This window comes from Acipenser ruthenus, chromosome 24 (genome assembly GCF_902713425.1).
Source record: "Acipenser ruthenus chromosome 24, fAciRut3.2 maternal haplotype, whole genome shotgun sequence".
NCBI lineage: Eukaryota > Metazoa > Chordata > Actinopteri > Acipenseriformes > Acipenseridae > Acipenser > Acipenser ruthenus.
In genome coordinates, this window is record NC_081212.1 from 16,326,812 (window position 1) to 16,390,746 (window position 63,935).

General features: G+C 39.3%; 2 protein-coding genes across 2 annotated transcripts; one reads left to right on the forward strand and one right to left on the reverse strand.

Annotated features, from left to right (window-relative positions):
- Positions 1-5,891: 5,891 nt before the first annotated feature.
- LOC131700524 (zinc finger protein 449-like) lies at positions 5,892-10,707 on the reverse strand. Its single transcript, XM_058998297.1, has 2 exons — positions 10,002-10,707; positions 5,892-6,180 (listed from the first exon to the last, which is right to left on the reverse strand). Exons 1-2 carry the CDS (start codon positions 10,681-10,683, stop codon positions 6,173-6,175), a joined length of 690 nt encoding a protein of 229 aa, XP_058854280.1. The 5' UTR covers positions 10,684-10,707; the 3' UTR covers positions 5,892-6,172.
- A 25,609-nt stretch (positions 10,708-36,316) lies between these two features.
- On the forward strand, positions 36,317-40,022 carry LOC117429150 (trypsin-3-like). Its single transcript, XM_034048374.3, has 5 exons — positions 36,317-36,404; positions 37,428-37,584; positions 38,070-38,323; positions 39,333-39,469; positions 39,798-40,022. Exons 1-5 carry the CDS (start codon positions 36,365-36,367, stop codon positions 39,945-39,947), a joined length of 738 nt encoding a protein of 245 aa, XP_033904265.3. The 5' UTR covers positions 36,317-36,364; the 3' UTR covers positions 39,948-40,022.
- The last annotated feature ends 23,913 nt before the right edge of the window (positions 40,023-63,935 follow it).

The following is a 63,935-nucleotide window of genomic DNA, read 5'->3' on the forward strand; positions in this document are numbered from 1 at the left end:
AACAGAAAGGATAGAATGAAGAAAATAGAGACCCAAAGAAATAAACACTGTATCTTCCTATCTTGGCTGGCTGTCTTGTTGTGGCTTTGTCTTTGTGTTTCTGAAGGTGGCTTCATCTCTGATGGACGGTCTGACGTTTAAAGAGCCAGGATGAATAATGAAGAAATGGCAGGACCTTCACACTCCAATGGGAACCACAGACTGGGCATTTTAAATGCTCCATTTCAAAACAGGTCACATGAAGGTGTTGCTATTACAGTATATCACCATCATTTGGCACTTCTTTTAAAAAAAGGGGCAAATCACTAGTAGATATCCATACGCCACTAGAAAATGGTAGCCATGACACCAATGACATCAATTCAAGTGTTGAAATAAAAAACCTAAAATTAAGCAGGCATCTTGAACTTACAGAAGCACAGCTTCTGGACATTGAAAAGGAAAAGAAGAAATAAATACTCAAAGGAACACTGCCTTGACACCGGCTGTCCTATTTAACTGGTTAAAACAAAACTTGTTACACATTGATTTTAAAGTATTTCCTTTGCTTGACCTAAATCATCTGTTATGGGAATTTTATGCCAGTGTCCGTAGTTTAGAGGAACGGGGGTATACAGAGTCAAGATATGTGAACTTACGAGCCGGTCTAAACTGCTTTTTAAATAGTCCAGCCATACTAGACTGCAACGTTAGTTTGATAAGGGACCTGCTATTCCAGAATAAAAACAATGGATTTATTTCCCCAAGTTGTTATTCTTTAAAATATTTTCTGCTTGTTTGATTGAAATAGCTTATAATTGAAGCAAAAAAATGTTCAATTAAATTATAATTGAGCAAGTACATGGCTATCCTTGGCTTTATGAATTGGGAAGGGCAGATTATAAAGACCAGTTAAAAAAATAAAATTCTTGGCAGGCTATCTCAAAAGCCTTGTAATTGGATGGTGAGCAGGATTTAAACATTTATCTTTCTTTCCGTTAACTTGGCAACTGAATCAAGCATTAATACAGCTGACCATGAATAAATAAATGAAGAATCTGAAATTAACTAATAGGTAATTTGAATATTTGTTACCAGCTATTTTAGTTTTCTAAATACCTGTGGAAAGAAATAAACGAAACAATAATTAAATATGTAATTCATTTAGCTTATGCACTTCAGGAAAGCCCCGTCTTGAGAGCAGTACCTCAGATCTAAGTTTTTCAGCATAGCAGAATGCAGTGCTTTGCCATTTTTGCTGACTTTTTTTGCTTTGTCTATGTGTTTACGACTGGCAGTATGATCTTTAATGGTATTGACTCGTACATTGTAAGGTTTTATACAGTTATATGTACCCTTAAAAAAGGTAAAAAGTGGGAAAACATTGAAACTCTGTCTGTGCCTTGGGGTTTCAGACAGATATGATTAACAACACGCCCTTATCTGCGCCTGGCCTCAGTGCAAAGTTACACAAGAAGATGATCTAGGGTCATGTAAAGATGGATGTAGATGAGTTTTTTTCCCTTTTCTTCTGTGATTTATCCTGTACTTAGAGTAACTTTTTGTTATCTAGTTTCTGCAGACCTTGATGGAAAGCGGGTGTTTAACTGTCAGTGTGCTTGAAATTTGTATTACACCATGTATCACGCTAGGGAAATATAGACCAAATATAGAAGCAATATGAGCTGAGCGTATATCTGTGCTGTACAAAGTGATTTCTTGGCTCAGACAAGAACATTCACTGATGCCTTTAAGAGTGACAAGAACTGTATTAGTTGTGCTGTCTCGCTGTTTACAGTTTATCTTACTTTGAAGATATCTGTGTCCAGACTACTTGATTAACACAAAAGAACAGAACCTTACAACATGATCAATCGAATGACAGCAAAGCTTGCATAATACTATCCCACCATCCTCACATACATAAGCAGAAAATGTTTTAGTGCTGTCTTTTGCTGAAACATTGCATTTCTTTTCCTTCGTTGGTGCAGTCGCCATGTTGCGTTTCAGCAGAGAAGCGTAAGTTGGCTCAACTTGGCTGGGTCTAGTGCAAAAAAACCCCCAAAAAACAGATAACTGGAGTTGTGAGAAGAAAAAGACAACACTGCAAAAATCCATTCCCCAAATCCCTAATTCCGTTCCCAATGCCTAATTCCGTGATCGAGGAAAATCAGTCGCCCTACAAGGTACATGAACCAGAATCACATACGTAACTGATCATTTAAGACCTGCACAAGAGCCTTCTCACACAGCGAATGAGTAGCTAAATGTGACTGTAGTTGGGAAGCTACAGCACGTTCCAGAACTTTAAACAAGAAGGGTAAGTTTGATACACGTCAATCATTTCCAGGGATATCCTTATCCAAGTTAGTTTTTTTTTTAATATGGGGGTAATTGAGACAATGGCTGGAAAGAACTAAGCAGGAGTGAATGGATGAATTGGACACTAGTACTGGGCCGTCATCAATCTCAAGGTGATTTAGCTGCCATGGTTCTAACATTGGGAAATTGAACTTACTATTTGAATTTCAAATGCAGCAAAAACAAAGGAAAACCTTTTTTTTTTTTTAAATTCTATTATAAACAAAATGCATTTGTGCAGCTTGCTCAGTCTCTCAGACTCTTTTAAGTTCCTAGCTCCACTGGCTGCCTGTACTTGCTTTGAAATCTGCCTCACCTCTGTCTAGATGCATTGTTAATACAGTAATGTTGCCTTCTTCATCACCAGTGTCAGGTTTTTAAAAACATTTTAAATGTTTCCTTTCAATTGAAGGTGTAACACGTTTGCTTTTCCCATAGTAGGTACATCTTGCAATTTTTAAAACTGGATTTTGGTTGCATTGTAGGCATGGTTGAATGACTGCTTATTTCCAGCTAAAAGTGCGGTGTTCAGTTGACCGGTAAGTTCGTAAGGTTCATACTGTATGTATCAAATGCATGTGTCTTACTTATTTTACTACGACTGGCACGCATGGGCTTAAAGGGTTAATGAAATTGTATATACTGTATTACTGATTTATGTTTTATTTTGTATCATAATATTTCAGTAGTAAAAATAGCAATTACAATTATTTTACAAGTCTGGTACCTGGCGTGCACATTCATTTTTACATCTGGAGTTGAAGGGGTTAAATAAATGAATGAATTCATTTTAAATTGTAACCAAATAATACAAATGGAAGGCCATATTTAAAAGAAGTAAAAAATGCAAAGAAATGTGATTTCTTAATGTCAGACCAACATGCAACAGTGCTGATGAGCGACTGTGGAAGGCTGACCTTTCCCTTTATTAAAAAGCTTCATTACTTTTTGTCCCACAAGCACCAAAACTGTCATTGCAGTAGGAGACATTCCCCTTCATTGACAGATGGAAAATAATAGCTAATTTGTCATGCAGCCCAATGGGGACCTATAAAGCATCCCTGGATCTCAAACTAGCCCTGTCAGCCAGGGATTCAAGATACAGGGTTGAGACTCCCTGTGCTCCAGCAATGCCACTTGCCCAGATTATTTAATCACCATCTGTCTGCGGCAGGAAGCTGTTAGCTAAGGAATGGAAAGGGCAGTAGAGTCATCTTTACTTGAGAGCATAAACAGCTACCAAAATAATTTCATAAATCCTACCTGTTTTACACTTCAAATGTGCAGTTTTGAAAGAAACCATGTATTTTGTATTTTCATTCCTAAATCTGGTACTAAATTGGGTTCCTTGCCTTACTATCAGGATATATGATACATTTGCACGTCCTAAATCACCTCAGCAATGTCTTCTGGGTGAAAGCTTGTCAGTCAATAGGGGAAGCACCTGGTTGGTTAATGATAAGAAGGAAGCCAGTGACTTGAAGGAGTGGTGACATTTTCACCCTCAAGTTAACCCGTAAAAAAGTTAATTAAGCACTATCCAGGTCCATCGTTTATTTGGTCTAAGAAACAGACAAATTCATTTAACAAAAATGACACTAGCAAAATAAAACAACATTCAAATATTTCAAAGCAGTTTCATTACTCAGATACAATTTGGACACGTCACACTACTTGGTGGTGCATTGATGATACCAAAGTAACTGATTTTCCCTTCTTGGGGACGTACAAAACCATAGCAGTGGTGGAACGGAACCCGAAAACCAAGGAACCAACTTCACGCTTACGATTTGTTTGAAACTGGGGAGGAATTTGTCGCTTGTTTTTCTTCATAGTTCCCACCTATGTCAGATTCATCTTCTTCAGCTTGCCTACTGTCTCGATTTGAGGTTTACCAGTTGCCAGCTGTAATATTTCTGTTCCTGCGACTGGAGGCCAAACAAATGACAACTTGGGTTGAATGAGGTCATCATCTGAGCTTGATTCTGAGTCTGTCATCCCTGAGCACCTTGTTCAAAGATTAGAGGACTGTACTGCATCTACACTGTTGACAGATACAGAAGAACCGCAGGGCAAGAGCTGCAAATCAGGTTTCATGCTTCCCCAAAACTGTCCCCCCTTTAGGCTTTGCATTATCAAGGGTTTGCAGAGCTAGATTTTCTGCACAAAAGGCTTTGGTTAATTTGAAAAGTTTGTTTCTCCTTTAAGGCTGCCCCCTCCGCTTTCATGAAACTGTTTGGGATATTGCTGTGCTAGTTGCTTAGAACTTAATTTTGCCACTTTTGTGTAGTTTTATGTAAGTATTTACCTTTATTTGACGTTTGCTAACCGCTTTAACTGCACTGCCACCAGTTGAAAAGCTCATTTCCTATTTTCACGCTGAGTGGAAAAATGTCAAAATTGTGGGTTCCGTGAAAGCCGTGACCACCGTGATATAATCGTATCCTTAATCTTGAGCCATTTTCATCAGTATTGATTTTAAAGACGAATGCCGGACTTCTCTGCCACGATGGGCACAGTCTACCTGTATGTCAAACCACAGTTTATACAGCAGCCCTGCTGGTTCATTGGTACTAAAGATGCCAGAGGTTTTTAATTTCTCCAGATCAGTCTTAGAGCTACATTTATGCTTCTCCGATTTGTCTTTCCCTTTCCTGCACATTTTTTAATCACTTGTATCTGTTTGCTGTTGTAAAAGCAACATTGTGCATGACTTTTAAGTTTCTCCTCTGAAGAGATGCTTATTAATGCCAGCTCTGATAGAGATGTAACTTTGCACATTGTACTCATTTCCCTTTGCATGCCTTGCAGAGGCATACACATTTTTACATTGCTTGTTTAGTACAGTCACGCTAGCAGTTTCAAATTCTATATCAAATGGCTTTTCAGCTAGCCAATTCTTAAGGTTAGAGTTAGGACTGGGATTAGAAGTTTGGACTGTCTGGTTGAGTGGCTTTCAGTTTAACAAACACAGAACAGTTCCTACCATAATTTACTGATGATGGCTCCAGAGGCAATGACATCTTTCAGGTCCAACACAAGCTCACTTATGGAATCAATTATACGTTTTGAAACAGATTCTGATTACTCATCTGGCTCTTCATAAAAATCCAAAAGGACATTGTTTATGGCACTTTCAACGTCAAAAACATGAGCAACCAAAGGAAAAAAAATACAACTTCCTTTGTTTGACCCATCAGCAGCAACTGCAAAGGGAGAACCACTTGCTTTTAGCTTTTCAACTGCTGTTTTCACAGGAAACAGCCCGCGTACATTTTCCACCAGACTTTCTGATTGTTATTTTTCCCAGCTTCATCTTGTTTGCCACAGAGGAATCAACACGTAGCCGTGTAGCTAATTTGCTGCCACAGTCCATTGACAAAAAACTGTAGTTTTTGAAGCTACAGCGTCGTCATTAACCGTGTTTATCTGTGAGCAAAACTTTGTTATACAGACCAGAGGTGTGGCATGGTGTGGCAAAGTGGTAATGACGTGCAGGTGAGTGCAGTGCAGAAGAATCACACAAACAACGTTGGTACAGGTGCAAGGGTGTTTATTTAATTTAATAAATGTCCAGAGCCTTAAGGCAAAACCTGCAAATAATAATAGTGCTGGAAGTGATACAGCGGCGTGTATCACTTCTATTTGTAAATCCTACGGGTTTGACCCGCAACCCCAAAGTCCCGTTCAGACACCCACACTAAACACAAACACAAAGACAGTGCGTGATTAAAGTGCTAAAGGTGCAAACAAAAGACAGTTCCTGTAGTGCAAAGGTGCGTGGTGAAGTCCGGGTTTTTCGCTGGCCGGCGGCTGCAGCTCCGGATCGTGCTCAGTAATCTTTGTGAGAAACGACACACAAGACAAACAGTGTAAATACACAGACAAGCAATCACTCACGGTTTTAGCACAAACAAGACGGGCTCCTTCTAGGTTATTTGGTTTAACCATCTGCAAAGGAACAGATCACTCAAGCCATGCCCCCTATTTATACCCTCGCCCATGACCCCGAGGTTAACGAGCGCATCCGCTCCTCCAGTCCTCGGATGCCACGCCGCTTACCGTCTGGGTCACTGAGCTCGGGTGCCATGGCTCCGCCCCCTTCCGAACTGACCGACTTCCATCTACCCTACGGAATAAATTGTCGTGCCATTTCATTAAGGGTACTCTGTTCCTCGTATACCGTGCTCTCACAGGTCGAGAGGGAGATCTAACACTAAGACTCATTCGATCTCTGTCACATATCCCACCGCTCAGAGTGGAGCCGAAGGAACACTCGGCTAAACCTACCTTTCCCATTACTCCCCCCTCCCGGGAAAAATAATCCGCATTTTGGTGGTCTTTCCCTGCACGGTGTACCATATGGTACATGAAGGGCTGCAATGCCAGATACCACCGAGTTATCCGGGCATTGCTGTCCTTCATTGTGCTTAACCACTTGAGTGGGGCGTGGTCAGTGACAAGATCAAATGAGTGTCCCAGCAGGTAGTATCTTAAAGAGTGAGTAGCCCATTTCATGGCCAAACACTCTTTTTCGACGACGGAGTAGTTGCGCTCCCGAGGGAGCATTTTTTTACTTATGTACAAAACAGGGTGTTCTACTCCGCCTACCATTTGAGACAGGACTGCACCCAAACCGACATCCGAAGCATCGGTGTGGAGGATGAATCTCTTAGTGAAGTCTGGAGTGATGAGAGCAGGGGCCTGGCAAAGTCTCTGCTTAACAGTATTAAACGCCCCCTGACATTCTTCTGACCATTTAATTAAATTTGGTGCGCTCTTTTTGGTGAGGTCAACTAAGGGATTAACCACTGTGGCATACTCGGGGATAAAGCGGCGGTAATAACCGGCTAACCCCAGTAGCGACCGCACTTGAGCCTTGGTTTTGGGGATTGCTGCGTCTACCAAGGCCTGGACCTTGGAGACAACGAGTTTCACCCTGCCATTCCCCATTACAAATCCCAAATATTGTGTTTCTCTTTTGGCAAACGCACATTTTCGCAAGTTAGCTGTCAGCCGGTCTGCCCTTAGAGTCTGAAGGACGGCTGTGATCCTAGCCAAATGCTCTCGCCAGGTGGAGCTGTAAATGACCACATCATCAATATACGCTGCCGCATATTCACGATGTGGGTGTAAAACCTGGTCCATCAGTCTCTGGAAGGCAGCAGGCGCACCATGTAACCACGGCATGGTTGTAAAATGAAACAGCCCCTCTGGTGTTGAAAATGCGGTTTTCTCTCTAGACCTACGAGTTAACGGGATCTGCCAATATCCTTTCGTCAGATCCAGAGTGGAGATGAACCTCGCCGTCCCCAGTCTATCTAGGAGTTCGTCGACCCGAGGCATGGGATACACATCAAACTTGGCAATAGCGTTTACCTTGCGGAAATCAACGCAGAAGCGGTTGGTGCCGTCCTTTTTGGCCACTATCACAATTGGACTGCACCACTCGCTCCTGGAAGGCTCAATCACCCCAAGTTCGAGCATGTCCCATACCTCTTTGCGAACGCCACTCCGTCGACTTTCCGGGATCCGGTAAGGTCTCTCTCGCACTGTGACACCTGGGGGAGAGATAATGTCATATTCAGCGAGGTTAGTTCTACCGGGCGTGTTAGAAAAAACATCGCTAAATTCCTCAATTAACCTACGTAGTTCACGTTGCTGATCAGGAAGTAACTGTTCCCCCATCGAAATGTTCTTTGTGCTAGAGGGTTCTAGCTCGGGCCCTAAATCATCCTCTATATTGCCTGGGGCTATAAATAACACCTCTCTTGCCTGCCAGGGCTTTAATAAATTTATGTGATAAATTTCTTTTTTGTTACGGCGATCGGGCTGTTTAATTTCGTAATTCACCTTTCCTATAGCCCGAATCACCTCATATGGCCCTTGCCATTTAGCACATAGTTTGGATTCCGCTGAGGGAAGTAGCAGCATTACCTTGTCTCCAGGTCGAAAAGTTCGGATTAATGCATTTTGATTGTAATGCTGCTGTTGTCGATGCTGAGCCGATCTGAGATTGTCTTGGGCCAAACGACCGACCAAATCTAGGCGATCTCTCAGTAGGAGCACATGCTGCACTACATTTTTGGACGAGCCTTTGTGCTCCTCCCACCCCTCTCTCAACAGATCGAGAATGCCGCGAGGCTGTCGGCCGTACAAGAGCTCGAAGGGGGAGAACCCTGTCGAACTCTGCGGCACCTCTCTCACTGCAAAAAGGAGGTAGGGAAGAAGCGATGCCCAATGTTTTTGCTCCTGATTCACAAATCGTCTCAGCATCGCCTTTAGAGTCTGATTAAAACGTTCCACCAAACCGTCCGTCTGTGGATGGTAAACCGACGTTCTGATGGGACGTATTTTTAGTAATTTATATACCTGCTGTAGCGTATTTGACAAGAAATTAGTTCCATGATCAGTCAATATCTCGTTGGGGATCCCTACTCTTGCCATAATCTGCACTAGTTCTTTGGCTATCGCAGCAGCACTAGTGGACCTCAATGGAACTGCCTCTGGGTATCGCGTTGCGTAATCTACCACCACTAATATATGCGTATACCCGGAGTCAGAAGGTAGCAAAGGGCCGACTATGTCCACTGCGATGCGTTCAAAGGGGGTGGAAATAATCGGCAGTGGGACCAAAGGGGCGGGGCGCACTCGACCCGGCGCTACTCTCTGGCAGTCTGGGCATGTGGCTACATATTTCGACACTTCTTTATAAACACCTGGCCAAAAGAATCGAGCCAATATCCGTTCCCTTGTCTTGTCAACTCCGAGGTGCCCCGCAAAAGGGATATCATGCGCCAGCCTCATGACCTCCAGCCGACAAGACGGGGGAACCAATAATTGTGTTACAGGATGTCCTGTGCCCGCGGCCAGGTTTACCCTATATAGTAATTGCCCCTTGATAATGAAGTGTGGAAATACTAGTGCCCCAGCGCCTTCAACATCCTTACCTTCAATGGACCGGACCTGTCCCCGAATGTGCACCAGTGATGGGTCATTGTCCTGCTCCCACACTAGGTTCACATTCGAGTGCCACATGTCCGGTATATTGAGCGGGGCGGGAGTAACATCTGCCCTTGATGGCCCAGTAACCTCGCCCTCTCGGTCACACTGCGTTCCGACCCCCTTCGACTGATGTTTTTCACCGTTATAACAGGCTCCCACCAGCCCCCAGCCTTGTCTCATTAACGCTCCCTCCCATTTCCGCAGCCTTCTCTCTTTGTTTGTTTTTTTCGGCCGGAACAGAGGAGAGAACATTTCCGCTTGAAAGGGAAAAACATTACCAATCATTTCCCCTTCTACTTTTTCTGCCACATTTGCGTGTATGGCCGGGACTGCCCTTAATTTCAATAAATCTTTATAGTTGGGCCAGTCCCGACCCAGAATAATGGGATGTGGTAACCTTTCCGCTACCCCAACTACCAGGGAACGTTTCATCGGACCGACCGATAAATATGCTTTTACTGTGGGGTATGTTGCCGTGTCTCCATGGATACAGGAGATCGCCACCTGACCTTGTGGCTGCCACACCATACCGCCCAAGAGAGATGCTCTAATTAAGGTCTGACCACACCCTGTGTCCACTAATGCATGGGTCTTCACATTTCCAAAAATCACCTTAACAATACAAGGCCCCTCCCGACCATTTTTCCCTCGCTTACCCGCTTCAGATGCCAGATTACAGACGGCCACGTCACACTCCATCGCAGATGGGCATGACCTAGCCTGATGTCCCGGCTGGCGGCACCTAAAACAGGTAGGGGGAAAGGAGGGCACAGTATTAAATGGTCTGTCCCGCTGCTGGTATGGCAACGGGGCAGGGGCAGCACCTCTACCCCAGCTGGGGGCCAACCTTGGTCTCCATGAAGAGGAGGCAAGGTCGCCCATTGGGGTTGGTGCTCTCGGAGGTCGTTGACCCGGTCCTGGTGGTGGGGCTGATGGAGCAGAGAGAGGAGGTGGGGCTCGGCTGCTCCGTTGAGGTAGCGGGGTGAGTAGCCCGGTCTGGGCGGATACCAGGGAGTCCTCGAAGTCCTCAGCGAGCTTGACTGCCTGTTCCAGGGTGTCGGGGTTGTGGCGCCGTATCCATCCTTGGGTCTCGGTGCCGACCACATGACAAAACTGCTCAATCACGATGGCCTCCCCCATCTGGGCAGTTGTTTTTAGCGCCGGGGTGAGCCAGTGTATCATTTGGTCACAGAGCTTCTGCGCGACCACCCTGGGGCGTACGTTCGGGGACCTCCTGTACTCCCTGAACCTCACTCGGTGCGTTTCCTCCGTAATGTTAAGACGGCGGAGAATAGCCAGTTTTACCAGGTCATATTGAGCGGCGTCGTCATCCCCCATCGCCTGGTAGGCTGCCTGCGCTTCCCCAATCAGGCAGGGTCCCAGCTGGCTCGCCCAGAACTGTCGGGGCCCTGACGCGGTGGTAGCCAGCCGTTCAAATGCCACCAGGTATGCCTCTGGATCATCATCCGCCGTCATTTTATGCGTCCTTGCTTTGGGCGCTATGAAGCCGCGTTCCGCTGCTGCTGTGGGAGGTATTGCCAGCCCGACCCTCTCGATCAGCGCGGTGTACCTCTCCTATTGTATTTCTTGCTCTTATTGTATTACTTGTATTGTAACACTGGATAAGGGCATCTGCTAAGAAATAAATAATAATAATAATAATAATATTGTTAAACTGTGTGGCAGACAGCAACAACCTCTCAATGCTCACAGAAATCTCAACGCTCTCTTGATCAAACCTCTTATTAATTTGGTTAATTGACACATCATCAATCTGAAAATATGTTTGTCTATCTTCTGGGGTGCTGGACCTCTAAGCTGTGGTAGAATTTGAATCTGAAATCTTTCTTGGAAAATGTTGTGGTGAGGAAGCTGAGGTTTATTTACATCAAGCTCTTGTGTTTTTGATCTGTTTGGGGCCCACAGCAAATCCTGTGTTTGCATAGAACAGACTTATGGCATTCTGAAGAGGCGGTTTCCAGCTCTCCATGGTGAACTTCACCTGTCACAACAGAGAGCTGCAAACGTAGCTGCAGCTTGTACAGTTGTGCAAAACATCTGTATTGCTGCCAGGAGCATATTCCCATTGATGAATTCATCAGTATGCCTGCTGGCATGGTCCAAGTGATGCAAGTTAATGATCACCTGCAAGCAGGACAGGTGGACCTAAATGTGGTTGTCAACAATTATTTCTCTGCCTACATGTCCTGTCACAGAATGTGTTGGTTTGATTGTTATTTATAAATAAGAGAAAGGTTGTAAAAGTAAATCATTATTTTTTTATAGTTTACGTAAGATGTAAATGTATAGATGAAATAAAACAAAGTAGTTCACTTTTTTGTAGTTTTCTTTAATAATAGTACTCATCAAAACATCAGATACATGTATATATTATTTCAGTCGTATACATTATAATTCATTTTTCCTTTCTTTTAGCAGTTTAATTTCTAATTCTATTTTTTGTTTCATTAGTTGTATCACCTCATCCAGCTCAGCTCTGTTCCTGTACCCCACTCACTTGGAGTCAGGCATTTCACAGCCTGCTTAGGTGGAGCAGGCTGAGCATGGTGCTTGATGGCAGGGGGGCCCAAGTTGTGGCTTAATCCACTTTTTATCTGTGTGGATTCCCTGCACACACATGCAGAAAATAACTTTTTACAAAATATTTCCAACTTGACGGTAGTGTTTTTGAGAACAAAAATATAACATCCCATAATGTGAATATTTAACCTGTAGTCATATGTTACATAAGAACATAAGAAAGTTTACAAACGAGAGGAGGCCATTTGGCCCATCTTGCTCGTTTGGTTGTTAGTAGCTTATTGACCCCAGAATCTCATCAAGCAGCTGCTTGAAGGATCCCAGGGTGACAGCTTCAACAACATTACTGGGGAGTTGGTTCCAGACCCTCACAATTCTCTGTGTAAAAAAGTCCCTCCTATTTTCTGTTCTGAATGCCCCTTTATCTAATCTCCATTTGTAACCCCTGCTCCTTGTTTCTTTTTTCAGGTCAAAAAAGTCCCCTGGGTCGACATTGTCTATACCTTTTAGAATGCTGAATGCTTGAATCAGATCACCGCATAGTCTTCTTTGTTCAAGACTGAATAGATTCAATTATTTTAGACTGTCTTCATACGACATGCCTTTTAAACCCGGGATAATTCTGATCGCTCTTCTTTGCGCTCTTTCTAGAGCAGCAATATCCTTTTTGTAACGAGGTGACCAAAACTGAACACAATATTCCAGTTGAGGTCTTACTAATGCATTGCAAAGTTTTAACATTGCTTCCCTTGATTTAAATTCAACACTTTTCACAATATATCCGAGCATCTTGTTGGCCTTTTTTTTATAGCTTCCCCACATTGTCTAGATGAAGACATTTCTGAGTCAACATAAACTCCAAGGTCTTTTTCATAGATTTCTTCTTCAATTTCAGTATCTCCCATTTGATATTTATAATGCACATTTTTATTGCCTGCGTGCAGTACCTTACACTTCTATGACATCTATACACAAGATATACTGTAATCTGTTTAACGTACCTTCTGTAAAGATAACAAACTGATTACTGGTATATGTATTTTCTGACTGGACTTGTTCTGGGGGAAAAAAGGCAAACAAAGGTATGTATACAGTTATTTAACTTTACTACTAATTTAAATTATCACTTCAAATTTAAATTGAACAGATTTAATCATGCAAAGCTGTCATTTAGGGTTCTTCAATATTTCTGCAGTGAGGCATTGTATGAAATCTATGAAATAATTAAGCAGTAAGGCACGAGAGGGCATGGGTTGTGCTGGATAGTGTTGCTTGCTGCATTGTTATCACGAGGTGTAGCCGAGTGCCTGCAACCAACCAAGCACAACCCATGTCCAGCACAACCCATGCCTAAAGTGCCTTATTGCTTTTATGAAACAGATTTATAAACGTTTTATAAAAAAAGAAAGGGCAAATCTATAGTTTCTAAATATTTATTAACATTCTGAGGTATAACCTTCCACCCAGATCCGCTTAGTAAAACACCTTCCCTTGATCCGACTCCAGTGATCCCAGATCCGATCCCATTTTTTTGTCGTGTCAGTACAACCTCCTGGTGTCAAAGATAGAGCCTTATTTAACATTATTTGACACACAAAGGGAAATAAAATAATATCTGCCCGGTTGTCCATATAAGGCAGTGCATGTTTCCACACAAACCAGCTAAAGAACTGGGCCTTTTAATTATGTCCATAATAAGCAATTGTCCATATAAACCACATTAAGCATAGTGCACTGCTTAAGACAAAAACAAAAAAAAATTCAACACTCTTAAAATGCAATAATCTTAAAATAAGTTTATTTTTTAACTAATAAAAGCCAGCAAGGACATGTGAAATATAGTGTCTTTAAATGACCCCTTGAGAAGAGCAGGAAAGCGTGACAGAGCATGGCAGACAACCTCAATCCCTCCCAGACAGCCATCATATTCACTCAAATGGACTCCCTGTAATTGAAAAATGTCTGTCTGTGATGGATCTACTGCTCCAGTAGAGTAAAGATGTTAAGCTCTATAATGAATAAGTAATGGTTTCTCAACTGGCGTTGTGTTCCCATTTTGGGGAGCAGTGCTGCGAGAAAGGTAGGACAGGAGCGTTTGTCATGTAATGTGTTTACTATCCCTTAATCTTCAGAGGATGACACCAGTGTCCTTGACAGCTGAAGGATTGGGTGGAATGTGGGACAGAAAATCTAGTGAAAGCGTGTGACTCAGTTGTTTGCAGACTACAAGGCTGTAAATCCCTGAACCACTTACCTGCTCCAACCCTAAATTGAAATCATCTTCCAGAGATAAACAAAGAGGAGAGATGATACCTTTTATTGGACTAACTAAATGATCATTAATAATAAGATTTCAATACCTCAGAGGTCTCCAGAAAGTAGAAAAGAGAGATTGATCTTTACATTCAAAGGTGGCATTAACAAAAATAGCCCAATTTGAATCACTACAATTCTAATAATGTGAGGAACAATGCTGTGTGGCCACACAGTAAACAATGACAATAACAAAGACAAAATAAACACATAAATAAGCAATGGACTGCATATAGTGAGTATTTTAATGTTGATTATTTTTCATATGAATTATCAGAACGGCACACATATTTGTTTTGGTGCATATTGCTTCAAAATGTTTAGAAAACGTGTTCTGTTCATAGATCCACAAGTATGGTCACGATGATATAAGTTTGTTGCAGGAACATCAGTCTCATACAGTAGATCTCGTCTGTGAGTATCTGTATTAACAATGATTTTTTTTTTCTTTTATACACCTGGATTAGTATAGAACAAGGGGTGTGGCAATTTGGTCTTCCATCTGCTGCACAGGATATTGATTTTATGATGCGATTTTAATGGAACATAACCACAGTGCAAATGTTTCACTATTAAAATATAGGATTCTTACATTGTTTTCTTTTTCTCAGGAACTGGAAACTAAGCAAAGAATGATAGCACATTAATGGTACATATTGGAATAAGTTAATGAGATGAGATTGTGAATAAAAATAGAATTACATGTACCTGTTCATCTCATGTATGCAGTATTCTGACTTTGCTTTAAATAATTAAAACACAGTACAAAAAGCAAAAATCCCAAATTGAAGCTGAACTTTTATTCAAAATCAATCTGACATGAATCGTTTCAAAGTGCACCAACATGCAAGAATCCCAAACTGATCTTCTATTCCAAATCAACCCGACATGAAAAGTTTGACATGAACAGTTTGTTGTTGTTTTTTCTTTAATCAAGTGCTTTTTGACAATATAGTTTCCAGCTTTGTTGCAACATAAAATTGTTTTCATTTCGGAGGCCTAGTTACACAGCGCGCGCTTTTTATTAAGACAAAAAAAGAGTTGCCTTCCTTGCAGAGGCAGCATCCCGTGCATACAGACAGGGATGTTGACCGTGTGTGTTTACATTATTTTTTTTTTATTTTTTTTAATTTGGTGTCCATGGGCCAGGTTCGTTATAGCCGAAAGTTTGTTATAATGAAGGGTGTTATAAATGAAAAGAAAAGGTTCTTGTACACACCCTTTGAATGTTGTCTGTCAGTGTTGAATAGTTCTGCTTCTTTGCTGTCCTATCTGACTATTTAAATTTAGCATAGCAAATAAAGTAAGAAAAAAAAATTCAAGATAATGTTTGCTGTCAGCGGCAATACAGTTCACAGTAACAACTTGACTCCAATTTGAACGACGAGTTGAAGAAATGAAACAACTGGATGCAGTCTGATTACTTTCAGCAACTTTACTTCAGCATATCACAGTAACAACACACGCACAGTGTGCTCTTCTTATGGCAGCCAAATGATCATTTAGAGATATCTCAAATTGCATTTTAAGATATCTTGAAATATTTAGACATATCTGTGAATCATTTGCAGATATCTTTAAATGAATATGAGATCTGTAAATAAACCCTTAATTTTGTTTTCAGATATCTAAAAATCTAATAAAGATATTTGAAACTGATTTACAGGTATCTTTAAATAATGTTTTGCTAGCATGCCAAACTGTCATTAATAGATATCTCAAATTAACTTCCAGTTCATTTAGAGATATCTCTAAATCATTTTATGACATCTTGAAATAACTTCCTATTCATTTAGAGATATCTCTAAATCATTTTGAGACATCTCTAAATGGACAGGTAACCCATTCAAGCATTTTCACAGGAAGTCATTTAGAGATATCTTGAAATGACTTCCTGTTCATTTCGAGATATTTCTAAATGAACAGGAAGTTATTTACAGATATCCCTAAATGATTTAGAGATATCTCTAAATGAACAGGAAGTTATTTTTAGATATTTCTAAATGATTTAGAGATATCTCTAAATGAACAGGAAGTTATTTAAAGAAATCTCAGAAAAGGGCTTTAACGTCTGGTAAGACCCCTCTCGTCCTCGCCTTCAGCTCAGGACATTTAAACGACACGAGGCGAGCCATACCAAATGATAAAGGCCTCTTATTCCGGTTCTAATGCTTAATTAATATAATAGGCTCCTGCCTACTGAATTAATTTAAGCCTATTTTTATACCCAGTCCCAGAATTCATATTCATCCTGTGTTTATTGCTACAACATTGTTTTGTTTCACACAAACACCTTTAAATCCCCCCCCCCCCAAACTTTAAAAAGTTTCAACTTACCATGTAGATAATCAGGCCTTCCTCCTCTCTACCTTTGCAGCCTCTTACCTGCTAGAGGTAGTCAAATAGTTGAGTTACAAATAGTTGAACAGGTTGACTACTCGGCACTTTAAAAACACATATTAATAAATCATGTATTTGATCATGTACGATGCTGTATTTGTGATTGGATTTGACAATCTCCAGTACTTTAACCTTTATAACCATAAGGTATTCACACAGACGAGGACCCCCAGAGGTTTCTTCCTAATTGAGGGTCATTACTTTCCACTGTGCCTGCCATCTAGTTTATTATATTAAAAACAATAATAATAATACCTATTAACATGTCATAACGCAATTACATATCAATGATTCTAATGTATTAAAATATTAGAAATATATAAATGAGGTCTGCCCACTCAATGCACTGAGAAGGCAGAGGGAGTTAAACACATTGGTGAAAGATATTGATTGTGTTTGAAAAAACAATTACTCCAATCACTTGGGATAGAGACTGCATTTGTAAAATTGAACAGCTGTCAGGCAGGGCTGTCATATATATCCATCATTATTATTATGTGTTTATTTAGCAGACACCTTTATCCAAGGCGACTTATAGAGACTAGGGTGTGTGAACTATGCATCAGCTAAGAACGTAAGAAGAACGTAAGAAGAACGTAAGAAGAACGTAAGAAAGTTTACAAACGAGAGGAGGCCATTCAGCCCATCTTGCTCGTTTGGTTGTTAGTAGCTTATTGATCCCAGAATCCCATCAAGCAGCTTCTTGAAGGATCCCAGGGTGTCAGCTTCAACAACATTACTGGGGAGTTGGTTCCAGACCCTCACAATTCTCTGTGTAAAAAAGTGCCTCCTATTTTCTGTTCTGAATGCCCCTTTATCTAATCTCCATTTATGACCCCTGGTCCTTTTTTCTTTTTTCAAGTCAAAGAAGTCCCCCGGGTTGACATTGTCTATACCTTTTAGGATTTTGAATGTTTGAATCAGATCGCCGCGTAGTCTTCTTTGTTCAAGACTGAATAGATTCAATTCTTTTAGCCTGTCTGCATACGACATGCCTTTTAAACCTGGGATAATTCTGGTTGCTCTTCTTTGCACTCTTTCTAGAGCAGCAATATCCTTTTTGTAACGAGGTGACCAGAACTGAACACAATATTCTAGGTGAGGTCTTACTAATGCATTCTAGAGTTTTAACATTACTTCCCTTGATTTAAATTCAACACTTCTCACAATATATCCAAGCATCTTGTTAGCCTTTTTTATAGCTTCCCCACATTGTCTAGATGAAGACATTTCTGAGTCAACATAAACTCCCAGGTCTTTTTCATAGTTCCCTTCTTCAATTTCACTATCTCCCATATGATATTTATAATGCACATTTTTATTGCCCGCATGCAATACTTTACACTTTTCTTACAATTTGCCATGTGTCTGCCCAATATGCAGAGTCACTTACAATTACATCTCACCCGAAAGACGGAGCACAAGGAGGTTAAGTGACTTGCTCAGGGTCACACTGAGTTAGTGGCTTAGGTGGGTTTTGAACCAGAGACCTCCTGGCTACAAGCCCTTTTCTTTAACCACTGGACCACACAGCCTCCTTTATCATCTTAAACCACATATTCTGGTTATCAATCAATCAGGACTAAAAGAGTTTAACGATGACACAGGCTGTCCATTTCCAAGCACCCTCTTATATTCATTTCACTAGTAAAGTGTCTCTTGACAAGACACCAGTTGAATTCCATAATGGCATCATCATCATCATGAGAGGCACATTCTAATTTGAAGTGCACATTATTCCCCTACAGCCTGATTGGGAGCTGTGGCAGGGACTGCGCCCAAACGTACCTCGAGGAAGACCTCTGCGCTCTGTAGAAGATGAGCCTGCCAGCTTTGTGATTATTAGATCTCTTAACAGGCTGGTGGTGTGTGCCTCGACGGAGCGCCGTGCTTTAAGATGGAGAAGCTGATGCACACCAGTGTTCCGAGACTGAATAAGTAGGTTTGGTGTGACGATGAGATTTTTACTAATTTTAACACACTATCAGAACCATTCTTTTCATTACATTGGTTGTTTTAAGTAACAGGTAGGTTGCTTAATTACTCATTGGCTTGTAAATGACTAAGGTTAAGAGAACCACAGATTACTGTAGTAGCTGTCATTTTTTTGTAATTTGAAATCTGTTTTTATTTTGTTCAATGCCTTGTTTTGGCTTTAATGACGTAATACTTGCAATAAAGAGTGATTGGTTTGATCATGTGACATTTTGAAATAAGTTATTGTATTAAAGGAAGTTACATACCTATGAAACCACAAATAGGACTAAGATATACACACAAAAACAATCATACGATTGTCACGTATTTCATAGAGAGTGTTATCAAAAAATGTAATTACCACAGATATGAACAATCGAAGGCCGTAAAGGCTGTCGAAGGCAGCTTTTTAGCAATTACTAAATCAAATTTGGAGGTGCCTAATAGTCTTAATAACTAGCCAGGGTTACTTATTTCTCTCAGTAAGGGCCGTAGTGAGGTCTTTTAATATCAGTGACTGTATGAAAGTCACATCTGTTTGCATTTTCACACACATTTATCTGTAAGGTTTGCCAAGGTTGGGGTTAATTCTGTCCCTGCCAACAATCACTGGTGTGGCCAATCCCCAATTAGGTAATTGAGTGGCTACCAGTACAAAAGAGAGTACAAATCCTTTGCTTGGCGAAGGGAGTTAGGTGAGTGTAATTGTTTGTGCACTGTGATTTAAGAACCTTTAGTGAAGGTGACTGGTCAGCCTAAGAGTAAATGTTTGTTTGGTGTTTTGTTCTGGTGTTTTGTTTAAACCTTTTATTTTTGGTCCTTGTGCCAGTTGATTGTTTCCTGTGTTTGTTTGTTAATAAATGTGTGCACCAGCACTTCACTGCAGCATCTGTCTCTGAGTCTATAAAGCGCTTCACAGCAGCTTCTGTCTCTGTGTCTGTAATTCCTGCCGGTACCATCATGGGCCACAGTGCTATTCTGTCGCACTATGAAAGACTACATTTCAGATTGTCAGTTTATTCTTAATTTACTGTTCACATGAAAATGTGAACAGAATATTGCTTCATTTTTATATACTATTGTCTAACAGAACACACATTTTTTGTGTGAGGGGTGAAAGGAATCCTTGATTAAGTACCCAGGGAGTGTAATAAAACAGTTCAACCTACATTAACATTTAAACTGTACCTCTCCTACTGCCAGCCTCCTTACTGCCAGTCGATAGCTAGCATATATTTCCTGAGGCACCATACTGACAAGTGCAGCTGTTGTGTTAGAGATATTCAAATGGCTCTTGCCAAACAGGAGTAAGTACCTGTTTAAACATCCCAGTGGTTTGGAGATTGTGTGTCAGTCCCTCTGAGCTCCACAGTTGTGAATGTATTTCCTTTGGCTTTAACATCTGTCTTGTTGTCAGTGTAATGAATATCGCCGGTTCTGAAGAATGAGAATGTTCAACATTACCTTGCAGTGCAGAATCAGTGGTGTGGTTCAGAATGCATAGGTTCTCAGGGACTTAAATTGAAATCGGACTGGAAATAGACCCAGATCCTGTTGCTGAATTGTTAACCTCTTAACTGCCAAAAACCTAGATTGAAATCCAGACAAAATGAACCTCAGTGCACTAGTAATAGGGCAAACAAAGACAGTAATAGGGCAGATGCAATGATATAAGCCATAGAAGAATGCTACCAACTGGGGGCCCTGAGTGGCTCAAGGGGAGCTGTACGGTCAGTGGACCTTGCAATGGTATGCTTTAACTTTTCTCTAAGGATGTCTAATTTCATGCAATAAATGATTGGCATACCATTGATAACAGATAAAACCATATAGCTAATAGAATCTGCCACATTTTAAAATATGTCATCTCCAAAATAATTTGCACCAATAGGACATTTGTTTTAAGTGAATTTGATTACAAGAAGTAATTTACAATAAACGATTGCTAAATTTGGCCATGATGATGTATGAAATTAGTCTAATCCGAGTTCATTTTAACATTTACGATTTTTTTTTAAAACTAAATAGAATAAATACCATCTACAAGAGTCCCTGATTGGTAGAGGGTGTAAAGCTGACCATCGGCAGTGGTCAGAGGGGGTGTTTTTTTGAGGGATTACGAACTGTTAAGATGGAAGCATGGAAGCTCTACTGATTTTTTTGTTTTCCACTTAAATTAAGAGTGCTGTTGATCGGTGTATATGTCTGTTGGCTTTTGGAAATTATTAGCAGCCTTGAATTGTTTTGCATTTACTGTTTGGGTTTATGTAAATATTAACTAAAAGCAGCTTGCTTAGAAACTGGCTTGTTTTTAGTGGGTGTGCTGCAGTGAGGAAAGAATTCATAAGTTTTTTTCCCTTTTTCTTTTTTTATGATTAAAAAGAGTTACTACATAAACAATTTTTTGTCATGACATAAGGTTATAGAGAATGATATCTTTTGGTAATGCAGTATAATGTACACTGGTTCACCATTTACACAATTATTTTAGTTTTCAGTCATCTTTGGCCATTATTTTGAAGCGGTCTGAGCTGTTTGAGCACAAGGATTTAAATTGTAAAAAGGTTATTTAGGTTTCTTATTAAAATTGGGTGTACTCTATTGAAAAAGGGTAACCTGGATTACATTGGACCTCTGACTGATGTTGTGGTAATTCACGTTACAGGTAATGACTTGGGGAAAAATTGAATTCTAAAGTGTGGGGCTCATAAGACAAGGATGTGATGACTGCATCCAAATTAGAGACTATGCCACATACTTGCATAATATTCTCTGATATTGCGTAATTATTTAGATATTTCCTCGAAATAGATAAGGCACGCCACTTTGTAAATAAGAAACTGCTCATTTAAGGGATATGGGTTTTTTCTGAGATTAGGCACCAGAACATTAAACATACCTTCAACTGGCTATACTAGGGAGATGGGGTGCATCTTACAGATGCTGGTAGACATCTGTTCAGAATCTCCAACATGGATTTACTGCAGTACCTTTAAATGTAATTGGAAGAAAACCAAAGATTAAGCGCCACCACATCTTTTTTTTGTTTAAATAAGCAACAAATTACACAGATATTTGTAACACTGGGAAGCTCCTTGGCTGAAAACAGGGTTTGAAAAATACTGTAGCATAGGCAATGAATGGAGACTGCAGTCCGTGGACAGAAATGAGTTCCAAGAGGTTGACTGCAGAAAGAAAATATTTGTTTTCTATTTTTAACTGATCTGGACTGGAATTAAACCAGTGAATTAGAAGCTGCAGTTTGTATATCCCATCATGATACTCTTAGCCACCCAGCTCTCAGACTGCTTCCATTTAAAATGTGCCTTTCATTTCCTCAGAGTTCACCCAGGGTCCCATGCTTCTAAATCAGCTATGTGGGTGACAGGTCTTACAGCTGCCATTCCAGTAAAAGTTGTCATGCGTGTCTGTTAGAAAATAAGTAATAGGCTTTTCATTGATTGTGACCAGGTCCCAGGAGAGCTTCTACTGTAAAGGGATGCTGGGCTTTACCATTAAATCTCTGTGCTATCAGTTATATTCTGAAGCCGTTACAGTTACTCAGGAAATTTATGAATGGGAAACCCCTATTATGACTAAGAATTATAATACAGTCCTTTGCCTCTGAGTGCCATGTAAGAATGTAGCTATGATCGGATATTAGCTGAATCTGTATTGCTTTTAATCTCTGAAGGCCAGTGAACAGTCTCTGAATCACTACCATCTAACATGGCTTTATTGTGGTAGGTGGCTGTAACAGGGACAAAATACCATCACTGGCTTCTCAGGTGTTTGTTTACAGGGGATGGCAGCCAGAGACTGGCCGGCTGCAGATCCCTGATCAGGCACTCTGGCTGTATGTACTAGCCTGTCATTTCCCAAGTTTGATCTTAATATATTTATCTTCTTGTTAAATACACCTGGCATATAATTTAGTCTTGGTGACTTTTTAAAACTCAAGTTTAGATCCCTGTGGCCTCAAAGGGCTCTCACACATGTCTTCCCTGTAGGTATTGCATTCTGGAAATGTGTATGAGATTATTTCTTCCTGCCTCCTATCTAGTACATCTTCAATATAAGAGAAGTTCTTGGTGTAATTTCTTTAATAATGAGTGAAAGAGGGTCGGTCTGTCTTCCTACAGGCCCATCTCCAGTTCTGTTTTCTGATGTCTGTCCTCTGTCCTCATTATACTGGCTCATTATTTCTACAGGAACATTTTTTGGGAATCCTGCATGCAAATAAATATTTTTTTCAAAATCGCTGTATTCTTTTTGTTGTTGTTTCCATATCTAGATACTTCGGACAAATTGTTTAATTTTATAGGCTGCATGGGTTAGAAAAAAACAGAAATTACTATGCATTGCAAACAAAGTTGTTTTTAAGATCTGTTTTCTCTTTATCTATGTGTATAATTTCACAATTGCCAACAGTCAATAAGCACTACTTCAGATTACAATATTACAAAAAACCCAGGTATTCTTTAGGAAGTGTAAAAATAAATGTTACACATTGCATAGGCTACCTGCAGTGTGTGTTAATAGTCTTCTCATCTCTGTCTGGGAGAGGTCTGAGAGACAGGTGAAAAAGAAGAAGGATGTTCCTGGCAAGTGTTTTAAAATATACGGTTTTAACATATTTTTACATTTCAGTTTTTTTAGTTCACATTTACTTCTTATCCTTCATAAACTTAATACGAATCCCCATGGTTTGTTAAAAAAAAATATCTTGATGCTGCAATTCCAAAGCAACTATACTGAGAAAAAAAGTTCAGACGGGGCTGTTATAAAGGATTATCTTTATTATCAGCAATTCAGTAACAATACAAAACATGTACATGTTTAAACAGTGTTATACATTAAATGTTAAAATCTAATCCTCATGATTGCAATGCCTTCTTCCACTGAACGCACCACCCCACGAATAACCCAGACTGTGCAGAACAAATCCAAGTGATGCACTAATTTATAATACATCAAATGAACTCGTTCTCTGCAAGCCATCAACACTTTAAACATCAGCCGTCAACACATCACTCAATTCGTTGTGTATGCTTTTTAAAATTATTAGTTCAGCCTGACCAAGGAGAAAATGTGCTTATTCCATTTAGAATAATTAACACCTCACAGATAAAAACAACATGGGAGAATTTCATTTTTAAACTGTCAAACAGATCTTCTAGTAAGATGATCAGATTGCAGCCTTGGACAAAAAAGAAAACGATGAAAAACAGTTTCTCTCTGCTGACGAAACACACACTTATCATCTGCTCCTGACTGAATAATACTGAGGAAAGAGTTGACAGCCACAGTGGTGTGCAGAACACTCAATATCAGGGATTGATAAGGGGCCTAGCAGGTGATAAGAGATGGATGGTGTGGAAAGCAACGGATGGCATTTTTAATACAAACCTGCTTTCATGAACTCAGTTTAGTTCAGTTTATTTACATTTGATACTTACCTCGGCACTAAAAAAGTGTCTACTGGGTGGAACCTTAAACACCTTACCTAATTTGCATAATGTACTCCTCTGATTGATTTTTGCTCTGGGAGTAGTAACTCATCTGCAAATCTTCTTTGTGCCACCCAGTCTTACTTTTGGAATAACTATTTCTGGGGTAGCGTTACTCTAGAAGTGACTAATCCACTTGTACGCAAGCCAACCAAAGTGTGAGCGAAATAGACTCAAAGACAGCAAAAGGCCAAATCAATGTTAAGTGATCCAGGATAATCCAGGCATGATAGCTTGTCAATAGAAGGAACAGGCTGATTCATATTTCATCTGTCTCTCTCCAGTCAATTGTTTTCAAATGGAGGCTATTTTGTGGTGTTGAGTACAAGTGAAAATATGAAGCATCATCACTACGGAATGGATACACTTGAAATGTTGATAAAAAAAACAGATATGTCAGTGGAAAATCTTACTTTATTAGGCTTTTCAGTAAAGACACAGGTTTATTGGTCCAGGGGTTGTCAAAGAGACAAATAGCCCCAAAGTCAATGCAAAGGCTGAGTTACTGTCTAGTATTACATTAAAAAGTCAGTAGAACAAGTTAGCACACAGTGTTCTTGTAACAGACATACAGACGTACTCAAATTTGTTGGTACCCTTACAGCTCATTGAAATAATGCTTCATTCCTCCTGAAAAGTGATGAAATTAAAAGCTATTTTATCATGTATACTTGCATGCCTTTGGTATGTCATAGAATAAAGCAAAGAACCTGTGAAAAGAGATGAATTATTGCTTATTCTACAAAGATATTCTAAAATGGCCTGGACACATTTGTTGGTACCCCTTAGAAAAGATAATAAATAACTTGATTATAGTGATATTTCAAACGAATTTGTTTCTTTAATTAGTATCACACATGTCTCCAATCTTGTAATCAGTCATTCAGCCTATTTAAATGGAGAAAAGTAGTCACTGTGCTATTTGGTATCATTGTGTGCACCACACTGAACATGGACCAGAGAAAGCAAAGGAGAGAGTTGTCTGAGGAGATCAGAAAGAAAATAATAGACAAGCATGGTAAAGGTAAAGGCTACAAGACCATCTCCAAGCAGCTTGATGTTCCTGTGACAACAGTTGCAAATATTATTAAGAAGTTTAAGGTCCATGGAACTGTAGCCAACCTCCCTGGGTGCGGCCGCAAGAGGAAAATCGACCCCAGATTGAACAGAAGGATAGTGCGAATGGTAGAAAAAGAACCAAGGATAACTGCCAAAGAGATACAAGCTGAACTCCAAGGTGAAGGTACGTCAGTTTCTGATCGCACCATCAGTCACTTTTTGAGTGAAAGTGGGCTCCATGGAAGAAGACCCAGGAGGACTCCACTTTTGAAAGAAAAATATAAAAAAGCCAGACTGGAATTTGCTAAAATGCATATTGACAAGCCACAATCCTTCTGGGAGAATGTCCTTTGGACAGCTGAGTCAAAACTGAAGCTTTTTGGCAAGTCACATCAGCTCTATGTTCACAGACGAAAAAATGAAGCTTTCAAAGAAAAGAACACCATACCTACAGTGAAACATGGAGGAGGCTCGTTTATGTTTTGGGGCTGCTTTGCTGCGACTGGCACAGGGTGCCTTGAATCTGTGCAGGGCACAATGAAATCTCAAGACTATCAAGGCATTCTGGAGCGAAACGTACTGCCCAGTGTCAGAAAGCACTGTCTCAGTCGCAGGTCATGGGTCCTCCAACAGGATAATGACCCAAAACACACAGCTAAAAGCACCCAAGAATGGATAAGAACAAAACATTGGACTATTCTGAAGTGGCCTTCTATGAGTCCTGATCTGAATCCTATCGAACATCTATGGAAAGAGCTGAAACTTGCAGTCTGGAGAAGGCACCCATCAAACCTGAGACAGCTGGAGCAGTTTGTTCAGGAAGAGTGGGCCAAACTACCTGTTAACAGGTGCAGAAGTCTCACTGAGAGCTACAGAAAACGTTTAATTGCAGTGATTGCCTCTAAAGGTTGTGCAACAAAATATTAGGTTAGCAGTCCCATCATTTTTGTCCATGCCATTTTCATTTGTTTTCTTATTTACAATATTATGTTGAATAAAAAATCAAAAGCAAAGTCTGATTTCTATTAATTATGGAATAAACAATGGTGGATGCTAATGACTTTTGTCAGTTTGAAGTTATTTCAGAGAAAATTATGCATTCTTCGTCTTTTGTGAAGGGGTACCAACAAATTTGAGCACGTCTGTATATGTAGTCTATTGCTGAAATGAAGTTTTAACATGACTGTCTCTTTAAGATCTGAAGACTTTAGTCCATGATGTCACATCCTCTTCTTTGTTCACAGGTTCAATAAAGCAATGACCACGGTTAGAAAGCAACGCTGTGTTTCTGCGTGTTTCTTCATGTAAATAAAGACACAAAGACACAACAATATACACTAATCACAGTCCCTTTAAGATGGAAACCCCAGTTTGAGTATCAAGCGTTCCACAGTGGTTGGCTTTTAAAATGTTCAATTGAATCTCCTTCAAGCAAGTAAAGACCCTGTGACACAAAAGAGGTTCAATAGGGTGAAGGAGAAACACAGGTATTGTCTGACACAGTTGATCTATATTTTAAGCAATGGCCCTATCAGATTGTTTATTTGCATGCAGGGTTCCCAATAAACTGTATCAGGCGATTAGCTCAGCAACAGTCTGGTTTCATGATTTTAAAGACTCGAAAGGGGACTTCGGTTGCTTGGGCTGTACTAGTTTTGCAGCAGTGGCAGTTTTTGTTTTGCATTCGTGGAGAATGATTGGGTGACTAGAGGGCCTTTGAAAACAGGGGCACAATGATCAGTTTCTTATTTTGTTTTTGTTCACAGACATAAAACCCTAACCCTAATGAGTGCAACCACAATGTCCTGCCTCAACACTAACCCTGACTGATCCTGCTCTTTTCACACCAGACGTGCCACCTAAAGCACTAGTGTCGGGCATATATTGACTCCGTCAGGGGTTGCTTTCACACAAACTATATTATAAGCATTGGAACGCAAAGGAGAAAGTCCACAGGTGAAGCATGAGAGGTTAAGATGGCGGACAGCGATGAAGAACTATTATTATTATTTGTGGCACATTGATCCACATTGATTGAACCCTGTCACAGTTACTTTCAGCCAGTTTTCAGAGCTAAGGGAGAAACAGCAACCTGCCTAGGTCCTGGTGTAGATGAGATCAACGTTCTATAACTGTGAATGCAGACAAGCTTGGCTCTTTTGCATAGTGGGTAAGATGCTCACTTACCAGTTTGTACTCAGTCTCCTTCCTGTTACACTGGACATGGTTGGGTCAAACATTAAAAAATAATTCCAAAAACGTTTAAATTCTGCATATCTGATACATTATACTCCTTGAATTCTCCAGCAGTATAATGCAAGTGTATTTCCTTGACACTCTTAAGCACTTCAATAACACCAAAATCAATAAGCCACCCCCCCCCCACCCCGAGCGCCTTGCGCTCACATAAGAAAAGATAGCTTGTCATTGAAAAGGGTTTTTTTGTTGTTTCGAGAAGCTTGATGTTTTATAGATGCTGAAGGCTGAGTGCTGCCTGCTTTGTGTTTCAAGAAAGTTTTCTTCATTTGACAGCACTGCTTGCTTAACAAACAAGCAAGCATATTGAATACACGGGTGAAAGGGCTTGCTGTGAGGAACAGGTCACGTGGAACAGCACTGGCGTCATGGGGACCAGAGGAAATATTTACTAGGCACCAAAATCTCAGACCCATTTAACTTGCCATGTACAGTGGCTACTAAAAGTCACTCCCCCATTAGAAGTGCCGAGTATTCACTACACATCGGAGGACGAGTGGTGTCTGATGCGAAACATCTCAATCTCATTGGTTTGTTGTAATTTCCAGATTGTACATGTAGTATTGGTTGATTGACATTCATATCCACTTTTATTTCTAATCTGCTTCAATGATTGCCATGAGATGTGGTTTTATGTGAAATAATCTGTTCATTCAGCATTTGCATTTGGAAATGTAATAAATAAACTGATCTTGCTCCTAACTCAGATTCTTTATTAAACAATCTCTCATTGAACATGGTCAAAGAAAGCATGTCAAATTTGAAGTCAAATGCAATAAATGCCATTATTGAAAACCAAGCCTGTACACCATTGGGATACACATTCATTGATTTCTGACTGGTTGATAAATAATTCAATATGAATTTGCAGTATCTATCTAGTGAGGAGTATAGATCATGGATAGCCAACCTGTGTCTCTTGAGTCATATATGCTGTCTTAACAACTAAAACCTGTAGATACCAAGATTCAAAGGGTCTGGTTTTCACCTGACAACTGATGGGCCAAAGCAATGGTTAATATGTGTGATGCAGCTTGCCTTCATTCACTTTCATTTTATTCAAGTTTGTATGTTGTTTGGGATTTTCTTGCTCTTTTTGGTAATCATTCCAAAAAAGGCTGGACAGTTATGACTCAAATGACAAATGCAAAGTGACTTCAAATGTATGCGCTTCATCCCTGAACGAAATATATTAAATATATAAACGAATGACTACTAATTTAGAATAGTTTAGGTAAAAATAGTCAAATAGGTCGACTAGTCACCACTTTAAAAAAAAAAAGATTAATAAAATAATGTATTTCATAGTGTCTGGTGCTCTATTTGTGAATGTAATAACACTTTGCTGTTTGTGCTCTATATTTTAAAACTGTTTGTTTTTTTTTAAACTATATACTGATGTTCTAAAATGTCATTTATATGTTAATGGAATACAACTGCAAGAGCACTTCCATCCATCTGAAAACACATGCTTCACAATTACTTTCGACTTCCAGCCGGTACAAAATGCATCGCAGAGTCATGCTTTGGGATAAAATAAAAAACAATGGTTCCACACAGTCATTCTGCACTGTATTAAATCTATAACATTTGGGGTACACCACTGCACCTGTGGGACAGATTCATAATTAAAAGGAGCCCCGAGTGAGAAAAACTCTACCCTGGTCATTCTACATTCCTAAGATGTTTTTTTAACGAGGAGATGATTACTTATTTAGTAATTAAAGGGTCTGAATGGGATTAAAGGAGAAATAAATCTCTCAGCCCCAGTCAAGGCTAGGGACACCATCATTTTGACATCCAGTGTATGTTTTTTTTTTTTTTTAAATGGTATTCTCTTGTTACAGTTTTTTTTTTTCATAAATAGGTAATTAAAATATAAAATAATATTGACCAGAAACCATGCATTGTTGGACTATCAGCTTGTTTATATTACCTTCAAGTTTTCTGGCCACTGAGAATTAAACAGCTGCTACCCACCTACTGCCAGCAGCAGCTTGCTAGTGGGGGGAAAATGCCACATGTAATGCCACTCTGTTTTTAGCCCAAAGGGATATTTTGTTGTTCTGTATTCATATTTTTGGGTGCAAGAAACCCAATACGTTTAACATGAGTTTGTGAGGTAACTATCATCTTAAACATAAATCTAAAAGCATATGGGACACTGTACCTTTAAATGTACTTAACATACAGATTAACTAACTAGCATTATCAGTAGTGTAGCATGACCAGCTGTAGATCACAATGAAATACCCAAGTCTGTTACTGCTTCACTTCCCAGGTCATTTCACCTCAGTGGTATCAAGGACTGCAAACAGACTTCTTTAACATTGTGTAGTTCCAGATAACAAGTTATTCTTTCAAAATAGCGCATTTTATTATTAACTATTAAACACTAAATAGTGCTGGATTTAGAAATACTAAGAAACTTCATACATCCAATGACAAACATTTCAAAGTATTTAATTGAAAAAGACGTTGCCATTGAATGTATTAAGTTTCTTAGTATTTCCAAATCCAGCACTATTGAGACTTATACAGTGAATGGATGTGCATGGTGTGGAAAATGTATGAAATTGTTATGTTTGCTGCAACCTTAATTGCACTTTCTTACCACCGTGGTTCAGCTCAGTACTAGGCTTTCCAGTCTGCTGGGGATTCATTTGTTCAGCTTCTTATTTATTACCTGCAATCTGGGAAGCTGTCAGTCATTCAGAAGCACTTTCTTTGAACACTCATCTAAATATATGCAGTTAGAGCAGGGAGCAAAAAAAAAGTTGTTGTTTTCTTCAGAAAATAATATGCAATAGAGACTCTGAAAACTGAAGCGTTCAGGGAGGCCATGTTGGAGATGGGGTCCCAAGATTGATGGAATGGAGAGATAATAGATGATGATGGACAAAACAATCAAAATCCAGGGCTTCAGCTTTGAACCGCAATGGTTTATTTCTGGTACTCCACAACAATTATTGTTACTAAAAACTAGTTTTCCAGGTATGTCTTAGGAATACAAACTCCTTACTCTTGCTCTGGGCTTTTCTAGTCTTTTCTATGTGGTGTGCACCAAGGGTTCTCCAAACTAACTGCCATACACTACCACCCTCCTCCTTATGTGGTCAGCTGATACATTTGAATCCTTGGGTTGTGGTCACATGACACCCTACATATCACCATTTCATAATCAGTAAAACAAACAAAAAAAACACATCACAATACACATAAAATGACTTTAATTAAGTTTAACAAACAATCGTATCATAATAAAAAATGTACTGGCCACAATCAGACAAAGAAAGAAAAAAAAATGATGAACAAACATGAACACTTCATTACCTTGTTACCTTATTACCTTGTCATAGATTATATCAGATTCAATTGATAGATTCAACTGTAGTTCCTCAATAAAAGAAAATCTGATTTAGGGTCTAGATGATGATAACAAAAATATATTAATCTGGAGAAATAAAAACTTTTCAAAATTCCCTTTTTTTCTTTCTGGGAAGGAGAGGTGATACGTTTTATTGGACTAACTAAGCAATAATGAATCACAAGCTTTCAAGACTCTCTTCTTTGGATGAAAGCAGAAAAGAGAGATTGAAAGCGTGTGATTAATTATTGTTTACTTAGTCCAATAAAAAGTATCACCTCTCCTTCTCTTAGTCAATCAGAACTAAACAATTTAAAAAAAAACCTGCAAGCCCTTAAATTTAATTCCTCAGTTGTTTACTCAGATAAATAGTGGTACTGACTGTGGGCTAAATGGGTTTGTCCGATTCTAACCTGATGTTTTATCTAGCGTACAGTTTAAAAACCTCATTGGGATCAGATTGATACACTGAAGAGATTCCCTCTCCAGGTACTGGAGGTATGAGGTTAAGAGGCTGCTCCCTTGCATCAGCAGCAAGCTTGAGTGATTTAACCCCAGCCCTGTGTGTGACGGCCCGTTGAACCTTATCAGATAAAGCAGAGCCGCTGCAGCAGAGAGCCGCAGGATCACAATAGCTTTTCTTCGAGCTGGGGCACCGCCACTGACATCTGTACATTGATTCCCTGCAGCTCTGCTCTCTGCCACTGCTCTGACTGCCTACCTTGTTAGCTTTCTGTACTTGCTTTCTAAACATTTTTCCTCCAGTCTTCCCAATGCTCCGACAATAACGCCATGTAAATTATGAAGCACCCCGTACGTATGAGAGTGACTTCAAGTGCCCTTGTTCAAACACACTGGTCTTTGGGTCCCTTACAATGTACATATAACTGCAATTATACAACAGCTGGAGACTGCTATCCCATTATTTTTCTTTTCATTGCTGAGTGCGTTTGCCAACCTGGTTGGGTAAGTATCCTGGTTGAATTATTGTAGATCACGAGAGGAGAGGACGTATGTAGAAAGCTGTAGTATCAGTCATTGCTAGAAAACAGTCCTGTGAAATGTACTGGCAAAATTTACTGGTGACATTTTTTGGAAATATCTACTTTTTTAGACAGACCTTCGACTGGGGGACACTTGTTTGTTTTAGTGCATTACATTATTTTCAGTGAAGGTTTACGATTTATTTTTAGTTGATTGATTCCTCCCCCTGTCGAGTGTCTATCTTCTTGTCATACCTCAGTTGATCGCTGGTTAAACGCGGTGTCTTTGATGAAGTACTTGCTGTAGTTGAATTGTCGATCTGCCCGCAGTTGGTGTTATGATTTAAGTATCCCTCAGGCTTTCACTTTCTGGTTTGCAGAAACCTGGTTTGACGGTGTACTTGCTTCTCCCACATACATTAATATGACTCTGCGATTGCACAGACATTGGAATGATATTACTGTAGATATCTGAATGGTAGTGATTATATTTCAGTATAGCGATCTTGATATTGCTCAGTTCTTATATTAATTAAGTGTACTAGATCTGTCTGGCTTGGACCTTTGAGGTACCTGATTCTACTTACCTTGCTGAACTGACTTTACCCAGACTTTGCACTAACTTGAGAACCCTGCCTCTGTTTTAAATGCAGCCCTAATATAAAGTTATTTATTGGAAGTGTATTATCATGTTTCTATATCTGAATCTTCCTGTCTGGTCTCCTGGCCACACCCCCTCGTATAGGTAATCTGTCCTGGGAAATGTTTTGTTTAAATTCTTTAGATATTTATTTACACACACACACACACACACACACACACACACACACACACACACACACACACACACACACACATACACACACACCAGGAACATGATAGCCTTTATAAAAGTTTCCCATACTAGAGTGAAAAGCATGGTAAAGCATAGGTAAACACTGTAAAACCCTGGGTGGTATAGTATATTAACACACATGACAAACCATGGTAAAATACATAGCATAACCAAAGCATATGAAAGCTTGACAGTTACTATGGTAAATATTTATAAGGATGGGTTTTAACTTGAAATACCTTTACAACAACAAGAAATAAAAACATTTCTCTACTAATATACAAAAAAGTACCAGGTACATTTTACTTAACAGAGTACCTGTTACCTGGTCATTAAAGGGAGTGGATATGTAATCTTATTGAATATACAGCGATTAATAAATGGCCCTCAAGGACACTGTCTCAGGGAGTTCTAATTGACCCCGACCTTTATGGGGAAAAAAACAGAAGTTTGAGATAGTCCTCCTGTTAGGACAAAAACAAGCATGAAGACTGAACTGCTCCCTCCCCTCACCGACTATATAAGAGAAAGCTATCACTCAATATATATTTTGAGGAAACTGAACTACACTTAGGCATACCACATGACCTTTAGTAAGTGCCAGAATGTCAACAATATATGTAACGATTGGAATAATAAATTAGCATATTCCCTATACATAAAAAATACCATATATGAACCTTAATAAAACAGTATATTGTGAATAACTCTCCAGCTGGCCCAGGTTTCCAAAAGCATGGGATCCCACTGACCTCCTGAGCTGCTGTGTGGGGAATTGCTTCAGTGAGGAAACTTCAATGGACATTATAAATTGTGGTGAAAATAGGGGCTTAAATAACTGGGCACATGGGGCAATGTAAAACTGTTCCAGTGGAACAAGTCCCCCCACTCAGCAACCAATGCTTTTCCCAATAAAGAAACCATCTAAAATGGTAGAATTTAACACTTTACCAGTTAATATATAACTGTACATCTGTAAATACCAGAGATGGAGGGCTGGTTAGCACATCTTATACAGTATGACAGCAGGGCAGAGAAGCACAGAACACAGCAAGACAACTTACCAAGGATCTGTTCAGATTATCATGATCTTGCTGTAGTGTTAAAACCCTTTTCATTTTGACATTTCAGTACATTATTATTATTATTATTATTATTATTATTATTATTATTATTATTATTATTATTATTATTATTATTATTAAATTCTCAAAAGAGCTTCTTTTAAAATAATTCCAGAATTCTGCTTGGCAAATACAGTAAATTGTTGCAAGAGAAGTATGAGATGCAATTTCAAAGAGTACATCCCTTCAACTCAGTTCTCACATCTTTCACAAAATCCAGTTAAAAAAAGAAATGCCTCAACAGTGTCAGAGTGGCTTAGCTTTATTTTTCCAGCAAGTCTTTGAAGATTGCACCTCCACTCTAATATTATATAACTGTTTCTCTGGCAGGCTGGATTCTGTTCTCTCCACAACCTTGTAATCCCCCTAGCCTCTCACAGCACCTCTTCCTGCCTCCTCTTTGCAGCTTTATTCTTTTCATCTCTTCAAACCAGCACTCCTATATTTCATTATCCCTTTAAGTTGCCTTTGACAGGGACTGTGTACTGTAAAGCAATAGGATTCAGAGGAGTATTAAAAAAAAAAAGCAATATCATTTTTTAAAGGAGGGAACCAGGACTTTTGCTGAGTTTTCTCTCCTCGGTCACTGTACTGCAGGTTTCTTGACCCCACTTGAGTCTTACACAAGTTCAAATTCCTCCAAGGGAATTGTCTTCTCAGCTGAACCAATTCATTAACTGTATTAACTTTAACTCTTAATTGACTCGCAATAGTAGGATTGATATGCTTCAACATTAACTTCAGTATTTCAGCTATAGTCCAAGTTGCTTTCCATCTAAGAGCCTTGCTGTACAAGAATCTATGGGGTACAGGTAAAATCGGCCTAAAACTAGGTGGGTCTAGTGAGTGAAATCGGATGAACGAGGGAAGACCGGTCAACTGATTTCACTTACACTCTGCAGAGCTTAGGCTGACCTAGTTTTGGGGTGATTTTACTTTTAAAACTCAAAGTTTTTTCAGCCTGCACTGTAAATCCAAGATGGACATATGGTTAAATAATGAAATGATTTTTGTGCGTTAAAAGGCTTTTTTAAATTGTTTTAAAAAAAAGTTTCCCAGGTTAAAACTGATTAATAAAATCAATTTGTATTTATTTTTATTTTTATATTCTAAAACAACGTTTGACCACCCTGTGAGTAGTTTTACAGTATGTCTGTCTACTTCTCTCTGTACTATACTCTTCTTACAGCAGTGGTAGACATCTAAGTTTTGACTTACCCATTCTTCAATTAACATGTGTGTAGCAGGGCAGCGCCCTGCCTGTAAATAATATTGTTGTGTGGTGATTTGGTGGTGGTTGGCAGGGATGGGGTTAATTTCCTGTCCCTGCCAAAATACATGTGAGAATGTGGCTGGAGCTAATTTGAATTATTGATAATTAGGCTCCAGCCACATGCTATAAAAAAGGGGAAAAATCCTTTGTTTGAGGGAGGTGTTGGGTGAGTGTTTGTTTGTGCTCTCTGTAGATTTTTGAAAAAGGTGTAGTGAAGGCTAATGCCCAGCCTACATTTTTGTGTTTTGTTTAAACCTTTTGTTTTGGCCCTTGCGCTGGTTATTTTGTTCTTGTTTATTGTGTGCGAGATTTGTTTTTGTTTGACCTTTTATTTTGGCTCGGTGAGCAGTGTTTTGTGCAACCTTTTGATTTATTTTTGTTTATTAAACGGCGCAGAAGCGCGTTAACTGCAATTCCTTGTCTCTGAGTCTCTCTGCCTGCCCAATACCATCTGGGCCCACGACGCTACCCTGTCACAATGTGACTAAAAAGGTTGAAATGTACCTTAAATTACATTTTCTTACAAATGAAACTGGTGGAGTGACATTGCTTCATTTGTTTTTGTGATGCAGTTACAAACATTCTAATGGCATGTACTCAGGAATAGATCCCTCTAGCTCAGCCAATCAGAGTGCAGGGAATGTTATTAAGAATTGTTAAGCCTCCTTGTGAGGGGAGTTTATATGCTCTGGAAAGCAGTCACTGCCTTTTCAACTGTTAATATCTCATAAACCATTTCATATATTCAATGTCAGTAAACTTACAATACCCTGCACGTTGACCAGTGATCATGTGACTGGTTTCTGGATGAAAATCAGACACTATAGTGTACCCATTGCAAATATTTAAGTCCGGCCTTGTGAACAATCTTTTCTTTTTTAAATGTATTTTCTTTGTATATTCCCAAAGCAGGAGGCTATTAATACAGCAAGAAAAAATACCCATGCCTATTACACATTATAAAAGGCTGCATTCATTCCTTTTTTCACTGTTCCTCTTATTACATCTTAATGTCGTTGTTAAAGCCTTATCAGGAAAAAGGCTTACCTTGTGTTTGTTAATGAATACCCTGACTCGAGCTGAACATATCTTATTTAAATTTTATTTTTTTAAATATATGAACAAATACAAATAACTCAGAATGCATAAATAGTAATCTATTTAACTTTCAAGGTTATATTCACAATTCAGTTACTAAAACTAGGGTTCAGAAAAATGGGCTTTCATCGTGGTATAGTTTGTTTAAAGATAAGCATTTATTTTAGCACCTTGTCTGTTCCCACCTATTTTAAACATCCTTGAACTGACTTGAGATAAAGGAGGCTTGAAGCGTATAAATACTTCACTCAAACACAGAGCAGTCGTAGCAAACAACTCAAACATGAAGTATTTGATCCTACTTGCGTTATTCGGAGCAGCAGGTATGTATACATTATACTGAAATCATATACAGAGTCATATCCTAATAGCAGCTATAGTAGTTTACCAAACCGTAACAGAAGTATGATTATTGCTGATGATGTTAATAATAATACGCTTTTTTATCACATATAATTGCTGGACTGCTTATTTTAACAGATCTTTGTTTTTAGTTTTTAAATTGCTGCTATTCCTATGATGTTCCACTTAAATTCATAATGAATCTGTATAACATAAGATTCATTAGAGAAAATAATTCTATATACACAAATATATGCTATTCAGCTATTGGGTGAAAAAAGTAGTATTGTTTATTCTTTGTATGTACTGCATACTACTTCACATTGTATTATTAAAGGTGAACGATGTATTGTTATTGATATTACAACATACAAAAACACACAATAAAAAGATATTATAAAAAGTGGCGCACTTGGGGTAAAAGAGAAAATTGGCTTCATTGTGAGACCAAAGTACGCCCACTGAACCTCCAGTCCTCCTGAGCCAGAGGTGTCCAAAGTTAGCCCTTCCACTCCTGGTCTTTGTTCCTACTAGTGTTCTAAATTTGTTAATTGAACTAATTAAACCTCCATCCAGACCCTAATATAGAAAATCAGAGATAAAAAATCAGGGCTCCTAAATTAAAAAAGACTGTGATGATGGACTACGCGGTGATCTCATTCAAACATTCAAAATCCTAAAAGGTATAGACAATGTCAACCCAGGGGACTTCTTTGACCTGAAAAAAGAAACAAGGACCAGGGGTCACAAATGGAGATTAGATAAAGGGGCATTCAGAACAGAAAATAGGAGGCACTTTTTTACACAGAGAATTGTGAGGGTCTGGAACCAACCCAGTAATGTTGTTGAAGCTGACACCCTGGGATCCTTCAAGAAGCTGCTTGATGAGATTCTGGGATCAATAAGCTACTAACAACCAAACGAGCAAGATGGGCTGAATGGCCTCCTCTCGTTTGTAAACTTTCTTATGTTGTTATGTTCTTATGTCCTTTCTCTCCTTCCAGTCGCTGCCCCTCTGGAGGATGACAAGATTGTGGGCGGGTACGAGTGCCAGAGGAACTCCGTCCCCTACCTGGTGTCTCTGAACGCTGGCTACCATTTCTGTGGCGGTTCCCTGATCAGCAGCCAATGGGTCGTCTCAGCTGCTCACTGCTACAAGTCGTAAGTGTAGCTACACAATGTCAATGTTTAATGTGATGAATGTGTTCTTCTAAGTGAAAGAACACGGTGACACAGGTATACATGGAATTTAAGCACAGTTGGGAGTTACGTCTATTAATGTGTCTGTCTATGACACTATCCATGACAAGCATGATAAATGCCTTGCGTTTTAACTTTCAAACTTTTATCATAGACGTTTCGGTTGCATCTGGATGTAATCCAGTAAGTTACTTCTGATGTACATATTTTTATAAGTATTCATGCACTATTTTTTCTTTTTTATATGTAAATAAAAATGTGTATATACCTTCCTGATGTTGGGTGAACACAGCATCAGGAAGGTATATACAGCAGATTGTTATAACAGAATGTTCCCAGAAAAACACCCACCTGCACTGACTGTTAATACAGCTACAGCATGAGAATAATGCTGTGCTAAAGACTGTAACCCTTGTAATTGTAGTGTTGGTCTGTTTGAATTGCAGGCGTGTGCAGGTGCGTCTGGGCGAGCACAACATTGCTATGAACGAGGGCACCGAGCAGTTCATAAGCTCTGCCAAGGTCATTCGCCACCCCAGCTACAACTCCCGCAACATGGACAATGACATCATGCTGATCAAGCTCGCCAGCCCTGCCACGCTCAACAGCTACGTGAACACCGTGCGTCTGCCCAGCGGCTGCGCCAGCGCCGGGACCACCTGCCTCATCTCCGGCTGGGGGAACACGCTGAGCAGTGGAAGTGAGTGTGCTCTCGTTCATTCAGGTTTCCTTTGGAAGATGGGAGGAGTTTGTCATAATAGTGTAACAGGTCAGGTTGGCTCAGGATTTAAGGATTTAAACCTGACAAAAGTGTTTATGGTTCAGCACTTTTCTCAGTGCACTTTTTATTTATTTTTAAGGTTATTTCTTTTACTGGTCAAAACTAAATTTACAAATAAAATACTTTTCAATACAAAGTAAAGTCATGAAACATTAGAAGTTGTTTCATCACCAACTTCTCACAGAAAAAGTAATCCCACTGTGAGCTACCGCCCAGAGCTGCTCAGTTAATATGAGGCCCGTGCAGGTAATTGATCAAACAATTATTTAATTAACCCAGCTGTAGCTGGAAGTGATTACCAATAAGATTACCTGCACTGGCCAATTTTTTTTTTTACATTTTTAGGACCTTTTGTCTCCCATTTCTCTATTCAAGGCAGGGAATGAACCTGTTCCCTGACCAAAAAAAAAAATATTGGTACTGGGCTCCCCTGCTACCAAACATGCTTCCAAGAGTGCAGGGTCTACCCACCCTGTCACCATTCTTACAGGGTTATTAAAAAAATGTAAACTCTTTTAACACTAGAAATCTGCCTAAGAAACATAACTCCACTACATACTGCCCTAGTAGTACAGGAATGATACCTACACTGAAAACCACATAGCCTACCAATAAACTAACTAATTATTCTAATTTGTACGTAAACATGTGTTCATTGTAACCCCCCACCCCCAAAGTATTAGGCCCTATTTAATCAGTTACAGTATCCAAGGGGAGTTTTCTGTTTCAAAATTGGTCTTGCTTCAAATGCCAGGTTAGGTGATTTTTTTTGCATTGTAACAAGTCAAAATTGCATTCGAAGCTGGTGACTCTCTAATTTGGTTCAGCATTATGAGGAATTTAAGTAATTATTCAGTCTCACTGTGGGTTGTACATTGTGAAGCTATGAACTCATTCTGATGCCCTGCCTCTCTGTCTGTGTCCCCAGCTAACTACCCCGACACTATGCGCTGTCTGAACGCTCCCATCCTGAGCAGCACTCAGTGCAGCAACTCCTACCCCGGACAGATCACCAACAACATGTTCTGCGCTGGGTTCCTGGAGGGAGGCAAGGACTCCTGCCAGGTAGAGAAGCCTCCATTCACAATTCATTTTTGGAACTATACAAGTGAACAGAAGAAAACATTCTATGCTATGGGAACTGAATAGAATACTCAGTAGTGACATAATAGCAGCAGCTAACAAGTAGACAGTATGTAAAGTAAACGTTGTGACTAGTTTCTTCATCACTTACAAGTTTTCTGAGTTTCACCTCAACACTTATTATTAAACTGTAGCATTCACAATTCGCCCTATACCCTTTTATACGCAGTTGCAACTAGGTAACCTTTTGTAGCATTGCTGCTTTTCCATTTGTTCCTTCTAATTGATTCCTGTGCTTGTGTGTGTGCAGGGTGACTCCGGCGGCCCTGTGGTCTGCAATGGGGAGCTCCAGGGTGTGGTGTCCTGGGGTTATGGCTGTGCTGAGCGCAACCAGCCTGGAGTGTACGCCAAAGTGTGCAACTACAACTCCTGGATCCAGAGCACCATGTCCTCCAACTGAGAGATGAACCCCTGGGCCTCTCTGTTAACGTTAACGTGTAGACAAAATAAAAGATGAACAGTATGAAAATCGAAATGTTCAGCCTTGTCGTATTGTTATTTGTATTCATTCACTCACATTATTGTTTAAAGTGGTTTTATTCATAACTTTACATTGTACAGAATATAAATTACAAAACTAGAAATAAACACACCAGGCATTTAATTTCTCCTAAGTGTGTTATTATCACTACATCTTTGAATGAATCTGATGTAGTTAAACTCGATTATTCAAACCCTCTGCAGCACGTCAGCTAGGATAGAAGGAATGAACAGAACAACAGCATTAAGTTTCAGCACAGGCATGCACACTCTTTGCAGGTTTTTCTTTAAATCATTTTTTTCCTTCACTACTTTGAAAGCCGATCAAGTTAATTAATATATTCCGTTAATTAGCAGTCTGAGTCACTATAACACTGTAAAGTTGTGATAAGTTCATGAAGAACACTATAAAACTGTTTGCATTGTATATTATTGTAATGTAGCATTAGTTAACGAAAGAAAGCCAGCTAAACAAGCAGCTGATTCAATTTAGTACACAAAAACACCAGAAAGTCATTCTTTAGCCTTACAGCATTGCTGAAGTCATTCCCTGCGGTGTTCAATTAGTTATAACATGGTGAAGTGCAGGTGGCCTGGCAATGGCTCCCTATCATCCATGAACCAGTCTCCCTATTTCAGCCCCCAAGGTTTACCTTCTTTCTGTCTGTCTGCGTGGTTTGCTCCACTGACTCCTCTCCACCATCTCTACAACTGTGTTCACCTTAAGGCCGCTACACACCAGATGTGACGCGATTTTTCACAGGACGAGAAGATACTTTCGCAACATGACCATGCACACCTGAAGCAACAGGTTTTAAAATTGCCTAGATTTAAAACTGTCTATAAAACTGTTAAAAATTGCTATTGACACAACTGGTGCATATATGACCAATTTTCTGATGGTATTTCAACATATATGGCAATAAATCACACATACCAGGCTTATCCAGCGCCTTCGAAATGGATGCCCATATATTATCTTTCAAATCTGTATCTTTACAATTGAGATGATAAAGCTCTGGGTATTCTTCAATGGCCATTTTGGATACTGCTTCACCCTGGTGGAAACTCACTCATGTTTGGGAAATAATTAGGTTTATTGTTGGCTGTGCACTACTTTTGATTTTTCAGTAAATTGAATCTGACCTTTTGATGAGTTTTCTCATTTGGTAGCGAGTCCTGTGCTGTTCTCTGCCAGCAACATTAGCAGCATTACCCATATGCTGGCACTCAGATAATTCACTCGCCAGTTCATTAAGGGTCTTCAAACAATTAGATGAATGAACCTGTAGTCATTTATCTTGCTAATTAGCATTGTTCCCTCATGCCAGACGACAGCACTGCTGAAGTTTCGAGCAGCTTACAGACTTGAGATGGGCACAATTCAGCTTTAGCAGTCTGGCAGGCTTATGGGTAACAATACTGTACCATGTACAGTTAATCTAAACAATGAGCTACTACAGCATTCTCCTCAGGTATTCTAGACTGCAGAATCATTTCCAATGTCGTTCAGTAGCCATTACATTTTACTTAGCAGTGAACATTCATGAACCCTCAATCCCTTTGCAGCCACATGTAAGATGTAAAGTTGATGTGTTCTCCTCCATTTAAATATCTATTACCACCTGTACATTCTGCAGCTTGCTTGACATGACTCCTTGTAACTGAGTGAAGTTGGCAGCTGGCACTTCTGGTGGCACATCTTGTAAGAACTGGGTTTTTTATGCAAGTAAGTTGCGTATCATCCCCACAGTGCTCCTGGAGCCAGGGTTTTTATTGGCTAAAAAAAGATAGGCAGGAAAATGTGAACTTATTTAAAAAGTACTAGCTTTTTTAATCTAACAGCAGCTCAGACACAAAGTACTTGGGATACATAGCGGGGAATGGACAGGTGAAGCCAGAGGTGTCAAAGGTGAGTGAAAGCAGTAGCAGAGGCAACCATACCTACCACAAAAAAAAGTCAGACCTTTCCTTGGGTTAGCTACCATAGATTCACCACCAATTTCTCGCAAAGAATCAGGTAAATTAGACAGATGAATGTTAAGTGGGGTTTAAACACTAAAAAAGGCATTATGTTCTAAACCTGTGTTAATGTGATACAGTACCATTGAGAAGGTGTGCCAGGCAATTAAATGGGCCTTAGAGACTTTAAGGTACTACCTCTTAGGCAGCATTTTCACACTGGTTAATGATCACCATCCTTAGATTAGTAGGATGAAAAAAAAATGCCCACATAGCTATGGGATGCCATGTGTAAAATAAAACGTTAATATTTTAACATGTCTTTTTTTTTCAGATTTAACTTAAATCTTGTATTTTTTTCCCCAGATTTATAAATGTTGTGAAAATAAATAAATATTTTTTTTAAATGTGTACATTCAGATATAATTTATAAATCTAATTTATCAACATTCACACCCACCCACCACAAGTCTCCATCAATGGACGTGTTGGACAAGTCCCAAAGAGCACAATTAAAGCAATCAGTCAGTGGATCAATGTCATTAATCTTGTGAGCAGATGTAATTCTGTCTCTTGTTCGATGCCTCCGATACTAAAAGTTACACAGATCCAGGTGAGTGGATGGCAGTCTTTATTTGTCCAATCGAAACCTAATTGGAGACAGGCTGTGTTATCTTTACCTGAAGAGATGTATAAAGCATTAGCCATGGCTTCCGTAAATCAATGTTTTTAGAGCAAACAGGTCTTGCAATGAATCTGGCTTGTAAATGCTGCTCTGACTTCTGCCCCGTCACAATGAAGGCTTGCTGTCCTGTCATACTACCGTCCAGCAAAAATGTGGGGCAAATCCCTAGCCCTTCCAACCAACATTTCAGGTCAGTTCTTAGAATTGCAATGTGTAGGTCTTCACATATATTTTGATACCAAGCTCATTTTAAATAAAGCACTTCAGAAGTTTAGCTCATAGATTAGTTCTTAATTGAAAAAACAATAGTGAATCTACAAAAGTGTTGATATAATTAACAATTAGTAAGATTCATTTAGGCTTTGTTTTGCCCCAACCTGCCAATTATACATCCCTGTTTTTACTGCACCCCCATTTTCAGTGTTTTTACAAAGGAAAATCCTATTAAAATGTATGAGCAATTGTGAATGAACCACACTGCTTACCCTATTCTACAAAGGAACATGAAAGTCATTTTTTAATACAGCCAGGCTTCACTGAAATTTTATGTTTTGTTCAGAAACACTAAAATGTAAGGTGATGTTTTATTCCCCTTTTCCAAATTCCAATTATATCTGCATCTCAGTTTATCTGTATTTAGTTTCCCCAGTCACAGATTTTCAATTTGCTTTTGAGCATTGTTCTTACACAGCTGATGTTTCTTTAATTAAATAATAATATTAATAATACAATCTCCAGAGATTTCAACAGGAATTTAATTTCCCTTCTGCAATGACATACTGCGACCTGGAATATTTTCCTCTTAGCTGTGAACGAATAGCATTCTGCATCATCCAGCCAAAGATAGATGACCTCTAGACCCAGTCTATCTGAAACATGCGGTATTTTTTTATAATTACAAGTGATGCTCCTAGACAGGATAGCAAACACAATCTGTCCTGTGATTCAGTGCGTTTGAATGTTTAGGAGTAAACAGGATAACAGTAGTTACAGGATTTTAATTAAGCATCAACCGCTGATGCAGCGGTCATTCCAGCGAGATAACTGACTGCAGCAAGGTCAATTATCAATTATCGGAGCATGTTAATGCTATTATAAACCAAAAAGTATATTTTGTGTTTATAATTTGTATTTTTTGTTTGTATCAGATTCGAATGTGATTTGTACTCGCTTGCATAAGGGAGATTGGAATTTCTGCATACACAACCCTTTTTTCTTGTGTATGTTTCAACCATACAAAAATAGAGATTTATTTTTATGTCAGAAGAAATCTACAAGGGGCTCCCGAGTGGCGTATCAAGTAAAGGTGCTCCGCGTGGAGTGCAGGATGCGCCCTATAGCCTGGAGAGCGCTGGTTCAAAACCAAGCTATGTCATTTGCCGACCATGACCGGGAGTTCCCAGGGGGCGGCAAACAATTTGCCGAGCGCCGCCCGGGTAAGGAGGGCTCAGGTCGGCAGGGTTATCCTCGGTTCACCGTGCACCAGCAACTCCTGTGGCCGACAGAGCACCTGCAGGTCTCCTGTGGAGCCGTTCAGATCTGTGTTGTCCTCGCTATGGGTCTGGTGGCTTCGCTGTGGACCCGCAGTGTGAAAAAAGACAGCTTGGCATGGCACGTTTCGGAGGACGCGTGTGTCTGCCACCGTTTCGCAAATCGGCGTGGGGGTTATCAATACATACTTTAATTACATAATTGGCAATTCCAAATTGAGAAAAATTAGGGTCAAAAATCCATTGGCGACTACTAAATAACTGCTTCTGTAGTGCTTGCCTGAGCTAGAAACAAGGTGAGTTTGCTGAAAAGTTACTTACATATTTTCTAGCAATACAGTTGGACATGCTAGTGCACCACAGGGTTTTTCAAACATCCTGCCACTGCAAGTGTTGAACACGGCTCATGTTTTTAGTTTTCGGTAATGAAAGGATATTTCACTTCTGTTTTTTGCCTTTAAATTATTATTTTTTTTAACTGACTGCAATAAAACAAATATTATTAGCTGCAGTGAAGTTCACAGGTCTGTTTACATGTTGGGTTTTAGTTGTTTTATTTAGTTGTTCAACCAAATTGGTTCTGATCATTTCAAAAAGCCAGCATTACTCAAAAGTGAATCTGCTTGAAATGTTGAAATCATTTTTTGTTCAGTGTTTTCAAGAAGAAGCAGTTTGGGTGAGAGGGCTGCAGAGTGATTCTGTCTGGTCAAACTGTGATGTCTCTTATAATAAATATCACATTGGGGGACTGCTATTAAACATAAAAAGGTTTTTGGTAGATATAAAGAAATATGAATGGAAAAATGAAAAGCCACCCACTCTCTGGATATTGTTTAGTGAGCTGAACCAGACATACAAATCGGTAACAGTGATTGGTTGGCTTCTGTTACTCAGCGAAAGGGCTCAAGACAGGCTTGCTTAATACTCAGATCTGGGGCTATTTTGGTATCGCTAGTGAGCCAAGACAGTTGGTCTGGAGTTTCAAATGCCCTTAATGTCCGAGTGTAAGAAAGTTTGGGATGCTGAAAATGAATGTACTGTCTGACAGCTTCATTTCTTTAGCAGCACTCTGACAAGTAAGGACTTGGTAAATCTAGTCCCAATGTCAGCACTGGCACTGACAGAGAGTGGATTGGGTTTGTCCAATATTGGGTAAAGTGACAGCTTCAATATTATCCTAGCTGGGTTTTTTCGGAGTGTCATAAATCAGTGTGTGTGGTGGGGGGGGGGGGGGGGGGTGATTGAATAAGCATTGTTAATGCGTGACAAATTAAGTTTATATTGTACACTTAATATTCTAGGCTGCAATGGAAGCTACGTTGTATTCTCTGTTTAAATTGTGTTCAGGGATCCATGCAGTAAAATGGATTGACAAGCACAGCATCAGTTGAAGGCCGTGGAAATGATAAAGCTGTGCTGGATAATTGAAATATGAAGGACACAACACAGCAGAAAACAAAGTTCGTTTTTGATTTACTAAACATCATGTTGAATACACCACCAGTTTAGAGCTGAAGCCTTGAGGCCTTTCTGAAAAAACTCATGTTTTAGCATATTACGTACTACACTAGGTAAAATAACTCTCTGTTTGCAAGCAAACATCTTGTGTCAATGCCCCCACCCCTTCACTTCCTTCTTTCCTGTCATTAACCAATCAATTGCTTCCCCAATTGACTAACATGCTTTCAGCCAGTAACATGCTTTTTTCTGCTGGGGTAAATTGACCAAGGCAGCAACAGACTTTCTGGAAGGAAAGGCAACCAAACTGAGTACTTAGTGTTACCAGATGTCTGTTTTAAAATAAAAAAATGTTTGCTATAACATGTGTTTTTTAAAAAAACATTGTAAACATATGTAGCTAATGGAAGTGCAAAATGAATAAGATTTAAGAACTATTTTAGCAGCTACAATTACTTTAAAAGATATCACCAAATGTAAAGTGAGATGCACTGTTCACATATTTACAGTTCTTACTACATCTGCATCTCAATTTGAAATAATAGACATTTATCTATATATCTATCTAGTATCCCCAGCAAAAGATTTTCAGACACAAAGCATGCTTGAGTCTGAAAAGCCTTAAGGCCTGTCCAAACTAAGACATTTTCATCTAAATAATGATTATCATTTACATTTTCAACAATCCAGGTGTAATACTGGGATATTGCAGGTTGCCCATTGCACGATCCATTCCAGCCAAACCCCCAGAAAGAATAAGGGATGAATGCTCCCTGATCGATCAGCAGTCTCCTGTGTGAATGTGCACTCTGTATGTAATGTGGATTTTTACTTATTACTTCAATGTATAATTCACACTGGTTTCAGAGATTGTGGTGGACTCCTCCAAAGCTACTTTTTTAATTTTATTTAGTATGCCCTTATTTTATCCCTGATTGCCTCCCAATTTGGAAAGTCCAATAATATTTTCCTCTCACCACACAGCAATTCCCCACACAACTCCCTCCGATCCCACGATGAGCCAGCTTCCTTTTACACCCAGGAACTCAAGAGCGGATGTCAGCGAGCTACTGACCTTTGGAGGACAAAGGCCAGTCCTGCAGGTGTCCGTCCTTGAGCTCACTGGGCGCCTGGCCAGCAGGGTTCTCTCTGGCATGATGAGGAGAAACAGTCCCTGCCGTGTTTGCCTCCCTAACCCACAGGAGCACCACAGCCAATGCAGCAGTCCCTTCAGAATCCCCAGTGGAGACCGGCGACTTCGCTCAGCCAGGACGTGAACCTGCGTGGTATGACTCACCCTGCACACAGAATCCCCAGTGAAGACCAGTGACTCCGCACAGCCGGATGTGAACCTGCGCTAAATGACTCACCCTGCACACAGAATCCCCAGTGAAGACCAGTGACTCTGCACAGCCAGGACGTAAACCTGTGCTGAATGACTCACCCTGCACACAGAATCCCCAGTGAAGACCAGTGACTCCGCACAGCCGGATGTGAACCTGCGCTGAATGACTCACCCTGCACACAGAATCCCCAGTGAAGACCAGTGACTCCGCACAGCCGGATGTGAACCTGCGCTGAATGACTCACCCTGCACACAGAATCCCCAGTGAAGACCAGTGACTCCGCACAGCCAGGACGTAAACCTGCGCTGAATGACTCGCCCTGCACACAGAATCCCCAGTGAAGACCAGTGACTCTGCATAGCCAGACGTGAACCTGCGTGGTATGACTCACCCTGCACACCACACGGCTGCGCTTTTTCCAGGTGAGCCACTTGGGGACCCCTCAATGCTACTTTTTAATTTAGAGTCAATAGAAGAGTGATGAAAACATATTTTTTCTAGTCTAAAAAGTATTTTAAATGTTTTTGATAAGTCACTGTTGCACAGACCCTGTCTATAGAACGATTCACATTGGCTAACATGTAACATGTAAGAAACTAAAAGTACTTTTCTGCACATGACAATAAATGACAGTAATAAGATTAAAATTGCCATTGTGTAATTCTGAATAGAAGTGTCATATGGCTCTACTTCACAAAAGTCACTGTTCGATTTAAACAGTATCTTAAGAAAAGAATTAAAATAATATTCTTGTTGAAAAGCAGAAGATTCATGTGCAGTAATATATGCTATATATATATTGTATAATTGTGTATTTTTAACCTATAAAAGTACTGTATTTCACAAAGGATATAGATATGATTCCAATTGAGATTACTATTCGCTATACTGTACTGCATATTTAATAAATACTCATTGTTTTCAGTGGGCCATGAGAAAGAGAATAGCTTAACGAAGGAATGAGTTGGCACAGCTCTAGTGGCTTGTTTTTCCTGACCTTCGTGTGTGGCATTGACGTAGCACTGTGTTTAAAGATGACAGCTGACAAATCAACCCCCTGGACCAGCATGACAGTCCATTCAATCACAGCATGCCAAGCAGCAGGTAGGAGTGAGCACGCCAATCAGTACAGGACAAAGACAAGCACACGCTTTGGCATTCATACTAATGCTGTCAGGTTAACCCTGATAGCATTGACATTGTGTGTGTGAGACTAAAGGGGGGCAGTGGCTAAACAAAAACAAAGTATCCCCAAAAGAAGGGGATCTAACATGAAATAAAATGGATATGTAACACTCTGTATCATATCAAATAAACTGGCACAGAAACAGTTAATGTTCACTGGACACCACCGGTAACTAGTATGAAGGCAATTATAGAAGGCGTTCGGTCTTTATCAGCTGGAAAGCTTAAATTCACATGACCCCAATATGGTTGTCATCTCGCAGGTCAAAATGAAGGGTCTTTTTTTGAAAAGATGAAGTGGCAAGATAAGGTTTATGTTAGGAGCTGTAGTCGCTGCTTAATTAACACGTAAACATTATGTTCATATAAGATAATCCATTTGTAAAACTCATGAATGAGGTTCAATGATAACCTACAAAGGAATTTAAAAGTCTGTTTTTGTGTGATCAACACATATGGAAAACAAGACTGTGAAAGACACATCACATTTCAAGATGTGTTTAATATGCATAATTTAAGCAGTGTGAATTGGGTTTCAAATGCAGCTCCTAGTTCTTGATAATCAAAGCAAAGTTTGATAACAGATGATTTATTTTATAGGGAGTAAGTAAGAGATACAAGATGGGCCTCATCCCTAAGACTAAGTTACATTTAAATTAAAACAATAAATACAAAAAATACATGTGTACGACAAACATTAATATCCCCTTCAGTCACTGTGTGTATAATCTGAAACAAAAACATATTGGGCATGTGAAAAAACATCAAGTTATCAAAAGTGGCTCAGAATACACAGCTTTCCGAAGCTTGCTCCTTAGCTTGGAATACACAGCTTTCTGAAGCTTGCTCCTTGGCTTGGAATACACAGCTTTCTGAAGCTTGCTCCTTGGCTCGGATCACACACGTTTCTTAAAAGGAAAACACATTGTTATGCTTTGTAACAAATGGAAATCAAGGAAGGCACACTGAAATGATGCATCTGTTTTGTCAACTAGAAAAAGAAGCCCTCATCCCCTGTGACCAGAATCCAATGGAAACGCTTCCCAGTCACTGTTTATTTTATGTGCTTTGTAGTCCCAGCTCTCCCCATGGACACATTGTCTTCCAGTTTCTGAGTCTTAGATAATGAAACCATCATCTTTAAAGCACTGTTTCTGTTAATTACCGCCTGTGGAGTGTCTTTATCACTTGGCAATTTGTTGCAATTTGTTGTTTCAAATTGGTAATGTAAGCTGCTTGGATCAACATGGAAATTATGTGATAGCAGAGAATCCTGTAGGTTTATCTCTCATTTTGGCCAATATGAACTATAGCACTCTCTCTCCAACACATCCATGCTAGTATGTTCTATATTAAATACATGAAATTAGTTTAGATTAGATCCCCATCTGATCACTTTCCAAATGCATTCTATGACATTTTCCGTCTTAGCCCTGCCCTCTTTGGTAACAGTGTCTCGGGAAATTGGCAGGCGCACATTTCTGAAATTAAAGGGAGAGTTTGCTGGAAATTCAGTGAGGATTACAGGACCGAAACAGCAAGACGTATTTTTCAGATAGAAAAACTTTTTTTTGTTTTTTGTTTACAAAATGTGACGTGTCATATCGAGGTGTAAAGTAAATTCATGTTTAATTTATTTTTATCTTCAGGAGATCGATCATACCGTTCAGTGTTTTTTTTTTCATTCTTTAACAAATGGCTGTATTTTAATATTTAATTAAATGTGCTTTTAGCATATATATATATATATATATATATATATATATATATATATATATATATATATATATATATATATATAAAATTTAAAAAAAAACTACATTTTTAGTGATAATTTATGTGTGATTGAAATTACTCCTTGACAAACACTTGCTTCAAAAATGTTGTTCCTATCATACTGTAACATACTGTAACTGTACGCAAGTACTTAAGTATTTATAGGCTCCCTTAAACTAAAAAGTTACCACAGAAAATTTGCACAGTGATTCTGCAGTTTTCCAATAGTATCCTGTGCATTTACCATGTTTACCATGTTTTTAATATGCTGTACCATACCTCACAGCTTCAACATGCAGCATTATGTTTGCAATACATTTTTCTACGGTAAATGTTTATAAACGCTGTACTAACTGTTATTATGTTTAGGGTTGAGTAAATCATATTTCAGCAGGGTTAAGTAGCACTGCATATGAAACGTGCATGTTTGTTTTAAATCCACAATAACAATACGCTCATTTGATTGGCATACAATACATGCAATACATATATTTCCACTCAGCTGTATTTAGAAGGTGTCATACAAATTCCTGTTCAATTTTTATAAAATGATAACACATTTTAGCATAAATATAATTCTACATAAAAATAAATTGCACAATAAATGCATGATTAGTCACATATTCAAAATAATGCATTTATTCATTTTATTTTAATATTTGTACCATGAAAACAATAATATAGAAATGTAAATGTAGTAAGGTAAAGTTAACCACTATGATTAAATGATAATAATAGATAATAACAAAAGATGCAGTCTATGAATTGTGTCATATTAAAAAGTGTCATTATTTAAAAGCTGTGACTTATGTCTGTAGCAAAATATTTTTTCACAGAATATTTAGCTTTTAATAAAGATTCTGACCAAATATTTTAAGTTTAAAACAGTTTGCTATATTTTACACTTTTATGATATAAAGGGTGTTCAACGATTAAAGCTCATGAATGGAAAATGCCAACTGGCTTAAACCCTCCCTTAATTGCAGAAATCCACGCGTGCGCAGTAAAGGCGATGCCTTCTTTTTTTTCACGGTCTACCAATTTCCTGTGATCAGAGTACTCGTATGAATATCTTGAGTAGGTTTGTTTATATTGATATGTTACCAAAAACATCCGTCATGTTCAAAAAGAAAAGCCAAGAAAATGTGATGCTCATGTGCTACAGTTGATGCTAAGCCTTACAGGTATAATATCTTCAAAAGTTAATGTGCCCAATTACATCCCCTCACCATAGCCATTTCCTACAGCAGCTGGAATCCATATGAAGACCAGTAACTCGGACACTCCCCTGCTTTTACCAGGTGAGCCAACCGGCGACTGCAATGAGTCAGGCTTAATAATGAAAATGCACTGCTTTAAGTGGTGGAAATCCGGAGGTTTTATAAAATCCAATTGGAAGGGAGTTACAGCATCAATAGATATGAGACATGGCCAGTTATATGCTATATTAAATCTAAAGACCAAGTCATTGAGATACGCACATTTTTGGGGTATACCTTACCAAGGTGAAAGACAGGTCAATGATCACTGAATGATCTGTGTTATTTATCTTCTAAATCTACTATGACAGTGGTGTCATATTGGCACACAAAAGTCCTCTGCCAAGAGCATAGAACAGGTACATTTTTTCTACATTAAAATGTGAGCAAAAGGCATGCAAATTAGGATGAAAATAACAAAGGAAAAAAGGCAGCATTAAAATTAGCTCAGTAAAGAGCACACATGTGAAGGAAACACTTTCACAAAGTAATACTTTAAATACAGTAATTTATAAGGAAAAGGTCACTTTTCCTCATGTGACCAGAGGAACAGAGTGAACTTTGTTAGTTGACGGATACCATGGCAAAAGGATGACTGGTAACTTTTCAGAAAACATTTTTCTGAAAAATGTACAACTCCCAACATTGCCAATAAGAAAACTAAAACAAAATATTAATTTATTTTATACAACACTTAAAACTCACAGTTTCGTTTCACTCCTCACGGTCATTCTGTAACCATAACAGAGGAGCAGATCGCTCAGCCACACACCCTGATATACCTTCAGTCACGCCCCCTTTGGTAGTGAGTGCAACTCCCGGATTAGTTAGCCGTCTACAAGACAAATAACACACATTACAAGACTGGTAAATAACACACACAAAACTCACGGTTTTCAACACAGTACTCCTTGCGGGTCGATGCGTAACCATAACACAAGGAAGAGATTGCTTGGCCACACACCCTGATATACCTTCAGCCACGCCCCCTTTGGTGCAATCATGTCTTCTCCAATCCATGACTGACAATTGCCTACCGCAGTAAGGCGCTGACTTCTAGTATTGTGGCTTCCCCCCTTTTTTGGATGGCCGACTCCCGACTGACCCTGGAATGAACTGTCAAATCATCCAATCCGGGGCACACTGTTCCTGTTACACAGCGCCCTCACAGATCGGGAGGGAGATTGTTGACTTGGATTCATGCGCTCTCTGTCACACTGCTATACAGTACAGTAAAGTTAAAGACAATATAGTAACTGAAGAGTCTCATGTGGCTTTTTAAAGCAGATATTAAAATGTAAATTATGAATGAACCTGTGAAAGCAACCAGCACAGCTTCAGCAATTTATATTTCATGTCCACACTGTGTACACACAGTTCAATCTCGGGGTGTGCTCTCCTGAGGTGCTCATGTCCACACTGCTATTTGGGGTGCTTCTAAAAAGGAACTTTATGGGATTCAAATCTGATTGTTGTTTTACTGGGTCAGCCTCAGCTATGGTGCTTTAGAATATATAACCATCTGATATGGTCACATGCTCAATAGGGATTCAATAAGTGATCAGTAGGGCCGCATGCAGCCCAGAATGTAAAAATTAGTTAATAACAGATTGTGTCAAAATGTGTTTAAAAAAAGAACAATCCTCAGTCACAGTAAGAGAACACATTAATGTGCACCCGGAGATAGTATCCTATAATAAGCAGACTACCGATATACAGTCCATTCCATGATCGCCTAGCAACCACAGCTCAGAGAATGGCTATCACACCTGCACAAGGCAGATAGAGTTTAGAGATGTGCAAGAGCAGTTTGAAACTTCAATTACCATCAGAAAAAGATAACTTGTTAATTGTTACTGTTATTTTCAATCATATGCCCACTTTTATCACATCCCTTGGGAATTTCTACTAAATATTTTTTGTACAAACACATGAGCATTGGAGCGTTGTTTTGGATTGCCCATGCTTATTAAAATTGAAAATGTTTACTTGGTCTTATTGGTGCTACCTGTCTTCAGCACCCTGTAATGTGTTTTGAGTCTTAATATTAAATACTGAGGATTGACAAACAAGCCTACTGCTTGCCAATCCCTATAGCTCATGTAAGTCTATGTTTAACATGGTTATTTCAATATTTGTTATATTAATATCAATCCAAAATAATTCTGACAGTCTGCATAGGAGAATGACCCAATTCTTTTTTTGAACCCCTGTCAATAAAGTTTCACAATGTGTCTTGGATGGCCTTCTGCCTCACCCTTCTTGAATCAGCTACAAGCAGGGTGGCTTTGACTCTTGCAGAAACAGCAGAACCAGTGACTTTAATGCTTGATTACCATCAAGTGCACAAAAACATTTAGAAAGTTAGCTGTCTGACTTTCTGCCCAACTGTATATCAGCCTGCTAGTTCAAACTGTGCAGTTGTCCTACCCAGCATTATTTATATCAAAAACAATTAAACCTACTGAACGCTAAAATTAGGCTTTTAAAACCTTTATGTTCTGTCCCCTTGGAGAGCCGATCCATTTTATTTATACAACCTTGCTGCAGCCAGGCACTAAATTTGAGTGAGAGAACTGTTCGAGGCACAGCGAAGTGCAGCAGAGAGGAACATATCTGTCAGGATGACATGCCTCAGTTATGTCAAGCAATTAGCCAGCATGGAAATCCATATTTATTTGGGAGCTGGCTCAATTAACTGCAATGTTTCTAAAGGAGTACTAACCAAAGCTTGCAAATTCACTGATAAATGTAGTATAAAATATAGTGTGGGAGGATTAGACTGTTTGGCCCAGGATCTCGACTTCTGGAGATGCAGGAGCCGCCCTCAATTGAGATGTGACCTACAAGGTCAGTCAGAGGTCAACCAAGACTCCCCAGAAGGGAGATACAGTTGCAACGGAGGCTGGGGAGTGACGGAAAAATATATAAAAGGAACAGACAAAAGTCTTCCAGTAAATGCCCAAACCACTCGTAGCATCTTCAGGGACTCTGTGAGCGAGAGGACGAGCAGCTCATTCCTAGCTGGAGATTAATGGGCTCCATTAACATGATCTTCTGTGCAACGAGAACCCTTCCCATGTCGATTAGGAGCCTGCAACAATGAGCAGCAAAACAGATCCGCGCTTCATGATTTTTCATTAACAAGACAAGATAAGAATTTCACACACAACCTTCATCACTTCCACAAGGTTGAACATGTTATTTTATGGTCCATTTATCCCTCCTTTCTTCCCTTTTGTATTATTTACTGAAATTGTTTCATTAGGAAAAAAGCATTGGGATGAAACATCTCATTGTGGGTTGCATCCCAGACAACATCACTGAACTGTAGCACACATTACACATGCAACATTATGGGACCTATAACGAAGCAAGCGCTAAAGCGCATTTTCAAAGACGTATGAAACAATGATACTAGTATACATCCAACAAGAAACCTAGTTACAGGAAGGAGGTGTTTAATTGTTAGTCTGGGTAGTTTATTGCTAGCATGACAGAGGTGAAGGCTGGGCACAAACCGACAACCACAAGAGAGCAAACCACTATGGAAAAGAGCCAGGTTCATCTACATTCATGGTTATTGAGCTTTCAGCCTCTTCCAACCGATGGGTCAGAATCTGACACCCCATAACACTGCCTGTTACACTAGCCTCAAAATATGGCCCCTATTTAAGGACATCATAGTAGTGAACTGAGGACCCTGTCTTTTCAGTGGCTCAGGTCTTTCATGCTGTCAGCCACCTCTTAAATAACAGCTTAGCTTAAAAGACCCCTGTTTTAAATATTGCTGTGCTATTACATTACAGTATGTATTTACATTTAATCTCCATTTTCTTTTTGGGGGAAAAAACAGAAATTATTTGTAGTGTCCCAATCACTTTTGAAGTGTTGTTCAAGAATATACTCAGAAGGTATGAACTGAGTGCATGTCTTGGGTCGAATAATGCATTTTCCCGCATTGCAGTACAGAAAATATTTACAACCTGGAAAGAAGAACATTTTCGAATTGTTTTGTTACTGCACGAGAGTAGCTGTTATTTACTTCATGTTATATTGGACTCAGCTTTCGCCAAGATAAAATGAGATAGTAGTAGTTTCCCATTGGCCCGGTATTGATAGCTGAAGTGGAATGCTGGCTCCAGGGATCAGCCTATTTGCAGCCTCTCTGGCGCATCAGCACACACAACTTCGTAGGGGTCATCAGGTGGGCACCTCCTGTCTTCTGTGTTTTGTCGACTAGCCCGTAACACCTTGGGAAGGCTCGACAGCGATGCTGGCATCCCAGCACCACTCCCCTCCTTCCTCCACCCAAGCCAGCCCTGTTTACTTACCTTAACCATCCATTCTTTTTCACTGATGTTAACTTCATCCGTCACCTCTCTTTTGACATCCCCAATCAGCTTCTTTCCTTCTCAACCAGAACAAAGTTTAGATATTTTATTTAACATCAAATAAAAAAAAACTATATAGCAAAAGTCTACCAGAAGCCATAATGGTAGTACAGTATTTCATGTTAGATTTCGAAATGTCACCTTTTTAAATTTGTGTCTTTTTTGTTAAGTATATGGAAAACTACAAAGCAGTATGTAACTCGACAGTTAACATAACATTATTCAGCAGGCTTCATTCAACTTTATGAAGCAAAATGAGCTAATTCTATAGATGCTGTAGATCCGAAGAGTGATGTCCACATTTGGAATAGTGGATTCCAGGTGATGTGCCTTCAGCTGCTTAAGCAAATTAATCTGAGATTTATATTCTTCATTTGTCAAGAAGCTACAAAAGTGCGCAAACTCACCTGGAAAAAGGGTATTTTAAATTACAATTAAAGATGATATAGGTGTGTGACAGAGAGCGAATGAATCCTAGTTAACAATCTCCCTCCCAACCTGTGAGGGCACTGTGTAAAGGGAACAGTGTGCCCTGGATTGGATGGTTTGACAGTTCATTCCAGGGTCAAGTGGAAGTCGGCCATCCAAAAAGGGGGCGATACCACAATACTAGATGTCAGCGCCTTACTGCGGTAGGCGATGTGTCAGTCATGGGTTGGAGGAGACATGATTGCACCCGCTACCAAAGGGGGCGTGGCTGAAAGTATATCAGGGTGTGTGGCCAAGCAATCTCTTCCTTGTGTTATGGTTACGCATCGACCCGCAAGGAGTACTGTGTTGAAAACCGTGAGTTTTGTGTGTGTTATTTACCAGTCTTGTAATGTGTGTTATTTGTCTTGTAGACGGCTAACTAATCCGGGAGTTGTCGCTAAAAGCCAGCACCCACCCTGGACCACTCTACAGCATTGTTGTCACGAATAAACTGTATTGAATCACCACTTGCACTCACTGTTGGACTTGTGATCGTGTGTGTTTAAAACTGTGTGTCTATTTCTATTATTATTTCGGGACTGAACCCCGTGACAAACCTGAGCGAAACACATTGTTGTGTAGAGACAGGTATTATTATTTATCAGCCAATAAAGAGCTGCTTTTTCACTGTAAATGGTCTTGTGTTACTAAGCACCGCATCACCACTGCACCTGTGCACTACAAACCACTTTGCCACAAGGTAGCTGAGGGAAATGCTCTTCCTGAGTTTCTGCATTTTGCATGCATAGATTGTAATCGGCTATCTCCACCACTTCAAAACCTTCTGCTGCAGGCTGGACTGGCTCTTCTTCAGCAGGGCATCTTGGTGTTCCCTCCACGGTAGCGACAGTGACAGTTAACAATTGATTAAGAACATTGCTTAGTTTAAGTACCTTGTTTATCAATAATTAATTTAATTCTGTGAAGAAGAGACACTTACGTATTATCGACATGCCATTTTGATTATTAAATCAAGTGTTGGTAAAATTTTACTAGTGTATCAGTGTGTCTGATTTTTTTCATCACACTACTTCCATGCTAAGCAGCTGGCCTTAAAATAATGCATATTATACAGTGTGCAGAATTATTCAGCTCAGTTTTATCAGACAATGATGCTGCCATTAATTGCTCAGGGATGTCCCTGCATCATTGACATGTTCATAGAATGTTGGTCTCTGGACAAAAGTTTACAGACAAACTTAAACGTGTTCAATTTAGCTGATTTAAAACCCATAAATATGTTTGTTTTACATAGATCCAAAAGAGACACTTTGAACCCTTCAGCCAAAGTTGTTTACATTATCTCAGGGTATTCATTATTAATTAGATTTACTATTTTAATTATGTATGGTGTAAATACTCCACTCTGTTTGATGTTTGAATAATAAGCAATATTTTATTTATAAGCAATGGGAACTATAAATATACTTGCTTTTTACAAATATATATTTTTTATACTGAGGGCCTTTTCCAAGCATGTTCGGTTGTAATAAACCAGCCATCCTGTTGAAAGACATGGAAAGTCCATTTTCATACAATTTTAGCTCTGGAATTACTTCAGCCATACACATTGAAGTAGTGTATATCTCAATAGGCCCTATTCACAAAGCTTTAGAGGATAACTGACTGTTTACCAAGACTTCCGATGTAAGCGCTTGATCTCCTGGTGAGACTTAAGAAACTCCCAATAATTTAGATTGCCAATTGTAATACATTATTACCTCAGTTCATTTTCTAACCAGATTTGCCCAGTATCAATGTTGAAGCATTGGGTGAAACTAGACTCGCCCAAATTAATGGCATGGGCAAACCAGATTTGCCCAGCATCGATTTTGAAGCGTTGGACGAAACTAGACTCGCCTGGGCTAGCCCCGAAATTCAGTGAAAACTGTTGAAAAAATGGGTTTTGCCCAGTCATCTTTTTCAAGTTCTGGGACAATCTAGATTCGCCTGATTGGACGCGGGCAAGTACCGAAAAAAAAGTCGTAACTTCAGGATTCACCCAGAAGCCCTTGGCGAAACTAGATTGGCCCAGGCAAAACTAGACTCGCCAGACCACCAGTTTTTGCCCTTAACATATATATATATATATATATATACAGACGTGCTCAAATTTGTTGGTACCCCTCCACAAAAAACGAAGAATGCACAATTTTCTCTGAAATAACTTGAAACTGACAAAAGTAATTGGCATCCACCATTGTTTATTCCATATTTAATAGAAATCAGACTTTGCTTTTGATTTTTTATTCAACATAATATTGTAAATAATAAAACAAATGAAAATGGCATGGACAAAAATGATGGGACTGCTAACCTAATATTTTGTTGCACAACCTTTAGAGGCAATCACTGCAATCAAACGTTTTCTGTAGCTCTCAGTGAGACTTCTGCACCTGTTAACAGGTAGTGTGGCCCACTCTTCCTGAACAAACTGCTCCAGCTGTCTCAGGTTTGATGGGTGCCTTCTCCAGACTGCAAGTTTCAGCTCTTTCCATAGATGTTCGATAGGATTCAGATAGGACTCATAGAAGGCCACTTCAGAATAGTCCAATGTTTTGTTCTTATCCATTCTTGGGTGCTTTTAGCTGTGTGTTTCGGGTCATTATCCTGTTGGAGGACCCATGACCTGCGACTGACAGAGCTTTCTGACACTGGGCAGTACGTTTCGCTCCAGAATGCCTTGATAGTCTTGAGATTTCATTGTGCCCTGCACAGATTCAAGGCACCCTGTGCCAGGCGCAGCAAAGCAGCCCCAAAACATAACCGAGCCTCCTCCATGTTTCACTGTAGGTATGGTGTTCTTTTCTTTGAAATCTTCATTTTTTCGTCTGTGAACATAGAGCTGATGTGACTTGCCAAAAAGCTCCAGTTTTGACACATCTGTCCAAAGGACATTCTCCCAGAAGGATTGTGGCTTGTCAATATGCATTTAGCAAATTCCAGTCTGGCTTTTTTATGTTTTTCTTTCAAAAGTGGAGTCCTCCTGGGTCTTCTTCCATGGAGCCCACTTTCGCTCAAAAAGCGACGGATGGTGCGATCAGAAACTGACGTACCTTCACCTTGGAGTTCAGCTTGTATCTCTTTGGCAGTTATCCTTGGTTCTTTTTCTACCATTCGCACTATCCTTCTGTTCAATCTGGGGTCGATTTTCCTCTTGCGGTCGCGCCCAGGGAGGTTGGCTACAGTTCCATGGACCTTAAACTTCTTAATAATATTTGCAACTGTTGTCACAGGAACATCAAGCTGCTTGGAGATGGTTTTGTAGCCTTTACCTTTACCATGCTTGTCTATTATTTTTTTTCTGATCTCCTCAGACAACTCTCTCCTTTGCTTTCTCTGGTCCATGTTCAGTGTGGTGCACACAATGATACCAAACAGCACAGTGACTACTTTTCTCCATTTAAATAGGCTGAATGACTGATTACAAGATTGGAGACATGTGTGATACTAATTAAAGAAACTAATTAGTTTGAAATATCACTATAATCCAATTATTTATTATCTTTTCTAAGGGGTACCAACAAATGTGTCCAGGCCATTTTAGAATATCTTTGTAGAATAAGCAATAATTCATCTCTTTTCACAGCTTCTTTGCTTTATTCTATGACATACCAAAGGCATGCAAGTATACATGAAAATAGCTTTTAATTTCATCACTTTTCAGGAGGAATGAAGCATTATTTTAATGAGCTGTAAGGGTACCAACAAATTTGAGCACGTCTGTATATATATATATATATATATATATATATATATATATATATATATATATATATAATATATATATATATATATATATTACACTGACCTGTGCTAAAAATGTGTCTTAATTTATGAGGCTCACTGCATGAGATCCTAACACCCCTCCACCACAGCCCCGTATCGCCCTCCCCTCCTGCGCATGATGCTAGCGTTGTGTAAATGCTCACGTACACTTAGGTTGTATTGCAGCCTCTTTACAGTACGAATGAGATGCAGACTTGTCCTGTAAAAACCTCTTATGAAAAAACTAGCTACCCTTTATTTTTTCATATATTTATTTCATTTTAATTACACTTTCACGCATATAAGAAAATATAAGATACAACTCTGTCTCCCATTTTTCCTATGCCACTGTTCCTTAATGCTGTCAGTTGCAAATAATGTACTCCAAAATCGTAGGGTTTAGTATTTGGGATTCTGCTTCGTTCACATACTGTACCTACTATTTTAGTTGTTTAACTTAATAATCAAGTTTTCAATGTTATATAAACAGATTTAGTGCTACCAGTACAAACCAAATAACACAGCCTTGGTGTCCTTGATGTCCAATCCTAATGTGTTTACAGAAAGCCTGTAGTACATAAGATTAAAATCTAAGGAAGATTTTCAGCCTTAGAGGAAATTCAGTTACCTGAAAAGATAACAGCTGTGTCGTCAGTAGACAGACTCCTGATTTACACAGCATGACAGTAAAAAAGAAACATTCCAGCAGGACATTCTGTAATGAAATGCTACAAGTACTCTTTTAAGTGAGTTTTAAAATGTTGACTTAACTATTTGTGTACTATTACCATGCGTGCTTTGTCATATTCTTTGTCAGTTCCCCCATGTGTAACAGCATAAATATCTGAAAGTTAATAAAACCAACAAGAATTACCTTAGGCATGACAAGACTCCCCTTAGGCAACATGGTTGATCTGTGATATTGTGTCATGAGATTAATTACTAAACATCAATCAGTGTTGGCCAAGACTTTGAGTGTCATCTTTGAGCTCTACTCAGTGCAGGTATGCTGGTTTGATTCTATTTACACTTTCATTAGCAGACAGCTGTCCTAATTACTGTTTTTTCTCAAGTCCATGCAGACATCCAGCACCGAAAATAATTAGGATCTTTAGCATCTATATCATAATAGTGACATATTGGTGTTAAGTACACATTAAAAATGTAGGACATCTGAAGGGAGTTAATGAAAGAAAATAGTATTGATCAGTGCCAGTATGTAATTAGACTCAGTTGTAAATGGAGGGTGCCAATCACATGATGTGCGATCAGTCAACTACCAGTTTTTGAGGTCGACTTTTGCATGCTACTGCTCGACTATTTGGTTCTACCCCTAGGTACAACATAAGAAACAACAACTTTCATATAATGTGTACCGTTTTAATGAATAAAACATACATTTAACAAACTGTTTACCTTAAACACATTTTAAAATAGATCTTGAACGACTGTGCAATTGTGTAATTGTACAAAACCACCTTTCAGCTGAACAGAATATTCAGCTGTTTGATAATCAGCTCAGTAAATGACATTTTAATATAACATGTGTCAGCTAAACAAAGCAGCTAAGCATGTCGCTGGGTGTATTAGGTAACCATTTACAATTAATAAGTGAGTACCAAGCAGTGTTTTAAAATCCCAAATTAGCAACTACTAGATCAAATTACAATTTTAAACAAAAACAAAATTGAATAACTTGAAAGGTTGTTAAATAATTCCATACATGTTCATCCATTCAATATATAGGTCTCAAATGTGTAGTTTTGAAAGAAGCCTATGTTTTAGCAAACCTGTATTTTCATTTTTAAACATATCTGGTACTGCACTAGATTGAACAAATCTCTGTTTTCAAGCCTTGCTTTCAGAGGGACTTGGACGTTTCACCTGTAGAGTGGAGTTGTCCCCACCTCTTCAGTCTTCTTTCCTATCAGTAACCAGTCTCCTCATGACTGACATGCTTTGCAGCCAATAAGATGCTTGAGCCAGTGAACTGACCTAGAAGGTGATGCAGTAACAGATTTTCTGGATGGCAAGGCAAGCTAACTCTCTTTAAAAGTAGTGTAGTTCCAGATGCCATGTTTTATAATAAAGATACATGTTTGCTATGACAAGTGTTTCTTTCAAACCTGCACATTTGAAACCCATAAAGTAAATGGAAGTGCACCAAAGATTTATGAAATTATTTTGTTAGCTACAACCACTTTTAATTTGCACTGTAGACTATTAAATTGACTAATCAGTCCATTGATGAATGGTTAACAAATAAAGAATGAGGGTAGAATGCACCACTCACCATGCAGAGATTGAAAAAGGATCTCCTGCCTCCCAGTTTTCAGCTCCAACTGGTAGGCACAAGGATTTACAATGGGCTCCTTGAACAGCTCTCAAGCCTAACCATGTAGTCATATTCAGCTCCAGACCACAAAGCCATATAATTTAATCCAATGTCTTTATCAGATTACCTTTCACAGAGATGTAATGGCCTTAATTGTATAACTGGCCTAACAGCCCCCCAGAAACATGATTCACCAGTGCAGAAATGCATTTAAAATGCAAATGCACCCATTTCTAAATGCACCAGAACAGCCTAATCAACTTGCAAGGAGAAAGCTTTTTCTGGAAAGATGCTTGAATAGATTTACAACTAGGAAAAAACATAATCTTCGGTGTGAGGAGTAGGGTGGCTCAGCTAAACTCAACACTGGGAGTCATGGCTATCCAAATGATGTTTCTGGACAGAGCCTATCACTCCAACATCACATACAAAACAATATTTTAGTATAAGCGGATATATTGTAATATATAGGTAGTCAGAAAGAGAAAAAAAAATCTCATTGCTGAAGAGGAAAACATAGTAAATAAATACAGATCTTGATGAAACTGTATACTTGTAGGGATTGAACAGACAAGCAACTTCAGGACAGTACAAGCTGTATGGGGTCCTTTGGGGTCCTCTTCAACCACTTTAAAACAGCTGTCAGAGATGAGTCATGAAACAGGTATGAGGGACTGGCAACCCATCTCTATCCCTGAGTTCTTGTGTGACCTGGGTTTGATATATGATATGTTGTAGGAGTTGTCTAATTTGTCTCAGGAACTTCAGGCTTGTTCCATTACCTTACCCCATGCAGACTACCTAATGTGGAGGACCATGAGTCTTGAGTTCATTCAAGGATGCACCAGGGAAGAAGTATAAGGAGGCTTTGAAAGCAAATACTTTAGGCAAGTTCTGCTCTGTCACTCTCAGGCCAAATCTAAAAAAATCTATCTAGCACTGCCCACTCTGAGGTTTTAGTAGATGTCAATGTCCTGGACACCAGAAAATGGCCATCCTTCCCAGACATCCACTACGATGAAAAGAAATCACTACAACTTTTATGAACGCTTCAGGCTGGATGAGCATCAGGCCATTGACAACACGAGGGACTCAACGAGAGAACCGAGTGATTTAAAACCTCTCCTGGTATGTCCAAACCCTTCTGTGCACCACAGCTGAGTGTAAAAGAGATTTCAGACTGAAGAACAGTATTGCTACAGACCACAGAACATACTCCTCATCTCAGTCTCATGTGTCTGAACCTAAATGGACCACCTCGTCCTTTCAAATCCAAAGAAGTATATCAGTTATTGGATACTTAAGCACAGGACAGGAAATGATAGTGTCAATTTAACAACTTTAATAAGGACAGACCCATTGGGTTTAAAGACTACTTCTTTTTAAATTAAATTCAGGTTTACACAGTTTTACTCATTTTATATTTTGTGCACCAAGTTTATATCATAGAATTGGATTCAACAAAAAATGGAACTTTTTATTAGGAAGAATCTTTTTATACTCAAGCCATATACATTCGCAAATATCTGTGAAGCCATTTTTTTCAAATGTTGATGCTACAAAATTTCTGACACTGATTTTCACAGAAAGTGACTAGTCAGTCCTTTATTATTTACCTTTCCTTGTATAATTTTTCTTAATTACATTCCAAAAGATATTTCTATGTCTCTCAAACTGCAATTATTAATGAGATTATTGACCAACTCTTAACTGTAATTAGGTTATTTGAAATTACTGGCCTCTCTCCAGACTTGATATTATGAGGTTATTGGAAATCCA

What these genes read in the sequence shown, in the direction of transcription:
- LOC131700524 (XM_058998297.1), bottom strand. Translation starts at nt 10,683, where the DNA reads ATGGGGGATGACGACGCCGCTCAATATGACCTGGTAAAACTGGCTATT.
- LOC117429150 (XM_034048374.3), top strand. Translation starts at nt 36,365, where the DNA reads ATGAAGTATTTGATCCTACTTGCGTTATTCGGAGCAGCAG. An exon ending in GCTGCTCACTGCTACAAGTC is followed by an intron (nt 37,585 to 38,069) that starts GTAAGTGTAGCT and finishes TTTGAATTGCAG; the next exon opens with GCGTGTGCAGGTGCGTCTGG. An exon ending in GAACACGCTGAGCAGTGGAA is followed by an intron (nt 38,324 to 39,332) that starts GTGAGTGTGCTC and finishes CTGTGTCCCCAG; the next exon opens with CTAACTACCCCGACACTATG.